This window comes from Miscanthus floridulus, chromosome 19, assembly GCF_019320115.1.
Source record: "Miscanthus floridulus cultivar M001 chromosome 19, ASM1932011v1, whole genome shotgun sequence".
NCBI lineage: Eukaryota > Viridiplantae > Streptophyta > Magnoliopsida > Poales > Poaceae > Miscanthus > Miscanthus floridulus.
This window is the reverse complement of record NC_089598.1, coordinates 109,446,744-109,515,840: the sequence shown is the minus strand read 5'-3', so window position 1 is coordinate 109,515,840 and position 69,097 is coordinate 109,446,744. Positions and strand designations below refer to the sequence as shown.

Sequence of the window (69,097 nt, the reverse complement as noted above, 5' to 3'; positions counted from 1 at the left end):
TTAATAACAAAGTTGTAGATAATTTGATAAGCTTTCCAGAAAGTCCAGGATCACTATTTTTGGATTAGTAGAACTCCAGTTATGAGTGAAACAAGTAGCTATTGTTTGTGGCATAGTCGATGCATTGTAGAAGTAGTTAAGTAATAATCGAGAAGAGATATGCACCTACTCAATCAACATGATGCACTTATTAACATATATGCATTCGTAATACTTATGCCATACTCATGCATCTAGGATCGGAGGAAGAGATCACGTTGCTGGAATTCGAAGAAGCAGAGGAAGGGAACCAGCAGGAGGATCCACAAGCCGCAGCTCCTGAAGGCGTGGAGCAGAACCCTGAAGAGCTTCCGGAGTGTCCTGACCACCGCCCTACTTCCTTTCTACGAGGCAAGCCCTGGAGCATTATAAGTCTCCCAGTAATTTATAAATGTTTACTTACGTATTTATGATTGATGCATTAGGTTATAAGAGTTGAATGAAACCACTTGATGCATGTACATTCCTTGTCCAGATATTACACCTTTAACCGGTATAGGTCTAGGATCGAATAAATGCTTAGCCATGCTTAGACCGGTAGAAGTCGGGTGATGACCTGTCACCTACGAGATATAGGTGGATACCGGAGCACGGTTGGCTATATCTGCCATCGTGGAACAGAACCATGAGGTAAAAGTAAATCAAGACCGGACGAGAGGTCGATAGAGAAGCAACAAGACATGGAGGTCTTGGGTGTGGATCTATCCCCGTCTGTATCGATCAAGGACCGTACCGTTGTTGGAACTTCTGACAAGATTGAACGCATGCCTCTCACTTAGCTGGACGGATAACTCGTTCCGACCGTGAAGCCGAGTAATTCAACTCAGGCCCGGAATCGTTCTGTTATGCGCTCCTTCTGGGGAACGATCAGACTGAGCCCAAGGGCAGGCTTGGCCTAAACATCCTGGCATCTGGTGTTCTAGATTGTGTGGTGCAGTACGGACCCACGAAATGTGTACCGGAGTTGTACCAAAGGTGACCTAAGGCTATCGTGGCTGGTAGACCTAGGTTTGTGTTAGGAATAAATTCCCAGCTGGTTGAAATCGATTCGAATCGCCGTCTCTCCCGGATAGTGAGAAACTTGACTAGCTCCAACATCATAGTAACTGTGTTATGGAACATGATGGTTCGGATGAAAATGGAATTACAATACCTGCTATGGTTATTATTGTATGCTTCTAAATGATATACCACATGTTTGGCACAGGATAGTTGCTAACCTAGAAATGGATAGTTATAGTTAACTTGATAAAGAAATTGTAACTATACCATGACTCATTTGCTTTTACGCAAAAATGTTGTCGAGTTACGTCCACTTATACAGCCTTGCATAATCCTTGGAGTCATTTTATTTCTGGTTCATGACGGGTAAGTCTAGCTGAGTACCTTCTCGTACTCAGGGTTTATTTTCCCATTGTTGCAGATGGCACTGTGTATCATGGGTATTGCAAGAGTTGCTTCTATCCCGCCGTGGATGAGGAGTAAGCCTTGGGCAGGCTTCTTTAGTAATTCCTATCTTTGCTTTTGTGGACCGTGATCTGGCTTGGCACTGTATTAAACTATGTTGGAAACTTTATCTTCAAACTTATTCGCTTCCGCTTTATTTATCAAACTCGGTTTGTAATAACTTTTATTCGTACTCTGATGATGAAAAGTATCTGTGAACTTTATGTAATATGTGGCTTGTATGTTGAATACTGTACGATCTTGGTTGTTATAAATCGTTTATCGAGACCCATCGCGGTACTCGACGGACTACCGAGTTTATATGGGTTCAAGTATGACAGTGCGACCGCTTGCGGATTGCCATTGTACTTGTATTCTTATAAATTGGTCGGTTCTACGACAGCTGGCATCAGAGCAAGATTCAACGTTAATTGTCACAAGTGTATTTAAAACAAAAGTTTTTGTTTTCCAAAAACCCTTCTCTAGCAACTATTAGTTATATAATAGGTATTTGAAATCTAAAGTGTGCCAATGATCACTTTCCTTATGCCCAAATTAAGGACTATTAGGTGGCTATTTAAGTACTAACATGGGGGTTTTTACTTCGTCGTCCATACGGCGTGCTATAGTATGGATGCCATTCACTTGAGTGGTAATGTATGGATCAAATGCCTCTACGCCAAGGTAAGATGAGTGTATGACTGCAAGATGGGAGCGTGCGGTCGGGAAGAGTTAGCTTTGGTACGGCTATGTATGCATGCTTGCATGTGTATATGGTACGTATTTAATTGTGGGTTTAAATTATTGTCGGGTAGAGTGATACGGAAGTATATGTATGGGTATACATATATGAAAGTATTTACAATTACATTCTGCATATCTCATTATGGGTTTAGGGCTGAAATGAAATTTTATGCAGGTACACTAACAACAAAACGTGTAGCTCGATTAGTTACGCTATTTATGAGAGAACGTATGTATGCCACCGTGTCTACCGTTAGAAACAAATTTTTCATAAGTTTGTAAGGACGTACAGCACAAGCATGCATCATGTTCAATTACCATCCACATAATTACATTGTTCCTCCCCTTATAAAATTCTTACTCGGTTATATAACTCTTATCCACTATGGCATTGTCTCACCAAAGGGTACATGTTAATGGTGCAGATGGCACGCACCAAGCAGACTGCTCGCAAGTCCACCGGAGACAGCTCCTAGCCGTCAGCTTGCTCCACGTACCCGTCAATGTCACACGTTCCTTGGAGAGTTTGGGATGCCTACACTCTTATGGAGAGTGCTTAGCTATGTAGGCTATCCTGATGGAATGGAACCCCGCTACTTCTGGGCAAATGAGCGGTTGGGAGAAGGTCTCTTAGTTACTATGGAGGCCGTTGTTCGTCCCCGAGGTGATGATTTTGAGTGGACAGGCTGGTGTTATGAGTCAACTGGCAGGACTGCTGAAGAAGCAGCTGGCAGGGCAGCCTTTGGGATCCTGAGAGATATAATGGATCGTTTTCCTCAGGAGCTGGCAGCCGCTTTGGTTGGAGTTTTTCTGAGGGGCAACCCCTCCACTGACTCATGGCAGTAGGCAAGAGGAAGACCCTTGGAGATTGGTGCAGCAGAAGGGCAGAACAGTGATAACCCTGCCATGAGCGCCATGTTCGCAATGATGAGAGTGTTAGATGGAGTTGAAGGTAGCCTCAGATGTGTGTCTAGTGCTCTTGGTCATGCCCATGAGGATCGACGTCAGCTTCAGAGGGAGCATGACGCCGAGATTGAGAGGCTCACTGAAGAGATGACTCGGTTAACTCACCAGCGAAACGCAGCTTGGTCCAGGGAAGATGTCCTGAGAGCTCGACAGTTTGAGCTGGGACAGCAGCTGGCCAATGCGGAAGAATACAACGATAATCTGCATGAAGAGGTTCATCTACTGAACAATCAGCTCCACCCTTATGTCCCACTTGGAGCCGCAGAAATGGATCTAGAAGGGTACGAGGAAGGAGAAGAAGAAGTGGAGCCTGAAGAAGTAGAACCTGAGGAAGAAGATGATCCTACGTCTGACCTCAATAGTGATCATGATGAGGATTAGATCGCTTAGCACTTAGTGGAAGGACTAATGTATCACCTTTATTCATGTAATGGACCTGTAGTTTGAATTTGGCATTAGTAACCAGACTATCATGTAATGTTGATTAATCGCACGTTTGGATGAACATCAGCGCAATTCCATTCCTTTGTCGGTGATCACGATTTAAATTTGCATGCGTCATGAGCACGATAAGTGGTCGAATTAGTGATGTTATGTTGCGAGAATGAATTGTTATGCCTCTATTTTTATTGTGCTTTTGAGAATTTTCTCCAGTAATTTCAGTTTGGCATGAGTACCTAATTCATCTGCAATCTCTTGACATCAACCAATAATCGCTTATTGTTGCAAATTCGCAGATGACGCGCACCCGTGCTGGAGCTGGTGGCAGCCATGATGGCAACCAGGATGACTTGCCACCCCCACCGCCGCCGTCTGCTCAAGAATTCTTTACCCAGTTCCTAGGTAGCCAGAGGACAATGGAAGAAGCTTTGCGCCTTATCGCGCAAAACACTACTCGTGGTCACCCACATCAACCAGGGGCCGAGCCAAATCAGCATAGTACATTCAAGGAGTTTCTGGACACGAAGCCTCTGATCTTCAAGGTGGCTGAGGAACCACTACAGGCCGATGAGTGGCTGAATACCATTGAGCAGAAATTCCGTCTGTTGAGGGTCACGGAGCATCTGAAAGCAGAGTATGCTTCTCATCAATTGCAAGGACCAGCAGGGATCTGGTGGACACATTTCCTATCATCCCTGCCTGCTAATGCGCGAGTGACCTAGGAACAGTTTAAGCTGGCTTTTAGGGGACACCATATTCCCCTAGGCCTAATGCGCATGAAAGCAGTCGAATTTATGAGGCTCACTCAAGGAACAAAGTCACTCACAGAATATATGCACGCATTCAACAACTTGTCAAGATATGCTCCAAGTTTCGTGGATACCGAGGAGAAAAAGATAGAGAGTTTCAAGCGAGGTTTGGGTACCAAACTGATGAAGACTATGGCTAATTCTCAATGTGCCACGTACAATGAGTTTATTAGTGATGCCTTGACCCAAGAAAACCACAACAACATGCATGTAGTTGCTAAGGGTTGCAAAAGGACATATGAGGCCGGTGCATCCGGGTCCTTCCAGTCAAAAGCACCTATCACAGCTAGGCCACAATTCCGTCCACCTGCACCCAAGTTTAGGCCTCCACCACTAAAAGCTCAGAATAATAGGCCACAGAAACCATTCCATAAGGCGTTCACTATTGCCTTACCAAAAGGAAATGGCAATCAGGACAGCTCCACCGGATTCAGAAGTAATCAACCATGTTTCAACTGCAACCAACTGGGTCATTGGTCCAAGGAATGCCCCCACCCCAAGAGGAATAGCAACCGGAATCAAAACAATCAGAGGCAGGTGAATGCCAGGGCACGTTAGGGACAAGTGCATTATACCACTGTAGAGGAAGTGCCCGCCGGAGAAGTTGTCATGGCTGGTATGTTTCTTGTCAACAAGCATCCCGCTGTTGTTTTATTTGATTCGGGAGCTTCTCATTCATTTATGAGTTAAGCATTTGCATCTAGACATGATCAAGAAATAATTGAAGTAAGCAAAGGGGGTTTTAACATAAGTTCAGCAGGGGGAACTGTTGCTACCAAAAAGATAGTCAAAAATGTACTTATCTCGATACAAGGGAGGGAGTACACAACAGATTTAATAATATTGCTAGGGTTGTCGATAAGTGTAATCTTAGGTATGAATTGGATGAAGTATCATGGTGCTATTATTGACACTAGCACCCACACTATTATGTTGAGAGAACCCACGGGAGGGAATGCTTTTCTAGTCCCACTCTCCCGCGATTTCGAACCCCAACATTTAGCCTATGCTATCCAAACCACCACAATATGTGATATCCCCGTGGTTTGTGAGTTTCTAGATGTTTTCCCAGAAGAATTACCAGGTCTACCACCGGATAGGGACGTGGAATTTAAGATTGAATTAGTGTCAGGTACCGCACCCATATCCAGAAGGCCCTATAGAATGCCACCCAATAAGTTAGCGGAACTTAAGGTTCAATTGCAAGATCTATTGGACAAGGGTCTTATCCAACCTAGCTCATCTCCGTGGGGATGTCCAGCCTTGTTTGTGAAAAAGAAGGATAAGTCACTGAGAATGTGTGTAGATTACAGACCACTCAATGCGGTGACCATCAAGAACAAATATTCGTTGCCCCGCATAGACATCTTGTTCAATCAGCTAGCGAAGGCAAAGGTATTCTCCAAAATTGACTTGAGATCAGGTTACCATCAGATAAAGATCAGACCGGAGAATATACCTAAAACTGCTTTCTCTACTAGGTACGGCTTATACGAGTATTTGGTTATGTCTTTCGGACTAACAAATGCTCCAGCCTATTTCATGTACCTGATGAACTCGGTATTCATGCCCGAACTTGATAAGTTCGTGGTCGTGTTTATCGACGACATATTGATTTATTTAGAAAATGAGTCAGATCATGAAGAGCATCTGAGGATTGTCCTATCCAGACTGAGGGAGCATAAGCTATATGCCAAGTTTAGCAAATGTGAATTTTGGATGAGCAAAGTACCTTTCTTAGGTCACATTTTATCAAGAGATGGAATCTCAGTAGACCCATCCAAAGTACAAGAGGTCATGGATTGGAAAGCCCCAACTTCGGTTCATGAAGTTCGGAGTTTTCTAGGGTTAGTAGGATACTATCGTCGGTTTATTCTAGATTTCTCTAAGATAGCTAAGCCTATGACCAGACTACTTTAGAAAGATGAGAAGTACCAATGGACACCAGAATGTGAAGCAGCTTTGCACACCCTCAGAACTTTGCTGACTACAGCACCTGTGTTAGCACAACCAGACATTGAAAAGCCGTTTGATGTATTTTGTGATGCATCAGGAATAGGTTTGGGATGTGTACTTATGCAAGAAGAGAGAGTAATTGCATATGCCTCTCAGCAATTGAGAAAACATGAAGTCAACTACCCTACACATGATTTAGAACTTGCAGCCATTGTCCATGCATTAAAGATATGGAGACATTACTTGTTAGGCAATGTATGTCACATCTATACTGACCACAAAAGCCTCAAGTATATCTTTACCTAGCCTGAGCTGAACATGAGACAACGAAGATGGTTAGAATTGATTAAGGACTACAATTTAGAAGTGCATTACCATCCGGGTAAAGCTAATGTAGTAGCCGATGCACTTAGTCGGAAGTCCCATTGCAACACTGTGGAAGCATTGTTGGAAGATGGATTCAACTTGTTACATCCTGCTGTAGTACACCATATTATAATCAGTTGTTTACTTGAGAGCAAAATCATAGAGCTATAGCAGACAGATGTAGGAATAAGTCACATCAAGAGAAAAATGCAAGAGCAAGAAACCAAACATTTTAGATTGGACGAAAAAGGTGTATTATGGTTTGAGGACCGACTAGTGGTACTAAAAGACCGTGAGCTAAGGAATCAAATTTTAGAAGAAGCTCACTCGTCCAAATTATCTATCCATCCGGGTAGTAGTAAAATGTATCAAGATTTAAGAACCCGTTTTTGGTGGACTAAGATGAAGAAAGAGATCGCAGCCTATGTTGCTAGGTGTGATAACTGTAGTAGAGTGAAAGCCGTCCATATGAAAACTGCTGGATTACTTCAGCCATTGCCTATTCTAGGATGGAAATGGGAGGAAATCAGTATGGACTTTATCACAGGCCTTCCAACGACGCCACAAGGTCACGATTCAATATGGGTTATTGTTGATCGTCTCACCAAGTCAGCACATTTTGTACCAGTTCACACAACATATCACGTGGGGAAATACTCTGAGTTATATGTTTCCCAGATCGTGAGACTGCATGGAGTACCTAGGACTATAATCTCAGATCGAGGACCATAGTTCATAGCTTGTTTCTGGGAGCACTTACACCAGGCTTTGGGAACCAAGCTAATCAGAAGTTCAGCTTATCATCCACAAACTTCAGGACAGACAGAGCGAGTGAACCAAATCCTAGAAGACTTACTTAGATCTTGTGTTATATCTTCAAAAGGTTCATGGGAGAAATGGTTACCTTTAGCTGAATTCTCCTATAACAACAGTTATCAAGCGAGTATCAAAATGGCTCCATTTGAAGCCTTGTATGGCAGAAAGTGTAGAACTCCATTGAATTGGATTGAGTCTGGTGAAAGGAGATACTTTGGTATTGATTTTGTCAATGAAGCCAAAGAGCAAGTACGTATCATCCAACAACATATGAAGGCAGCTCAATCAAGACAGAAAAGTTATGCCGACAGAAGAAGAAGACCACTAACTTTTGAAGTGGGTGACTATGTATACCTGAGAGTATCACCCATGAAAGGTGTGAAAAGATTTGGGATGAAAAAGAAGCTTTCACCAAGATATGTAGGGCCATACAAAATTTTGGAACGAAAAGGGAAGGTTGCGTATAAGTTACAACTTCCACCTAAGATGAGTGCAATATTTAATGTGTTCCATGTTTCTCAGCTAAAGAAATGTCTTTGAGTACCTGAAGAAACCATTGCGCCCACCAACGCGCAGCTCCAATCAGATTTGACCTATGAAGAAAAGCCAATTTGAGTATTAGAAGAGATAGAGAGAGTGACAAGGAGTAAGATTATTAAGTTCTATAAGGTGGTGTGGAACAATCATAGTGAACAAGATGCTACGTGGGAAAGAGAAGATTACCTACGAGAAGTTTATCCCGCCTTTTTCTAAGAATGGTAGGTCTTGTAAATCTCGGGATGAGATTTTTATAAGGGGGAGGTGCTGTAACACCTCGGGTGTTAGCCTTGCATAACTTGACTCGCATAGCATGAGCATGATCATAAAGCATTCATAAACAAGCATTTGACATTTGAAACATTCAATTGAAACATATGCAACATTCTTATTATTTCATGTTTCCATGTGTATATGCAAATGATCATGAATTAAAACATGTACTTGGTAGAAGTGAGTCACAAAAACATGTAACCACATTTGGGTTAGCAATTAGAACATTGTTCATGAAAGTCACTTTTCTTAATCAAGCCTTTAAGGCATGTTTCCTGTGATTGCCCTAACTAGCTCTATGAGTGACTACTACATAAAATGATTGAATGACCTTGCAAATTGCTTAAACATGCTTAGGATATCATTATGAACAACTTTGGTATTTAGGGCTAGGGCTAATTTGGTCATTTAGTCATGGTTTGAGTATGTATCATGATTTCAAAGTGACATATTTGACTAAAGTTGAACTAGGTGCTAGAGACCTTGCATGGAGGAGTTCACTAAAGCAAAGTTGTAGTGTTTGACATAAGGAACAACTTTTATTTTTAGGTCATGGACTGATTTAGCTTCTAACATGCTTGAATAGGTCCCACAAAAATCAGAGAAATCAACAATTGCAACACTTATCAAATTTTTGCTAAGTCATGAACACTGACAGCCTGACAAGCCGACCTTGAGCATGATTTTTCTCTGTTTCTATTGCGAATTAGAACAAGTACCTTGAACAAGAAGTGTAGCTGGTACATAGGTCTACAAATTCGGTTTAGGATGTTTGCACAACGGAGCCACGGATTTTTAGTAAAATCGTTTGCGAAACTCGTCGTCAGGCTCGGCATGTCGCGACTGAACGAACTGAATCAAGCCATCAGTGGCCGACCGGTTCAGGCCATGGTCGCCGCGTGGCGCGGAGCATGGCCGCGCGTCGCCGGCGCTCTGCCTAGCGCGGCCAAGGCAGGCCAAAGCATGCCTTCATCATGCCAGCACCCACCCGCAACGCCCAGCGCCCTCAGTTCGTTTTCCCCGCTCCTCCTTCGTTGTCTCGCAGCGCCAGCAGCAGCCGCCGAGCTCCTGCAGCTTCACTGTCGCCATAACCATGCTCAAGCTCACGCCTAGCAACTCCATCACCACCGCAGCACTCCATCGCCACCCCAGCAACCTACTACCTCCTCCCGTGTCCGCCGGTAGCGCTTGGTAAGCCACCGCAACGCATGCGAACTCGCCAGAGTTCCACCGCGAGCCCCGTCTCCGTGGCAACGTCGCCACCGTCCACCCCAGGTCGTGTTAGGGCGCTAGATAGCTCCGCCATAGCTCGGTGATGCTCGGCGTAGCATTCGTTCGAGCCATCGTAGCCCCCATCGGCGTACCGCCGTTGTCCAGCTCCGCCGTGCCGCCATGAACGTCGCCACCATACTTAGCTCCGTCAATAGGTCCGGCCAAGTGGCTCAGTAGATTCGCTAGGTCACGTAGATCACGTAGTGAAGGTGTCACCGCCGGCAAAGCTCGCCGTCGACGAGCCGTAGCCGCGCAGTGCCAAGCAGCGCCGCTGCTCTATTTCGTCTCGATGACATGTGGGTCCAACTGACGTGTAGGTCCCACCGGTCAGCGACAGCACTGTTGAGGGCTAGTTTAAAAATTCTAGATTCAAGTGTGATTTGTGATTTTTGTATCTTCAGTTTGGTAGCTCCTAAATTTGTGAAATAAATTTTGTAGTGTCCATTAGGAAGTGCAGTATTTAGGAAAAATATGTTCTTGACTTGTACAGTAGAAATTTTTGGAGAATTAAATAGGGATTTGAAATGTGCTTTTGAATGCATTCAAATTTGTTTATTCTATATCTAGAGTTCCTGTGCTCCAAAATTTATGAAATTTTTGTGGTAAGCTAGTCTTAGCATATATGAGCTCTGGTAAAAATTTGAGGGCCAGTGCATGTGTAGATTTATAGTTATAGATTTTTCTTTTATGAATAGTTAATCCTTGCATGAATTTTTATAAATTAATTATGAGTCCAAAATTCATGAAATTTGTTGGAGGTAATCCTAGTACCATATGGATGCTAAGAAAAATAGGAAATCTATTGCTTGACACTTTTCAATAGGATTTTCCATTTATGCTATTTCAAGCCTTGCTGCCTTATCATTTTTGTATAGGATGTTCTACTTAGCAAAATGACATGAAATTGTTATAGTAGTCCTTTGATAGCATTAGTAAGGCACTGTAAATTTTTGAGAATTTATGAAGTATATCTGATATATGTTTATTATTTAACCTAGATATCTAAATAAAATAGTAAAGGCAATTTAATAAATAGTTTGGGCTTCACCATTATATTATATTAAATGTATTTGGTATGCTTAAACTGTTGGTAGGTTCTATGTTGTCAAATTTTGAATGATCACATGAAGTAGAAGTATTATTACTTTATATTGCATATTAAATAGTTTCCGGACTGATTCTAGAGTTTGATAAGTTGCATGTTGAAACGGATATGTACTGTAAAAATGGTTAATAACAAAGTTGTAGATAATTTGATAAGCTTTCCAGAAAGTCCAGGATCACTATTTTTGGATTAGTAGAACTCCAGTTATGAGTGAAACAAGTAGCTATTGTTTGTGGCATAGTCGATGCATTGTAGAAGTAGTTAAGTAATAATCGAGAAGAGATATGCACCTACTCAATCAACATGATGCACTTATTAACATATATGCATTCGTAATACTTATGCCATACTCATGCATCTAGGATCGGAGGAAGAGATCACGTTGCTGGAATTCGAAGAAGCAGAGGAAGGGAACCAGCAGGAGGATCCACAAGCCGCAGCTCCTAAAGGCGTGGAGCAGAACCCTGAAGAGCTTCCGGAGTGTCCTGACCACCGCCCTACTTCCTTTCTACGAGGCAAGCCCTGGAGCATTATAAGTCTCCCAGTAATTTATAAATGTTTACTTACGTATTTATGATTGATGCATTAGGTTATAAGAGTTGAATGAAACCACTTGATGCATGTACATTCCTTGTCCAGATATTACACCTTTAACCGGTATAGGTCTAGGATCGAATAAATGCTTAGCCATGCTTAGACCGGTAGAAGTCGGGTGATGACCTGTCACCTGCGAGATATAGGTGGATACCGGAGCACGGTTGGCTATATCTGCCATCGTGGAACAGAACCATGAGGTAAAAGTAAATCAAGACCGGACGAGAAGTCGATAGAGAAGCAACAAGACATGGAGGTCTTGGGTGTGGATCTATCTCCGTCTGTATCGATCAAGGACCGTACCGTTGTTGGAACTTCTGACAAGATTGAACGCATGCCTCTCACTTAGCTGGACGGATAACTCGTTCCGACCGTGAAGCCGAGTAATTCAACTCAGGCCCGGAATCGTTCTGTTATGCGCTCCTTCTGGGGAACGATCAGACTGAGCCCAAGGGCAGGCTTGGCCTAAACATCCTGGCATCTGGTGTTCCAGATTGTGTGGTGCAGTACGGACCCGCGAAATGTGTACCGGAGTTGTACCAAAGGTGACCTAAGGCTATCGTGGCTGGTAGACCTGGGTTTATGTTAGGAATAAATTTCCAGCTGGTTGAAATCGATTCGAATCGCTGTCTCTCCCGGATAGTGAGAAACTTGACTAGCTCCAACATCGTAGTAACTGTGTTATGGAACATGATGGTTCGGATGAAAATGGAATTACAATACCTGCTATGGTTATTATTGTATGCTTCTAAATGATATACCACATGTTTGGCACAGGATAGTTGCTAACCTAGAAATGGATAGTTATAGTTAACTTGATAAAGAAATTGTAACTATACCATGACTCATTTGCTTTTACGCAAAAATGTTGTCGAGTTACGTCCACTTATACAGCCTTGCATAATCCTTGGAGTCATTTTATTTCTGGTTCATGACGGGTAAGTCTAGCTGAGTACCTTCTCGTACTCAGGGTTTATTTTCCCATTGTTGCAGATGGCACTGTGTATCATGGGTATTGCAAGAGTTGCTTCTATCCCACCGTGGATGAGGAGTAAGCCTTGGGCAGGCTTCTTTAGTAATTCCTATCTTTGCTTTTGTGGACTGTGATTTGGCTTGGCACTGTATTAAACTATGTTGGAAACTTTATCTTCAAACTTATTCGCTTCTGCTTTATTTATCAAACTCGGTTTGTAATAACTTTTATTCGTACTCTGATGATGAAAAGTATCTGTGAACTTTATGTAATATGTGGCTTGTATGTTGAATCCTGTACGATCTTGGTTGTTGTAAATCGTTTATCGAGACCCGTCGCGGTACTTGACGGACTACCAGGTTTATATGGGTTCAAGTATGACAGTGCGACTGCTTGCGGATTGCCATTGTACTTGTATTCTTATAAATTGGTCGGTTCTACGACAGCTGCCATGTCATCCCTCTCTTTAAATACTAAGCGCCTGATCCGAATGATCAAGTGAGGACCGGACACAGCATAGTGCCATGACCGGACACAGGACCCAAGCGTCCTGTCACTTCTAGTAGGGTTCTAGCTGCGACCGGACGCGTCAGTTTGATCATGACCAGAAGCAGGACCCTAGCATCCGATCATTTCCAGTAAGCCTCCACTCACGACTGGACGCATTCAGTCATGCTCGATCGGACTCACCCAGCGTCTGGTCACTCACTGTCTCCTCTATGCGCTGCCATGTTAGCAGGACCGGACGCACCCTGCCAACATCTGGTCACAAAGTGACCCAGCGTCCGGTCGAAGACTAACGCCAGCATCTTCACAACTTCCATTGACCGGACGCTCCGGTCTAGTTGAGACCAGTGTCGGTGCACTCTGTGAAACCCTATCTTTTTTGTATAGGATGTCGGTGAAGTTTCTAACCCTTGCTCAAATATGTCAATCACCAAGTGTATCACCTTATGCACATGTGGTAGCATATTTTCACAAAATGTTTTTAAGGGTGTTAGCACTCCACTAGATCATAAATGCATATGTAATGAGTTAGAGCATCTAGTGGCACTTTGGTAATCGCATTTCGATATGAGTTTCACCCCTCTTAATAGTACGGCTATCGATTCTAAATGTGATCACACTTACTAAGTGTCTCGATCACCAAAAACAAATTGGCTCCTACCACTTATACCTTTGCCTTGAGCCTTTTGTTTTTCTCTTTCTTCTTTCTAAGTCCAAGCACTTGATCATCACCATGGCATCGCTATCATCATGTCATGATCTTCATTTGCTTCACCACTTGGAGCAGTGCTACCTATCTCATAATCACTTTATAAACTAGGTTAGCACTTAGGGTTTCATCAATTCACCAAAACCAAACTAGAGCTTTCAAAGAGGTATCCTGTGATTTAAAATTTGTCCTAGAAAAAATGATGTTCTAAATTTTAGACATGCTGTTAGCCCATTTATCTGGTGCCAAATTACCAGTTGAGATGCGCTACTATTTGTTGCCTGTCTCAGATCTCTACATGCATGTAGCACGTCTTAATTAGGAATAAAACCACGCGTGTCGATGTTTTATAGACCGACTAGTGAATTTATATGAATGTCACACTGCTCTAGAAAGACGATGGTAACATCCAAAAGACACGGAGAGTTATACTGGTTTAGGCCGGAGCCCTACGTCTAGTCTCAGAGATGATCGAGTGCGTGTTCCTCGCTTGAATGCTCTGAAGTTCTTATAATGAGGGGTGCAAGAATGGTGGAAGAGGTAGGAGAGCTAGAGCTAGGAGATAGACTCCCCGAATGAGAGCTTCGGGAGTTCGATGCAGTGGAAGGCTGCCCTAACTACCTTTATATAGTCTGAGGCTAGGTCATATACAAAGAGGAAGGTTCTCCTGACCGAGGGGTCGTGAGCCTGAGGGAGGGAACATAACTAACTTGGCTTGCAAGTAACGCCATCTTGTAGTGCGCTTTTAGGCGTGGTTGTAGTCATGATCTTGCGCCCACGTCTCGGCATGGTATGGCGTGGTGCTACTGTGCCAGTTTATGGCGGCACTGTAGGCACCATGGTGTTTTGCCAGCCGTCCTGTGTGACGTGGTCTCGTTATGGCCTTTGTCATTGCCTCCTGATCTCTCTAGGGCATCGTACAAGAGTTGGTAGCCGTCCCTAGATCATTGGTCATCTTGCTGCTTGGAGAGCTGGTGGCCACAATCCCGTGCTCCGAGGTCGTGGCCTTCATTGGCTTAGACGGCCTCAAAAGTCAAGGCCGCTGTCGTGGCTTTCATCTCGTAGTGGGTGGAGTCGTACATATGTCTTGTCGAGCTGTATTTAGATGATGGGCCGTCGTACTGGCCGTCACCATTCGGCGGTGTTGTCTTATCTATGCTGCGTGGCACAGGGATGGTGTATGACCGGCTAAGGGGACTGTTGTCCCCTCAGTCTTTATGAGGTCAGTGCGGCGTGCCTACTCCTGTCAGCGCATGTGTGCTTGGCGTGGCTTGATCTCTCCCTATTCCTCCTAGAGGCTGAGATGGGGGAGAGGTCGTGTGGAGTTGCGCGGCGTGTGGTGAAGGCTAGGGGAAGAGGTTGTGGCCGACCCCTACCTTGACGTTTGGCCCAGGTCAGCATAGCTTAGCTGGGCCTCGGTCGTTTGGGCTTATACTAGCTGATGTTCCATGGGTCGTTCAAGTGGCTAACTAATCGATGTTTTGAGATACCTAAGGTATCATAACCCCAACAACATATCAAGGGTATTAGAGATATTTCTCTTCTCTATTAATCTATCTTAAAAAATAGTAGAACATTATTATTTTTTGAGGGGGACGAAGGGAGTATTAACTCCGCCTATGGTGGGCCGCTTTTGGTATCCTAGCATAGCAGGTCCCAAGCCCTAGTAAAGGAGGAGGGTTGTGTTAGGCGTGGCGAGCCAATGTAAAAACTTAGCCACTTTAATGGAGATGAAACCCGAAAGAAAATCGTTGGGGCATAACCCTCTTAGCGACGCGCCATATCAGAATCCGGGTATGGTGTTAAATGGGCAAGGGCCGGGTTGTCACCTCCGTGACACGCCGTGTCGTGATCTGGGCATGGTGTCAAGTGAGTAAGGATCGGGTCATCGCTTCCTTAGTGGCGCGCTACATCGGTGCTCGGATGTAGTGAAAAATGAGTAAGGGTCTTCGCATCTGAGTCGACAGGTGCGAAGGGTAAGGAAGCTAGTCGAACCAACTAGGATCCATTTAGGTAGTTGGAATGTAGGGTCACTTATAGGTAAGTTAAGAGAATTAGTTGATACCACGACTAGGAGGCGTGTAAATATATTATGCGTTCAAGAGACTAAATGGAAGGGCCAGAAGGCGAAGGAGGTGGATAATACAGGTTTTAAGCTTTGGTACACAGGGACAGTCGCGAATAGAAATGGAGTAGGAGTTTTGATTGATAAGAGCCTCAAGAATGGTGTGGTGGGAGTGAGATGGCAAGGAGATAGGATTATCTTAGTCAAGCTTGTCGTTGGTGATATGGTCTTGAACGTAATTAGTGCGTATGCCCCCCAAGTAGGCCTCGATGAGAGTGCTAAGAGACAGTTCTAGGAAGACTTAGATGGCCTAGTTAGAGCTATACCTAGTAGTGAGAAGCTTTTTATAGGAGGAGATCTTAATGGGCATGTAGGTACTACAAGCGCAGGTTTCGAGGCAGTTCATGGAGGTTTTGGGTATGGTAGTAGGAATCAGGAGGGGGAGGAAGTTCTGGACTTCGCGGTAGCTTTTGACCTGATGATAGCCAACAGTTTCTTTAGAAAGAGAGAATCTCATCTAGTGACCTTTAGTAGCGGACAATACAGTAGCCAGATTGACTTTATCCTCGCAAGAAGAAAGGACAAATGAGCATGCTTGGATTGCAAGGTGATACCAGGGGAGTGTGTTGTTTCTCAACATAAGCTTTTGGTGGCAGATTTTCATTTTCTAGTGCATGCCCGTAGGGATAAACAAGCTAAGATTGAAAAAACAAAGTGGTGGAAACTGAAAGGTGAGGCGTCAGAGGTATTCAGGGAAAGGGTTATCAAAGAGGGCTCTTGGAAGGAAGAAGACGACATAAACAATATGTGGGAGAAGATGGCAACCAACATTCGGAAGGTGGCCTCAGAGGTGTGTGGAGTAACCAAAGGAAGTGGAGGCGAGGCTAAAGATACTTAGTGGTGGAACGAGGAAGTCCAAAGGGCTATTAAGGAGAAGAAAGAATGCTATAGATGCTTGTACCATGACAGGAGTGTGGACAACATAGAGAAGTACAAGGTGGCAAAGAAGACTGCAAAGCGAGCTGTAAGTGTGGCAAAGGGTAGAGCATACGAGGATCTTTACCAACATTTGAGTACGAAGGAAGGAGAGAAGGATATTTATAGGATGGCTAGGGTTCGTGAGAGAAAGACACGGGACTTCAACCAAATTAAGTGCATTAAGGATGAAAGGGAGCATCTTTTGGTGAAGGAGGATGAGATCCGACATTGATGGCAAGAGTATTTTGACAAATTGTTCAATGGTGAGAATAAGGACACAATCTTTCAGTTGGATGACTCTTTTGATGACACCAATAGGTGCTTTGTGCAGAGAATCCAAGAATCTGAGGTCAGAGGCGTTGAAAAGGATGAAAGGAGGTAAGTCGTTGGGACCGGATGGTATCCCAATCGAGGTGTGGAGATGCCTTAGGGACATAGCTATAGTATGGCTAACCAAGCTGTTCAACCATATTTTTCGATCGAACAAGATGCCTGATGAGTGAAGGAGAAGTATATTGATACCGATCTACAAGAATAAAGGGGATATTCAAAGTTGTACTAATTACTGGAGAATTAAGTTGATGAGCCATACTATGAAGCTATGGAAGAGAGTTATAGAGCATCGCTTAAGAGCAATAACGCGGGTTTCTATGAACCAATTTGGTTTCATGCCCGAAAGGTCAACCATGGAAGCTATTTTCTTAATAAGACAAGTTATGGAGCGGTATAGGGAGAAGAAGAAGGAGCTACACATAATTTTTATTGACTTGGAGAAGGCTTATGATAAAATACCAAGGAATGTTATGTGATGGGCTTTGGACAAATATAAAGTCCCAACAAAGTACGTCGGGCTTATTAAGGACATGTACAGCAATGTTGTGACTAGAGTTCGAACAAGTGATGGAGACACAGATGACTTCTCGATTAGGATAGTACTATATCAAGGATCAGCTTTAAGCCCTTATTTGTTTGCTTTAGTGATGGATGAGGTCATAAGGGACATACAAGGGGACATCCCTTGGTGTATGCTTTTCATGAACGATGTAGTGCTAGTTGATAAAAGCCGGACAGGAGTGAATCAGAAACTGGAGTTATAGCGGGAGACTTTGGAGTCCAAAGGTTTTAGACTCAGTAGAACTAAAATTGAGTATATGAGATGTGACTTCGGCACTACTACTCGGGAGGAGGAAGATGTTAGTTTGGAAGGTCAAGTAGTGCCTAGGAAGGATACCTTTCGATATTTAGGATCAATGCTACAGATGGACGAGGATATTGATGAAGATGTTAGCCATAGAATAAAAGTAGGGTGGATGAAGTGGCGGCAAGCGTCTGGTGTCCTATGTGACAAAAGGGTACCACAGAAGCTAAAAGGCAAGTTTTATAGGACGGCGATTAGACCTGCTATGTTGTATGGTGCAGAATGTTGGCCTACAAAAAGACAACATGTTCAACAACTAAGTGTCGCGGAAATGCGTATGTTGCGTTGGATTTACGGTCATACAAGAAGGAATAGAGTTCGGAACGATGATATACGTGATAGATTAGGGGTAGCGCCAATTGAAGAAAAGCTTGTCCAACACCGGTTGAGATTGTTTGGACATGTGCAACGGAGACCTCCAGAGGCACCGGTGCGTAGTGGAATCCTAAGCCAGGATAGTAACGTGAAGAGAGGTAGAGGAAGACCAAAGTTGACTTGGGTAGAGGCAATAAAAGGAGACTTGAAAGGATGGAATATACCCAAAGACTTAGTCTTAGATAGGAGTGCTTGGAAGATAGCTATCCACGTGCCTGAACCTTGCTTCTGATGAGTTTCAACTCTAGCCTACTTCAACTTATTTGGGACTTAAAGGCGTTGTTGTTGTTGTTGTTGTGGACGAAGGGAGTATTGATTATTGTCAAGGCGCCGTACAAGGGGGGCGAAGGGAGTATTGATTATTGTCAAGGCACAATACGCCAAATTGAGCTTTCGTGGAACACAACTCGGGAAAGAAAGAAACACAGACATAGTGAGTAAATCACGGCCCATTATTATAAGCTAGCTTTGCCAAACGCGCTACGGAAAAGGTGCAAAGGTTGCACGAGAAAGGAAACACAGTGTAGCTGAACAAAGTAGCAAAACCACAAAAGGCTGTAGGCAGGCATAGGGCAACGACGGGTGATGAGCTTGATGGGCCATAATGCTGTCTCTTCCTTTTTTCTTTCCTGGACCATCTAGTGTTTTATTGGCCCACTTCTATTCTTTTTTTTTATTTCATTGCAACAGCCACGCGCATGTGGTTGGAAAACATCAGCAGCATTGATAACTGCTAGGAAGGAATGAATCAGAGCTCGCGACTCTTCTCGTCCCTTCCCTAGCTACAGTTGAGAGAAGGCGACCAGGAGGCGAACACCGTCCGGCGTCGATTTCTTCCGTTCCCCTTCCACTCCGGCGGCCGGATCAACGCTGGAGAGGATGGGGAACGGAGATTGAGGTGGTCGTTGTACATATACCCATCTAGTATAGGTAGTTTAGATCCCAGCAGTGCTCGCAGGTTGGAGGCGGGGCTGCGGGTGGTGGAATAAGTGTCTCCGGCTTCTTCTCCGCCTCGTTGGTGAGTCTTCTGGTGCCACCGATGAGCCGTTTTGGTGTGAGTTCCCTGGATCTGGAGCTCTAGATCTCGTTGGGTCTTTTTGCCCCACCTTTGTCTTCGTCGGCGATGCTGGTCTCTCTGGCGTTGAACTTGGGAGGTTAGTTTACCAAGATGAAGTCAAATCGGGTTGGTGTTTAGTTCCCACCTATTTTGGTGGTTCAATTTTCCTTCACGGTGCTTCGCATCTTCTTCAGCCGGGTCGTTCAGCGTCGACAAATCATGTCGGATCCGATGTGCTGCTCAAGACGGCAACTAAAAACTTTGTTTCTTCGCCGGGGAGGAAGTCGGCTTCAAGTTGCGTACTCCGACTGCAGGCGGCGAGGAAGACCGGGAGGAGCTTACAAGGACTAGAGTACAATTTATTTTTCTTTCGAGAGTGTTTTTGTAAGGAAAGTGCTGTAATCACAAAAAATTATGAATAAAATATAAACCCGGTTTTCTCAAAAAAAAAACATTGATAACTGCTACGTTTTTTTAGCAGAATATTGATAATTGCTACGTATGTCCAAGACCAGCACACAACACGCTAAATTGGGCTTTTTCTGGAACACAGAGCTCAGGAAAGAAAGAAACACAGAAACTGAGTAATCACGGCCCATTATCACAAGCTAGGCTGCCAAACGCAGTACGCGAAATGCACACGATATATATTTCATGTTTGATTGAAAATCCAAGGCTGCACGGGAAAGGAAGCACTAGCAACGGGTGAAAAGCCCATCTAAATCATCCCGATAGACTCTTCCCGCAGCAGACTAGAAGCGCATTATGGGCCTCCATTCCTTGAAGCCTCCCACGGTCCCACCTTTTGACGCAGCCCGCGGCCCGCGGCGTGTAGGCCCTACAACCACATCACAACCGGTCTTCAGCTTCTTCACCGCCACGCGCCGGGCGTGTGACAAGGAAAGGAACGGACGCCGCCTCCGCTCCCCTCGCTCTCCCAGCACACATCCGCGCCGCACTCTCACCCTAGCTCACTCACTCTCCCCATCCCCACCGCCCGGCCTACATGGCGTACTACTCGGGCGGCGGCAAGCTGTCGGCGGTGGACGCCATCCTGGCGGAGGCGGCGGACCTGGTGGCGCTCGAGCAGATCGCCAAGCTCAACACGGCCCACCTCGCCGACGACTCCGCGCTCCCGTCCAGCCTCGAGACCCGCTTCCGCAAGCTCAAGTCCCTCCCCTCGCCCGCCGCACCGCCACCCGTCAGGACCCTGACCCGCAGCGTCACCGCGCCGGGCCCCGCCGCCGCTCTGCGCGGCCCCAACCCTCCCGCTCCCGCTCCTGCTCCGCCTGAGCATCACCGGGCCCCCGCGGTCCACGAAGACACGCCGCCGCCGCTGCCGGGAGACGCGGAGACGAACGGCGGCGAGTCCTCGCCGCGGCAGGCTCGTGCCCCGGTCCCCGCACCCGCAGTCCACGACGCCGAGGACCTGGAGCGGCTGTTCGGGTCAGGGCCGCGGGGGCGGCCGACGCTGCGGGAGCGGAACAGGGGGAGGGAGTCCTCCTCCGCCTCCCCCTCGCCGCCACCGCCGCGCCAGGCGTGCTGCTTCGGCTTCTCCCCGAAGAAGCCCTTACAGAGGACGTCGGCCAAGGCCAAGAAGAAGGTCCACCACGGGTCCGGCGACGTCCTCGGCGTCGACGCCGGCGACTGGGGCGACGAGAGCAGGAGGATGGCCACCGAGTTCAGGGAGCAGCAGCGCCGGCTCAGGAAGGCGCTGGAGGACCAGGTGCAGGTCAGCAGGGAGACCGCCAAGATGGCGCGCTGGGTCAAGCAGGCCTCCGCGCGCATGACGCATGTTGAGGCCATTGACGACCTGCTCAGTGATTGCGAAGACGATGAGGAGCTCAAATGAGCTCAAGCATACGCCGTTGCTTTTGCCTGTCTTCCTCGCCAGTTGTCCCACTGTCAAAAATTTACAGTTCTATATAGAAGAAGCAGAGTCATGAAACAACAAACAATGCTGTTTTTTTTGTCATATTATTAGGATCAAGCAAAATCTATGAAGTGATCGAGTATGTAAGGATTACATGAGTGGTGGTATAGGAATGGAGAACCTACTATTGTGAAAAAGGTTTGATCGTGTGTTTTGTTTGTCATTCTGTATGAATTATGCACAATGGAGCCCAAAATAACACTGAAATTGAGCGCAATAGTTAATTCAGTAACCATGAGAGAACCAACTATTGGATGACAATTGTCTGACGCTCGTCATTCGAAGTGGCGCATTGTTTTTGCTGATATTCTGTAGGCAGTTTAAGAGAAGTCTGAATTTGCCATGAGGGGCATGTAATAAGCTTTAGTGTCCTGAATTGTTGGTTGGCAAACGCTAAGACGAACAGCTATGTGTTGCTCTCTAGCGGTGTTTTGGCTGCGTAGGTCACATTTGCCCATTGGTTGAACCCTCTGTGTTCATTCCAAGGGGGCCGTTTCGCTAAGACGTTTTTCTTTCTGTTTTTTATGGTTTACAAACTCATGTAATTTCGTTGCTTTCAAGTAATGAAATTTGGCTCTGCCGTTGTGGAAAATGAGAGAACCAACTATTTACACCTGGCTATTCTAATTTTAGTATTGCATCAAGTATTTACAAGCTGTCAGTATTGAATCATAATTGCTTGATTCTACTTTGAATATACAGCCTTTTAGCACAAATACAGAATTTAAGCAGCATAATGTGATATATGAAGCAGAGTAAATTAAACAATTGGTATTATAAATAGTGATGATGCAGTTATCTACACTCTACCACTTGAATTGATAGATAGCTGATTCCATAAGCTACATACAGTTGGATCCAGTTACACAAAAGTCAATAACCAGAACACCTAATGTTTTCAGCAATAACCAGATATGTTCATGACTCAGAACGAAAGCAACGTGAGGAAATTCCACAATGTCTATACCCATCTCACTGTTCATGACTCAAATTTTCATATCTTTATCCCTGATAGATAGTCTTGCCTTAACCATAACCCTGACTATGTACAAAGACAAAAAAAATACCGGTTTATCCTGTGCTGCAACAGTAAAATGGATGTAAGTAATGCTTCATTGTTTGCTTTAGTGCAAACCGGCATTGGTAAACCCCATACCTTTTTCACACTTTTGTCCATCATAAACATTCAAGAGTCTTGGAAATATAGAGTTATTGGCTTGTTGCTGTGACCATCCCAAACTCTGCGGGCAATACAATGATGAACAGATGCATGAAACTGAGCAGAACTTCCAGTTGGATCAACATTTTTCACGCCTCAGATAAAGAAACCAATGGTGATGACTGTCCCTAAAGATTCAGCAGGACCATTCAAGACAGGAAGTAGCTTGACCAAGAAAGAAAATAATTCTTGGTAATTTACTGGCACCCTTTCAGGCTCTGGTAAACCTACAAAGAATGCGAAATACACAGCAACAGATTCTTCTCAGGTGTCTGGCAGCTCAACTGCTCCAGGAAGGCAGCAAGAATAGGGTGGACAACATGGTAGAGGGGAGCTTGGAAGGGGACAGATAGAAGCTGCAACCATATTCTGTGGCTGGGCCCAAAGAACTCCTGCAATGTAAGCCCATTCTACAAAGCCCACAGCGGGCAAACCCTCAGGCTCCCAACTCTATAAAGCACCAAACCCTAGCAACCCCACCATTCAGCCTCACAGTCATCGCAAAGCCGCTTCGACGCCGTCACTCCTCCTCGGGCCGCAACCATGGTGGCCGCAAAGAAGACGGTACCCATCTCCCGCTCTCTCACATCTATCCCCCGTATCTCTGCCACAAGCCCACGTTTCTCCCACCTTTCCCGTCGATCTGCTGCCGTATTCCGGACGGCAGTATGGCATGCTGCTGCATTCCGCCTGTTCGCGTTTCTAGTCTTGCAATTTCTGTTCTAATTTTTCGTTGTTGGTAGTTTTGTGCAGAAGAAGTCCACGGACAACATCAACAACAAGCTGCAGCTTGTGATGAAGAGCGGTAAGTACACGCTCGGCTACAAGACTGTCCTCAGGACCCTCAGGAACTCAAGTGTAAGGAAGCTCTCCTTTGTTATTCTGTTTCATGCGTAAGGCTACTTGTATCTTAGATTAACTCTTTAGGAAGGTGAATCGGTGCCTGTGGATGTATGCCTATGTTTCTAGATCATAGGTAGTAGATTAATCCTGTGGGATGGTCTAGTTGTTCTTTACTGCTCACCGTAGATTAGAATTGGCCATGTCCACTCTATGAATAGATGTGATAACCATTAGTTTTACTAGCTTGTTCATGTGGGCTTAATGTTATTGATTTCTAGCTGGTAGGGGCATCTATGATTATGCAGAGTTACTTGTACCTCTTGTTATTCTAACTGAAGTGAACAAACAACTGAAGTGAACATTTTTTACATGTCAAAATGGGAATACAGCCTTGAGAGAAGGAGAATAGGGCCTTGGGTTCATGACCTCAGCCACTATAATGATATGGCTACATGGACGCCCACCAAAATATTCTCTGGACAACGTATTTTCTGGACATGTTATCTGAATCTGAATGTTTTTCACCTCTATACCTTAATGTTATTAGTGGAGGATATGATGACCCTTTCCCCGGGTGATCGACAGTGAACATACTGAGCGCTATAATTTCTCATTTGAGAAAACCAAGCCAGAATTCTGATCCTCCATTAATGCAGAAAAAATGATTCTGAATTTCGTGTAGTGCTTGTTTTGTTGCCTCTTTTCGAAATTATTCCTCTTTTTGTATTTTTTTCTGATCTCTTAACTGAGTTGCATACTCTAGAGGATATGATGACCCTTTCCCTAGATGATCGACAGTGAACATACTGAGCGCTATAATTTCTCATTTGAGAAAACCAAGCCAGAATTCTGATCCCTGCAGAAAAAATGACTCTGAATTTCATGTTACGCTTGTTTTGTTGCCTCTTATCATGCCACTTTTTGTGTTTTTTTGTTCTCTTAACTGTGTCGCCCACTTCAGAGGACATGATGACCCTTTCCCCAGATGATCGACAATGAACATACTGAGCGCTACAATTTCTCATTTGAGAGAACCAAGCCAGAAATCTGATCCTCTGATTGTTTTTTGAAACTCTGATTGTTTTGTTGTTTCACTTCACATGTCGATGTATTGATATTCTTAGTGTTCTGCATTCATCTGTTAGGTTACACAGTCTGTTGTCACCGCTTGCTCTTTTGAAGTAACTATGTATTTTAAATAGTTATTTTTAATATGTGACTGGCATTTGAGTTTTGCGTTGAAAACTGATTACCAATGGATGAATTTAGATGGCCATTGTGTATGAGTCAACGCCATAATAATCCCCTCCCCATGTCCATATATGTTACCAGTGCATGATATCACTGGTTGAGCACAAGTGGAGATATCTTCTTACTAATTTATAATTATAATTTTGCTTTATAGTGTTTTTGTGGAATATGTTGTGTACAATTGTTTTGAATATCTCCTGTCTAGTTTTTTATTAGATGGTGTAATGTAAACTCCTTTGCTTTTCCTAACTCTTCCTTCCACACGACAATATATCTTTAAATTTAGATGTGAGTACATACAAAATTATACTGTCTGCCTTTTACAATAGAATTTGTGCAGTGTCATTTGTTATATAACGTGCAATATTCCTAAATCAATCTATTGATTTACAGCAAAGCTAGTGATCATTGCTAACAACTGTCCTCCACTCCGGAAGTCTGAAATTGAGTACTATGCTATGCTGGCAAAGGTCACAGTCCACCACTTCCATGGAAGTAAGTTAGCATCCCTTACTTTTGGTTCTTTTAATCGATGTTGCATATGATCTAATGAAATGTTGAATTGTGAACTGTCAATAGGCATGGTACCTTTTCATTTAGCCCCTGATTTACATGTATTGTTTTGTAATGTCTAGCCAGTCGCAGAAAAGCACAAGAATCAGTGGAGCTAGGGACCATGTCACCCCATGCATCTTAATGCAAGATATTAACAAAATCAACTGAAAAGATCAATTTGGCTTCCATAAACCCATAATTATTACTAATTGGCTCCCTTGAAAATATATTTCTGGCTATGTCCATGACAAGAATTTACATTGTAAGGTAGTGACTACCATTCTTTGCTTGGAGGAATAACTAAATGATGTGCATAGTTTTTTTGACAGGGTTGTGTTTGTCTATGCAATACGACAGTACTGAAATTAACTGCAATTTGTTGTTTTCCAGACAATGTTGACCTGGGAACAGCCTGTGGAAAATACTTCCGTGTCTGCTGCCTCAGTATTATTGATCCTGGTAAATGGCAACTCCATATCACAGGTCAATTTGATGTTTTGATCAAAATATGGATATGAAGAGTGATTGTTCTGTTTTCAGGTGATTCTGATATCATCAAGGCTACGCCGGGTGAGCATTAAGGAAGCCACACCAGTAGTACTCGGCACCTGGCTTCCGAACTCTTAGTGTTGTAGTGGATTTTCTTGCTGGACTTGTCCTTTATTGTGTTACGACAGAATTTACCTGACAGTAAACAGATCGTGGGAATATTTTCTTGGATTGAAAATTTTGTTCCTGGCAATTGACATTGTTGAATGGATCTTATGCTGAATGTGCTCCTCGGGTTAGATCTGTTAGTTTTCATTTTGTTCCTGGCAATTGACAGAACTTTCCAACATTGGTATTGTCCTTGAACATAACTTTCTTGGGCGACCCCTGAACATTCAGTTGGGGCATCAGTTTTAGAGGACTGGTAAGCTCCTGTTCTTCTACGCCTTTCGCGCCCTTCTTACCCTCAACACCACATCTTTCCTCCAGCTCGGTGCATCAATGCCTCTCCTGCTACCACTCCCCCAGCTTAACTACCCCGAGTTGCTTGTCCACGGAAGCCACTTCGTGTTTTCCTGGCCATTGCCTAGATCCAGAGTAACCCTCCTCATCAAGCCGATAGCCATATCAGCGTCATCTGCATCAACTTCCATGACCTCCCCCATCATCTCACCAATCAGTTCCCCATCCGTCTTGTTCATCAACCCCAAGGGCATTTTCAGCACTCTCACCCAGATCAGAATTGAGTTGAACTCAATCTCATCTATGGTTTTGGCGCCATCAAACTCCGCCATCACCACCAAGTCCTTCCCGAACATCCACGGACCGTCCTCCAGAGCCTCCTTTTCACCGGCCCTTGCAGGAAAGTGAAGAGGGATCAGTTTCCCCCAGATCTTTGCACTCAACGCCCCTGAGAGGACACCAGATCTTGCCACAGGAAAGTTCCAAGGATTCCACTCAGCACGTTTTTTCAACCATGACCTTCCCCACCGCTTGCGGATCGCCCCGCTGCGATCCTATAACCGCACCGCCCAGCCTGATGCTCTTCTTCTCCATTGCCGATAGATTCATCTTCTCCAGGAGGCCGATCACATTCTCCGCAATGGCAGACCAGGGTCAAGAACCTTAGCCTTGGCCTCCCAAAAAAGCAACCTGCTAGAAGATTGGTCTGGACTCCTGATGGAGAATCTGACGTGGACACGAATGGAGTATGGGATTGTGGACACAGGGACAGTCTCCAGGAAGAAGATCTGACCAAGGAACAAGAGGAGAACGGAAAACCCTAGTCGACTTGGGTACCCCTCTCGAGTCGCCTAACCTAGGTGCCGAGACCGGGTGTCCACTTGTCAGATCAACTGCATCGATTATGCAGTTGGGATAAAAGAAATATGAGGTTACCAAATTCTGGTTGGATGCACAAAATCCCACCGCGACAAATTCTAATGTTGCAGGTGACAAATTCTAATGTTGCAGGCAACATAGAGCATTTTGAATCAAGACATAAGGAGCTCACACCATTGACTGTCTTGATGGCGATAAATCTATCAAAATGCTTATCTTGCTACTCGTTCTATCAGAGTCACAAAAGAATGCTGTTTTTCTCTCTCTTAATTTTATGTTATTGTTAGCATCAAGCAAAATTTACGATCTGATCAAGTATGTAAGGAGTCCATCAGTGGTAATATATGAATGGAGGAACTACAATTCTGATGAAAAAGGTTTGATCATGCGTTTTTTTCATTCTGTGTAAATTATAAGTGATGAAGCCCATAATAAATAAACTCAATAATAACAGCGTGGAATTAGGTGCAGTTAATTCAGTAACCAGGACAGAATCAAATATTTACACTTGGCTATTCTAATTTTAATAGTGCATCAAGCCATCAAGTATTTACAGTCTGTTTATTAGGACTGAATCATAATTGGTCTGTGCTACTTTGAATTTAAAGTATTTACGATTGGCATTATAAATAGTGAATATACAGTTGTATACACTCTACCACTTGGTAGTTGATTACATAAGCTGCCATGTAGCTGCTTGGATACAGTTACATAAGAATCAACAATCAAAACACCTAATGTTTTCAGCAATTCCTCGTCACACTCACACCAAATTCCTAATATATGATTCAGAAAGAAAGCAACTTGTAAGGAACTTTGACAACGTTGATGTAATTCACTTTCAGAGTGTCTTCTCGCTGTTCATGGCTAAGTGTATTTTCTGATTCATACTTATGTTTATGCCTGATAGTCTTGCTGTGAATATAACCCTGACTAAGTATAAGGGTGAAAACTATACTCGGTTATCCTGCACTACAACAGTAAAAAGTAATGTAAGTAATGCTTCCTAGTTTGTTTAAGCGAAAACCAGCACTGGTAAGCTTCATACCTTTTTCACTCTTCTGTTCAACGTAAACATTCAGGAGCCTTGGAAATACAGAGTTATTGGTTTGATGCCATAACCATCCCAACATTGGAGAAAATACCAGTACAGGATCATCTGCATGTACCGGAACATTCAATCTGTATGATGAAACACAGTTAGACTCGTACTCTGCCTTTAAAGTAGAGATGAAGCATTAATTGATATATTGAAAAAAAAAGTATGCCTTCAAAGTTGAAATGGAAATAGTGATGGGCATGGGCACATGGCAAAGCAACATTTACATATTGCATGGTTAACCACAGAAGTTGATGGCCAGACTTCCATGGTCTAATCAAAATGTTATCTCAGCTACTTTTTGTATCAAATCCAGCAGTAGAAAAATAAGTAAAAGAAACTGAAATACCTACTTGGAGCTTGGAACAACTTAATGCAAGAATGATAATCCATATTGTAGTGTTATCAGAATAGGAAAACTAGAGAAGGGACAATGTATAAATCAAGGTGTAAAACTAATCGCCTACCCTGTGTTTGCTCTGCATCATGCATGTGTAAGCAAAAAGGGAGGTGGGGTCCCTGAAGTTACAAGCATTGACAATGGACCGATTACAATAGCAAGGATTCCAAATTCAATAGATACCTGTCAAAGCATTTTGCATACATCATCACTCATCCATTGTATTCACCCTTAAAGCACAAGGTCATCTGAAATGAAATACTTACATCCTCTTTGTTCCAGAACTACATTTGCATCATGTAACATTTCTCTGGCTTTTCTATCTGGAGTGCATCCAGCACGTTCCATTTCTCTGTATACTTCAGATACCTACTCAAGCCAAGAGCAGAATTATTTCAATGTTTTCAGATTAATCTGGCACATACAATAAGATCAGTTAATTTCATATTCTACCATCCTAATAAAAAACAACAAAATTTTGAAGCCTATATTCAAGAGCTGAAAACAAGACCTTTCATAATCATTACCAACAGTTAAGGTTCTGTGCATGTTACCATGCGTGGCTATTCTAATTTCACAAAAAAAAGGAGATAAAGTGGCAGACCTTTTCAAATTTCTTTGCTCTCATGAATGTTTTCATAAGCGTAGTGTATGTCACAACATCTGGGCTCATACCCTAAGAAAAAAGAACAGGTAATCATAGGAGTGCAAAGAAAGCAAAACATCATAAACTTGAAACAAGATTTGAAAAAAAAAACATTTTCATCTCATTTCTAGATGAGGTACATACACTATCCTTGATATGCTGGAATACAGCTAGTGCCTCCAAATGCCTTCCAGCAGTGCCAAAAGCATTGATTAACAAATTCAGCATAACAAGGTTTGGCTCAAATCCTTCTTCCTCCATTAACTGAAGTACATTTACAGTTTGTTCACACAACCCCTGAAAGAGAAAGGGAACACCTTGACTCCTTGAGTAAGCAGCCAACATGATTCACGTGGGTCGAAACATGTGCACAAGGACAGGCAGATATCGATGTTCTACTGACAAATTAACCCTCTCTCCCCTTAGGAAAAGGCAAATGCAGAAAATGGTTGAAGGTTGTATGGCATTGACCTACTGCAATGGGCCAAGCTTATTAATTGTACTTAACAAAAAACTGAATGTCGGTTCTCAAATGCACTATATCCTAAAGAATCCTGGTCCAGCTACAGTGCTGAAACAGAAGGGGGAAAGTACATCAGCTCAGTCATATAACTTCTGTATAGATAAATGCAGCACTGCTTGTCATGACTCATCATACTGCTATTTTATTTCTCAGAGCAATGCCTATCAACTTCGTCAGGATTTATTAATATCAGGTGTTGTACTGAGTACTGACCAGATAAACAAAGATGTCCGAGATCCAGTTAATTATTTACAGATGTCGTGGATACAGTGTCCAGAATATCATGTTTGCAAACCTAGAAATGGTATATCTTATATTCTAAAAAGAACAGAAGAAAATATTTCCAAAGCCAGAAATGGTGCATCTTATTCTCTCAAATAACAAACTGTGAATCCTTATTCAAGGTTTACAGCATTACTGCAACATGCTTTCATACAATGTTAGGATGTAATCAAAGGCATTTGCAACTATATTCAGTTTAAATATGGTGGAAAAAACTATCATGCCATGAGGCAAAATTGATTTAAACCAAGTTTAGTAGTTAGACTGACCTGTTGAGCATAAGCATTGGCAAGGACACAAAACACACGAGGTGAAAGCTGCGTATTCTCAGCTCTAAGAGCAGCTATACACTCCCGTGCATCACGAAAATGGCCATATTGCCCATAAATGTCAACCAATACTGCATACACTGCACCGCTCTCCTTGAAACCTCGATTCTTCATGCCATCAAACAGCTTCTTGATCTCATCCCACTTCCCCTGCTCCCCCAACCGGCTGATGATCATAACAAATATCTTTGGGTCCGGGTACATCCCTTCCTCCTGCATGGAGGTGAAGAACCGCAGAGCACGTTTCATGTTCCCCACCCGACAATGCCATCGAATCAAGGCATTCCAAGTCGATATATCCGGTTTGACGCCCTCGGTGCGCATTTTATCAAACACCCTGCGTGCGTCCGCTAGCTGTCCATACTTGCCGAAAGTATCGATCAGGCCGCTGTAGATCTTAACATCCAGCTCCACCCCAACCTCCTGCATCTCCATGACGAGGTCGGTGGCCTTCTTCCACATGCCATTGTCCCGGTACAGCCGCACGAGCATGCTATACCCGGCGGTGTCGAGGCGGATGCCCCGGCGCCCCATCTCGCCGAGCACCCACCACGAGTCCTCGAGCCGGCCGGCGCGCGCGTACGCGCCCAGCAGGAGCGTGTAGGTGCGCCGGTTCCTGGCGACGCCGTCGTCCGCCATCTGGAGGAGGAGGCAGTCGGCGAGGCGGAGCCTAGCGGCGGCGAGCAGGCCCTCGAGGAGCGCGTTGTAGTGCGCGGCGTCCGGGCGCGGGCCGAGGCGGCGCATCTCGAGTAGGAGCGCCTCGGCCTCCAGCGCGCGCCCCGCGCGGGACAGCGCGCGGATGAGGCGCGCGTAAGCGCCGGCGCTCGGGCGCGCCCCCGACGCCTGCATGTCGGCGAGGAGGCCGAGGGAGCGCGCCAGGTCGGACCCTGCGTAGGACTGGATGGCGCGGTCGTACCACTCCCAGGGCCGCTCCTGGTGGTGGTCTGCCGCGGCGGCGGAGCAGCAGCAGCGGACCACGGCGGTGGCGACGCGGCGGTGGCGCCGGCGGCTGGGAATTGAAGGCGCGAGGAGCGGGAGCTGTAGTGGCCGTGGTAGATGGCGGCGGACGAGAGAGCAGGCGTCCATGGAGATGGAGCGCGCGGCTCACTCGCGGTGGCTGGGCTTCGACGGAACTGGAACTGGAACTGGAGGATTGACTGTTGAGAGCTGCTGCAAACCAGCTCTGAGGTCACGTGTTGCCTGATAGTTTTGAGCCCAACCACCCTTTTTTAAGGGAAATATACGTTTGTTTCAAAAAAAAAAATCTATCCATACATACAAAGAAACTTATCATGAGTATTTAGTTTTAATTTTGCTTTCATGAGTATTGTATTTACTGATAGTAGTTTATTGTAATTTGTAACAAATATGACACTTTTGACAGTTTTGAGTATAAAAGATGTATATGCTATCGACCATGCAAACATCTCTTTCGCCTGATCATTTATTAATATTTTGTATACATTTTTATTTTATTTTATTACAACTTCTCTATATACAGAAGGTATAGTCGGGGTTCTCTTCCAGCTTTGTCTCTTCAGTTTTTTTTCAATGAGAGAAAATTTGCACAGTAAAGATTAAAATAGCTATCACTGGATTTATCAAGGATTGACAATTAGAGCGCTATGTTAATCATTTGTTGCAAATATTATTTCACTTGGTACAGTAATAGCCCTTTTAGGAACGAGGTTGGGTCCCCCCCCCCCCCCCCCCCCCCCCCCCCACACACACACCTTTGCAAGTTTTCTAACAATTAACATTAATTTAAGGACTCGCTATATCAATATGTGTATGTGTAAAGGATAGTGGACATACGAAAGAAGGGTACAAATTTATAGAACCCTTGTAGAATTATAAGAATGCTAAAGCTTAGCATCGATTGATCAACGAGCAAGAGGCCAACAAAAAGCTTCGGAAAATAAATTAGCTAAGAACCCATCTTCTGACATGCCTAACCTTAGCTCATTCAGTCATTATCACTCTTTTTATGTTGTTTAAAGCAGCACAAATAGAAGAACAAAATGATAGAGGGACCAAATCTGTATAAGGCGAAGAAGAGCAAGGATGGCACAATTGTAAAGAGACTATATATTTGTACCTAAAATCGCAAATATGCCCCAAGCTACAAATATCCCATGCACACAAAATGGTGTGTCAACTACAAGTCTAACCAGGTTATAAAACCCCTTTTCAAAGTTGTTCCATTCTAAATTATGAGGTGTTTTGGCTTTTTTCTAGATACATTAGATATTTGTAGATATAGTACATATCTAAGTGCACAATAACTATGTATCTAGAAAAACCAAAACATCATATAATTTAGAATAGAGGGAGTATTTTTTTTAGAATCGTATTGCTTAGACATCCACTATGGTACGAACTTAGACAATTCATTTCATGTAAGTTGTTAGGAAAGTACATGCGGGGCTCACATGTATATCAAGGTCCACAAGATTTTGATATGATCTTAATATTATGGAGGAAATTGCATGACTATTAACGATGGATTATGCACAAAATAAAATCCCTCTTGGTCATTCTTTCCATTCTAACAACTTAAATGGCTCATGTATGTATATATAAATAATGTATATATTATTTTTCACATAGGAATATATATTACCTTTCACTAGGGGTATATTCACAACATGATGGGCTGTCTTGCAGTTTCTTTTCTACCAGAAAAAACAGAAATATTTTTTTTGGAGGGAAAGAGATAAGTTTTTGGTTCTTTTGAACGTAGAGGGAGCTTGGAAGGAGGGGACAGAGAGAAGTTGCAACCATATTCTGCGACAGGGCCCAAAGAACTCCTGTAATGTAAGCCCATTCTACAAAGCCCACAGCGGGCAAACCCTCAGGCGCCCTACTCTATAAAGAACCAAACCCTAGCACCCTCCCTTCCGCCTCGCAGTCATCCCCGAGAAGGAGCCGCCGCCGCCGCGCAAAGCCGCTTCGACGCCGTCAGTCCTCCTCGGGGCGCAACCATGGTGGCCGCAAAGAAGACGGTAACGATCCCATGCCCCGCGCTCTCACATCTCTCCTCCGTATCTCTGCCATGAAGCCCCCGTTTCTCCCACCTGTTTGTCGATCTGCCGCCGTCTTCCGGGCGGCAGAATGGCATCGGAACCTGCTGCATTCTGCCTGGTTGCGTTTCTAGTCTTGCAATTTCTGTTCTAAGCTCTGTTTTTTCGTTGTCTGCTGTGTGTTTTGTGCAGAAGAAGTCCACGGACAACATCAACAACAAGCTGCAGCTTGTGATGAAGAGCGGCAAGTACACGCTCGGCTACAAGACTGTCCTCAGGACCCTCAGGAACTCCAAGTGTAAGGAAGCTCTCCCTTGTTATATGTTTCATGGATCTTAGATTAACTCTTTAGGAAGGTGAATCGGTGCCCATGGATGTATGCTTATGTTACTAGATCGTAGATTAATCACGTGGGATGGTCAATCCGTTCCTATGGACGTGTCCATGTAGTTGTTTTTTACTGCTCACCTTAGAAGTGAGAAGTGCCCACTGTATGGGCATATGTGATAACCATTAGTTTCGCTATCCTGTTCATATGGGCTTATGTTGTTGCTCTCTAGCTGGTGTTGCATTATGATTATGCAGATGTACTGTACCTTTTTCAGTCCAACCTAAGTGAACAGTCTTACATGTCACAATGGGAATACGACTTTGAGAGAAGGAGAATAGGGCATTGGGTTCATGACCTCAGCTACTATAACTTTGTGGCTACATGGACGCCCACCAAAATATTCTCTGGACAATGTATTTTTCTGGACATGTTATCTGAATGTTTTGCCCCTCTATACCTTAATGTTATCAGTGGAGGATATGACGACCCTTTCCCCAGATGATCGACAGTGAACATACTGAGCGCTATATTTTCTCATTTGAGAAAACCAAGCCAGAAGTCTGATCCTCCATTTTTCCAGAAAAAATGATTCTGAATTTCGTGTGAAGTTCTTGTTTTGTTGCCTCTTGACAAAATTGATGTTTCTTTTTGTGCTTTTTTGTTCTCTTGACTGAGTTGCATACTCCAGAGGATATGATGACCCTTTCCCCAGATGATCGACAATGAACATATTGAGCGCTATAATTTCTCATTTGAGAAAACCAAGCCAGAATTCTGATCCTCCGATTGTTCCTTGGAAAAACAATTTCTCTGGCTGTTTTGTTGATTTACTTTTTTCTGTTACTTTTGTACACAAAGTCTGTTGTCACTGCTTGCTCTTTTGAAGTAACTATGTATTCTTAGTAGCTATTTTTAAATGTGACTGTCGTTTGAGTTTTGCATTGAAAACTGATTACCAATGGATGAATTAAAATGGCCATTGTGTATGAGTCAATGCCACAATGATCCTCCCCATGTCGTGCATATATGGTACCAGTTCCTGATATCACTGGTTGAGCATGAGTGTGGATATCTTCTGACTGATTTATGTTTTAAGTTAATAGTGTTTTTGTGGATTGTGTTGTGTATTGAATATCTCCTGTCCAGTATTTTAGATGCTGTAATTTAACTCCTTTTCTTTGCGTAACTGTTCCTTCCACATGACAATACTTTCTTTAATTTTTGTTGTGAGTACATACAAAAGAGTACTGACATGTTGTCTGAATATTTTTCCCCTTTATACCTTAATGTTATCTGTGGAGGATATGATGACCCTTTCCCCAGATGATCGACAGTGAACATACTGAGCGCTATAATTTCTCACTTGAGAAAACCAAGCCAGAATGCTGATCCTCCATTTATACAGAAAAAATGTTTCTGAATTTCATGTAGTGCTTATTTTGTTGCCTCTTATCAAAATTGATTCCTCTTTTTGTGCATTTTTGTTCTCTTAACTGTGGTGCACACTTCAGAGGATATGATGACCCTTTCCCCAGATGATCGACGATGAACATACTGAGCGCTATAATTTCTCATCTGAGAAAACCAAGCCAGAATTCTGATCCTCTGATTGTTTCTTGAAAAACAATTCTTTTGTTGATTTACTTTTTCAATATACTTCGGGGTATCAATATTCTTAGTGTTCTGATGGATTCCTTAGCTTTTTAATCTGTTAGCTTGTACACAATGCCTGTTGTTACTGCTTGCTCTTTTTTGAAGTAACTATGTATTCTTATAGCTATTTCTAAATATGTGGCCGTCATTTGAGTTTTGCATTGTAAAGTGATTACCAATGGATGAATTTTGATGGCCATTGTGTATGAGTCAACGCCATTATGATCCTCCCCGCGTGGTGCATATATGGTACCTGTGCATCATATTACCGGTTGAGCATGAGTGGGGATATCTTCTGACTGATTTATATTTTTGGTTTATAGTGTTTTTGTGGATTATGTTGTGTACAATTGTTTTGAACATCTCCAGTCTTTTAGATGGTGTAACTGGACTCCTTTGCTTTGCCTAACTGTTCCTTCCACATGACAATGCTTGCTTTAAATTTTTACTGTATGTCGTTTACAATAGAATTCACACACTATCATTTGTTATATAGCATGCCTGTAATAAGCCTAAATCAATCTATTGATTTACAGCAAAGCTAGTTATCATTGCTAACAACTGCCCTCCGCTCCGGAAGTCTGAAATTGAGTACTATGCTATGCTGGCTAAGGTCACAGTCCACCACTTCCATGGAAGTAAGTTAGCATCTCTTACTTTTGGTTCTTTAATCGATGTTGCATATGATCTAGTGAAATGTCGAATTTTCAACTGTAAGTAGGCATGGTACCTTTTCTTTTAGACCCTGATTTAAATATATTTTGGAATGTCTAGCCAGTTGCAGAAAAGCACAAGAATCAGTGATAGACCTAGGGGCCATTGCAACCTCATATATGCATGTAAAAGCTCAAGTTAATAAACAAAAATCAACTGGTAAAGATCATTTTGGCTTCTTTGAATGCATAATTGTTACTAATTGGCTCCAAAAAATATATTTATGGCTCTGCCTCTAACAAGAATTTACATTTTAAGGTAAGTCAAGTAATTGCTAAGAGGAGTAACTAAATGATGTGCATAGCTGGTTCCTATCGTTGTATTTTGAGATAGGGTTGTGTTTATCTAAGCAATTAACTATTTTTGCTACAGTTCTGAAATTAACTCCATTTTCTCGTTTTCCAGACAATGTTGACCTGGGAACAGCCTGTGGAAAATACTTCCGTGTCTGCTGCCTCAGTATTATTGATCCCGGTAAATGGCTCCTCCATATTACAGGTCAATTTGATGTTTTGATCAAAATATGGATATGAAGAGTGATTGTATTCTGTTTTCAGGTGATTCTGATATCATCAAGACTACGCCGGGTGAGCAGTAAGGAAGCCACACCAGTTCCTCTTCTCCACCTGGCTTCTGAACTGTTCTAGTGTTGTGGTTGATCTTGCTGGACTTGTTCTTTTATTGTGTTCGACAGCAATATGCCAGTAAACAGAGTTCGTGGGAAACATTGGATTGGATATTTTGTTCCTGGCATTTGGCACTGTTGAAATGATCTTTCGGCTGAATGTGCTCGGATCAGAGCTGTTATTATAGTTTTCTTTTTTTACTGTTATGCCATTATTATCTATTAATATATTCTGGTAAATCTGTATCATCTCTTCTGTTATTCCACATTGCTGCTACAAACAAGGTACCTAGACACCTAGTCGATGGTTTTGTGTTGTGCCTTTGCTATCCTCGTTTATGTTGCGATGGTTTCAGTACTAAGAAGGCCTTCATTCTACCACTCTGTCCAAGCGATGAGTAAGGTCCCGTAGGTAAGTGGTGATACGTCCAAGCGATCAGTATTGATTGAAAAGGTCCCGTACTTAACTGGTGATTGTGATACTACTGAATTTATAAGAATATTCCTCTAAGAGAAGTTACAGGAATAAGAGCAGAATATTTGAGGGTCCGAATGCCTCGTGTGTTATGTAGACTGTAGGTACATGAGAAGTACTCCCTCAATTCCAAAATCCAATTCGTATGCGGCTGAGAACATTTCAGACCTGGAAGGAAACACAGGGACTGCCAGCGGACCCCCTCGGCGAAACGAAAAGTGGAGCAAGCAAGCCACCGTGTCAGGCTTCCTAAAGCTCAATTGCTGACGCGTCGTTTATGCCCAACTCAGTGTCGGGTAGCTGGGGCTTCTTGATCTAGGACTGTGATGGCGATGTGGTCGTATCAGGAAGGGGAAAGATAGATCATGGGCGAGTGCGTCCACATGCCCCGCGAATGGTGCTGCCCCAGCCCATCTCCCCGCGCCTGCCACTGCTGCACGCGCATGTCCGTCCCTCCATCTGCCTCGCCCCGCCCCACATGCCTACCCGCTCCCGTCTGCCTCGCCCCGCATGTGCACCCTGACTGTGCCCCACCACTTCTTCCCCCTGACCTCCTCCGCTCTTGGCATAGACGGGAGCCCGGATGAGGATGAGCACGCCCCGTCCCCAGGACCTAACGCGTGCCGTGCGCCTCGTCTGCCGGCCCCCGGCTCGCTGTGCCCTTCCCCCAGCGCTCGGGACGTGCCCTCGTGACTCTGTAAACATATCTCTGAAACACGAAACACTTGCAACATGAACACACGTACAACATAAGTGTGAAGCAGATGAAACATTGGAAACATACAATTGCAACGTATGTGTGAAACATATGCAACATTCAAATAAAACATTTACAACATGAATACTTACTGCAACATAAGAATGAAACTGCGAAAACATTTGAAACATACTCTTCCAACATATGTGTGAAAAATATTCAACATCCAAATCAAAAAGCATGCAACATACGTCTGAAAACAGATGAAACACCTTGAACAAACGCTTGCAACATACCTCTGAAACACATGCAGCATATGCAACATCCCAATCTACTTTTACAACATCCATATGAAAACACTTGCAACATACCTCTGAAATATCAGAAACACTTGAAACATACGTTTGCAGCGTGCGCTTTCAGCGCAACATCTCCTTGATGCTTGGGAATGGAGGCTCGTCGGCGCGTGGAGTTCACTGGTGTAGAGCTCGCTGTTCCGGTGGAAAAGGTCGTGGCAGGTCCCGTGGAGAAGGCTGCGGCGGGTCCACGCGCTGGAGAAGCCCGAGGCGAGCGGGAGGCGCGGTGGAGAGGGAGGAAGACGGCCCGCCGTGCTCTGGTGCGGAGGAGATGCCGGTCGGCGGAGTGGAGGCGCGACGGAGAGGTAGGCGCGGTGGAGAGCGCTTTGCGGAGGCGGCACAGTGGAGCATGGTCGCAGCGCTGAGGCGAGGTGAGTTTTTTCTTTTTTTAGAATGGTTGGGGGCAAGTGGATGAGCAGATAAGATACGGTTGTTGGGCTACGTTGTGGCCCACCATTGGCACCGTCCGGGCGGGACGGATGCCCCATACCCAGCATTATCTGCTGAATGCTTTTCCAGGCCGAACTCAATGCCTATCTCTAGGGTATACAAATGGCAATTGATTTGGGCATTGGTCGGCTAATTGTCAAGATAGATGCGAAGATGATGCTATTGTGGGAGTGTTGATAGCTAAGATTAAGACACTAGTGTCTTCTCGTTTTCATTAGTTTTGAGTGTTCGTCTAAAGGGCGAGATTGTAATAGAGCCGCTCATGAGTTGGTTGTGTTGGGTTATCTGTGTACTTAGGGAGAGAGCAAATTATAAGCTCTATTTCTGAAAACGTTCGTGTAATTGTTGCTAACGATCTGTTAGCAGTTGAGTAATGAAATTAAAAAAATCCAAATCATAACAAGTTTTAGCTTTTTTAGATATATAAATTTTGCTATGTACATGGGTTGAGTTTGTTAGTGATCTAGATTCTCGTACAAACGTTTTTCAGATCTAGATTCTCTCATTTTGATGATGAATTAGAATGACTTTGAGACATCATTTGGCTCGTATTTTGTATCTTGATTCAAAAAAGAATATTTTTCATAAAAAAACATATAAATGTAGTATGCTTAAAAAAATAGATTTTTTGGGGTGAAGAATATATTAAATATAACCCATTTTAACTTGTTGCACTTGAAAAGGTTTAAGTAAAAAAAATATGATAGCTAGTGCACAAGAGAAGCAAGAAACAGAAACACTCGAAACATCTTATAATTTGGAATGAAGTACCTTATTCAAATTGTCGATAATCACAAAAAAATACTTCCTTTGTTTTCAAATAGTTTTAGTTTTGTTCTAAGTCAAATATACATCTATAATGTATATATTATATTATACAAATTCATTATCAGAACATACATCTAAATATATAATATAATTGTATTTTCAAATATATATATCTCATGGTGTATTTAATAAATCTTGTCCGATCTGGATGTTTTTTATATTTTTAGATATAGTCAAAACTAGAGAAGCTTGATTTATGACATAGCTAAAAAGACTTACAATCTATGATATGATGATTGGACTACTTCAACACAGTTTCGCAAAAAGTGAACACATAATCCGTTTTGGTGGGCTGGCAAATAAATTGAGATTGAGAAGCTTGATTAGCGAACCGGGATGGCGGCAAAAAGTGAACACATAATCCCACTTGGGCCTAGGCTGGGAATGTCCCATGGGCCGCCACGCTCCGCCGGCCTGCTCCAGCGGCAACGCGTCGGACATCCCGGCATCACGGTCGGCGCGGCCGCCGGCCTTTCCTCTCAAACCCTAGTAGACCTTGTTGTATATATTTACCGTGTGAGGTGAGGGTATGGGAACGGAAGCACCAAACGCCGCCGCCGACCTCCCTCCGCCGCAGTCGCTCATTATCGCTATCCATCCTCGTCCTCTAGCTTTCGGTCTCCAGATATAGTAGTGTTATATGCTCTCTGGCTTTCTCGTCGATTCCGCTTGTTCAAGTTCTTCGAAATCCTATTTTACCATCATCCCTGGTTTGCGTTGGTATCGCTGCTTGGTGGGGGTGGTGCTGTTGCATGGATTGGTGGTGGTGCAGATGAGGAGTCACAAGTTTTAATGGGTAATTTGCATCTGAGGCATCTCTGTGATGTCACACCCTTTTTCACCTTGGAGATCTGATGCGCCCACCACTCCGTCCAAATCTCTCCCTCAAGCAGTCGACATTTTTTTTAGTTTCTTTGTTGCCGTTTGCCCGTTTCAGATTGTTTTGCTTTTTTCTAGTTTTTTTTCCTGTCTTTCTAGCCTTCGATGCATATGTCTCGATTTGGATTGATATTTCTAAGAGGGGAGGGAAATCAAATCTGTTCAGTGATGCTACCGGTGCGTTGTGTGTGTGGAGATGAAGTGATGACGAAATTGTTTCCCTATTGGTTTGATTGGCCGCCATGATGGCTCAAACTGTATTAGCTCTATCTGATCATCTCCCGCGTCTATCTCAAGCTTAATGTGTTACTTTTTCTTTTTAAAAATGTAAAAATGATATGTATGTGTACACCAAAGTGATTTAAATGCGTATTTGACAAAGGTTAACCGAGAGCAGCAGGCGATGAAACGAAGCTTTGACCTGAAATTTGCTAATTTCAGGTTATAGATGATTTTTGATAATTTCTTTTGGGGATGTAGTAAAAAGGAGGATGGAAGCAGGTGAGGAGTCACAAGTTTTAATGGGTAATTTGCATCTGAGTCATCTCTGTGATGTCACACCCTTTTTCACCTTGGAGATCTGATGTAACCTTTGCCCCTTGACCAAGTGATAAGTTTCTTTTTTCTTTTACATTTAATTTCTTAAGGTTTTTACTTCGCCATTCCCACTATCCTCCTATTTAGTCAGATTATTTATTTTTACGTTGATGCTTCTTTTTGTGCTTTTTTCTTCTCTTAACAGTGTTGTACACTTAAGAGGATATGATGACCCTTTCCCCAGATGATCGACAATGAACATACTGAGCGCTATAATTTCTCATTTGAGAACCAAGCCAGAATTCTGATCCTCCATTTATGCAGAAAAAAATGATTCCGAATGTCTTGTGGTGCTTGTTTTTGTTGCCTCTTATCAAAATTGGTTCTTTTTGTGCTTTTTTGTTATCTTAACTGTGTTGCACACTTCCAGAGGATATGATGACCCTTTCCCCAGATGATCGACAATGAACATACTGAGCGCTATAATTTCTCATTTGAGAAAACCAAGCCAGAATTCTGATCCTCTGTTTGTTTCTTGAAAAAACAATTTTTCTGATTGTTTTGTTGATTTACCTTTTCCTGTATACTCCAGTGTATCATTGCTACACATTTGAGATACTCTAGTTGATAGCTAGCACTGCACACAGAACAAGAGCCATCGTGTGGGCATTGATGCTACTATTGCTATGGTACACAAATCTACATACAGTGGCAGTGCAACTATACACAGAACCAGTCGAACACAAACAAATGGAAAGGAAATCGTAGCAAGCATATGGAATGAAATCAAAATTCAAGCATATGTTGCCCTGTTCGCTGATCTGAAATTTGGCTAAAACCGGCTGAAAAATACAATTCCGGCTGAGAGAAAAATACTGTTCTGGCTAAAAAAAAAAGTTGAACAAGCCATTTTTAAGACAAGTGAACGGGGCAGTTTCCAAAAAAAAAAAACTCACAATATTCGGTCCCAAAAGACTAACACTGAAACAACAACAACATAGCCTTTTAGTCTCAAGCAAGTTAGGGTAACCCATCGAGCCTCAAGTCATGGTTCAGGCACTTAAATAACTGCTTTTTAAGTACTAATATTCAAATAGAGATCTCTAGGTATATTCAAGCTTTTAAATCTCTTTATTGGCCCCGTTCGCTTCTTAAATTTGGCTTGTTCGGCTTATTTTTTCAGCCGGAACAGTGTTTTTCTCTCACAATAATTCAGCCGGAACAGTGTTTTTTAGCCAGTTTCAGCCAAAATTCAGACCAGCGAACGGGGCCATTGTCTCTTCGTGTCAATTTCGGTCTTTCTCTACCTCTTTTCATATTATTAGCTTGGCTTAGGACTCTATAATGCACAGTGTCTCTGGAGGTCTCCTTTGGACATGTCAAACCATCTCAACCGATGTTGGACAAGCTTTTCTTTAATTGATGATACATCTAGGTGATCATGTATATCATCGTTTCAAACTCGGTCTATTCTTGTATGACCTCAAATCCATCGCAACATACGTTTTTCTGCAACACTCAGTTGTTGAACATGTCGAATTATTTTAGGCCAATATTCTGCTCCATACAACATAGCCGGGCTAATCACTGTTCTATAGAACTTGCCTTTTAACTTTTGTGGTACCCTCTTGTCATAAAGAATATCAGAAGCTTGTCAACACTGCTTTGATTCTATGGTTAACGTCTACATCAATATCTCTATCCCTCTGTAGCATCGATCCCATATACCGAAATGTATTCTTTTTAGGCACTACTTGACCTTCCAAACTCATATCTCCCTCCTCCTGTACAACTCCGCCAACGTATCATGTATTCGGTTTTAGTTCTGCTCAAACTCTAGTTTCCTATTTACTCCCGCCTGACTTTCGCTCACTAACATTTCTTTTGGGTTTCATCTCATTCTTTACCAGGGCTTGGAAACTACTATGCTGGGACACCAAAGACGCCCCACCATAGGCGGAGTTAAAAGACTAACACTGAAAATAAAATGATAAATAAATTGAGCAATGCAAAGTTCACATTAATTCCACCATAGAAAATCTATGTGTTATATATAAGTGATTGACGAAAAAACACAGATCTACAAGCGTTTACTGACAGCCATTAGATTTGTACTGAGCCCAAGGTGTGGATGGCTCTACTGTGGGATGATCCCACTGTGGGAGGAAGGATGGAGATGAGGACTCTGAAAGTTGGGAGTGATAAAATCACTCTCACCCCCCCTCCGGAGTGATAAAATCACTCTGACCCCCCTCCAATCCCCTTCAATCCCTTCGATTTTGATTACAACCGAACAAGGCCTAATGGGTTATACCTGGGAGATCTGACTCACCCTTTCCTCCATGATCTAATGAAGCGACAAGTATCTTTTTCTTTTTACATTTAACATTTTTTAATAATAGATGATTTCTGTTTTTTTTTCTCCTTTGCCATGATGCCCATTATTAAATCTTAAGAAAAAAGAGGCTGATTAATAATCAAGCTTCATGACTACTTTGATTAGAAGATTTGGTGAGATGATATTTGGTTACGTCCATTTTTTTCCTTTGTTGATGATTTGGAGCGCGATATGGATATCGGATGGAGCGCGGACTCTCACTGTCAACCCGTGTGGAATAGCTGAATGAGCTGAAATTGTGAACCAAACCAACTGTGAGCTGTGAAGGCGTATTTACTTGCATCCGCCATCAGACCGAGGAAGCGTACTCCCTCAGTTCATTAAGGTGCGGAATTGAACCAAAAAAAACAAAAAACATTCCCAAACTCGCTGGTTTGAAGTTTGAACTATAGTCCAACAGTTGCAGGCGCGCCGAAAATCGAAATGAGAATCGAGCAGGCAAAGGCAAAGTATACTTTGCAGCTGCAGCTGTCTCTCGTGGTTTGAACAACTGCTTGGATTCAGATTACGTGGCATTTGTTCAAACCACGTCATCTGAGGATCTGCGTAATCTTCCTATTAACTGACCCTCGTGGTTTGAACAACTGTCTCTGCATAAGCTGAGGATCTGCGTCAGCATTCGTCTGCCACGACGTGCACGGTGACGTGGGCTCTGTTCGCTGGTCTAAAACTTGGCTGAAACGGACTGAAAACACTGTTCCGGCTGAAAAAAGAAGTCGAACAAACCGAATATGAGGTAAACCGAACAGAGCCGTAGAGTCGATGCCATGCTTAATTGGCAGCTGGCGCTAGTGATTTGTATTGTTAGACTCGTCCACTGCAAATGGTCAAAAATTATCTGCTAATGGTCAAAAAAATGAAAGACAACCGTACATATTGCCACCAACCAAGACACGTCATTATTGTTTCTGATTATTATCATTATTAATTTTGGTCGTAGCTATCCAATCCAACAGACGTAATATTCCATACTAAAAGCGATGCTTAACCAAGAACTGCTGGTCTGCTGCCTGCACACAGATACGCACACGCTACATCAGTATCCGGCATATAATTATAATTATCATGCACGCTAAAAACAGTGCTTAGTATCAAATACAACATTTTCTTTAGTTACCGCGGTGGTTTCTAAATAAATCGATTTGTTATAAAAAAATTGACTTCAAAATTATACTAAATTAAACTTAATTATGTAAGTTTGACCAAATTTATTACATAAAGAATAGAAATTTTTATGATACAAAAAATAGTATCATGGGATGTATCGCGAAATATATTTTTATAATAATGTATTTATTTGGTGTTATAAAGTTGATATTTTTCATATAAAAGTTGATCAACCTTATAAAAATTCAACTTAGAACAATTTTTAGAAGTTTCGATTTATTTAAGACGGAGGGAGTAACTAACAAGATCAACTCGTAGGCAACAAAGATTTGTCAATTGTATATGATCAGTAGGTTAGATGTTACAACTACAAGAAGGCCCCGTTCGCTGGTCTGAAACTGGACTGAAACTGACTGAAAACACTGTTTCGGCTGAATTGTTGTGAGAGAAAAACACTGTTCCAGCTGAAAAAAGAAGCCGAACAAGCTGAATATAGGGTAAGCCGAACAGGGCCCAAATGGTCAAATCACACGACAAATTTCCACCAACCAAGAGACTTGGGGGGATTCCTTTTCTTTTACTAAACCATCACAAGCGTTAAGCACAAGTATGTGCATTCCCTGCTAAGTCGTCGTACTAGTTAGACTACCGGTTCGGGGGGAGTGCTCGGTTCGGGCGGAGCATCCCTACGTCCAGTTCGCTGCTACTCGTATTACTGACATTTGGTTTGTAGTAGGGGTTACAAACAAATGAGAGAGGGAAAGGATCCTAAGTCTTTGGTGGAAGGAGTGAACGGGTGCTGTGAGCTCGCTTGCCCACTCAGCCATGTGCTCGTGTCGTGCTCTTATGTTCCGATCTCCCGACGTGGGGCACGCTGCTTCCCCTTTGATAGGCGATGGGAAAGCACAGGTTATAGAGGAGAAAAAGGAGAAGAACGAGAGAGAGAAGGCTTCTAGGGTTGTCGGGTCCTTCTTCTCCTTCATGCGAGTCCCGCTGATCCTGTAGATGTCAATAGGGACGACTCCATGTCATGGCCCTGTTCGTCACTAGCATCATGCGCAGGCGTCATCTGCCTGTCATGGCGTTCCAATCCGTCCCGGCGGACGTCATGGTGAACTGACGCGCCTGTCAGCGTCCGTACGAGGATTAGGCAAAATAGCACCGACACGTCCGACATTGTTCTTGATATGAATCCCCCGGTATGGGCGGTCATGGCCACGGGTTACATTGAGGCGTGCTAGCCTCTTCCCTGGCGTCAAAGTTTTGACCTAGGCCCATACGTTTGGACCTGAAGTGGTTGGCGGCGGTATGGGTCCCCGTAGGACGAGATGAAACTCGCGTTCTCGAGGTCGAACGAGACGGAGCCCGCACCCAAGGGGTTGGGCGAGATGGAGCCCGCGGCCTCGAGGTTGGGCGAGACAGAGCCCATGTCTTTGAGGTCGGGCGAGACAGAGCCCATGGCCTTGAGGTCGAGCGATACAAAGCCTGAGATCTTTGGGTCGTGCGAGACCTTTTAATACGTCTCGAACCATCTAGGGAAGTTAGCGTGGGTGCTAACTTCCTTGCTTTGGGTATCCCTAATATCGATACCCGTCAGTAGCCCCCGAGCCTACGAAGGAGTAGAATACTCCTTTGGTGGCTTTTTTGGACGAGAGGATTCTGAGGGCCTTGACCTTCTTTTTGTAGCTCGCGACGTGTCTTGGTAGGACGGCGATTACCTTTTGTCGCGATCGATCTTCTAGGGGGCATGTAACTGTAGGATTTAGGAGGTCAAAAAGATTGTTCTTGATTCCAGTCCCCTAGGATCCGATCGGTCCGCAGTCGTACTACGACCGCGCATTTGGTCTCCTTACGAGTACAAATTCCCTCGAGCCTTTGCGCGTAGCAGGGGTCCAATCGAGGGTCGACTCATCTTTGTGATCGTCATCCCTCAAGCGTTTTTTGATAAAACGGAGGTGCTGAGACCTGCCATGTTTTTCTTTGATGGACAAAATATGGTGCTCGGTAAGCTGTTAACGGTCTAGTCCGAGTGGAGCCCTGACTTCCTGTTCATGGGGGTCTAGCATGGGTCAGCTGGTGACTGACTCCATTCTCTTGGCGGCCAATCTATATAGTTCTTGGGTCTATTTGGCTGGTCCCAAGGGCTTGTTGCCTTTCTTCGAGAAAAAACCATAGACTGGGAACCAACCAAGACTCGAACATGGGCTAGGATATCCACGGCGCTCGTGTGCCTGGGTACTGGCTGTTAGTGGGCCCATCCCTTTCCACCCCTCACTGTGAACCCATCGGTGGGCCAGCCTCTGAACTCCTAGTCCTGAATGGGCTATAGGAAAGTTTTCAGCTTTGTATCCCTCCTTACCTATGATGGTTCTTGGCCCATCGACCGGACAAACCGTCATCTTGTGTGTCATTTGAGGGCGCGGCCAGAGATAGCATGCGCATGATCTTCAGAGGGAGGTGACGTGACGCGGTGCAACAGGCGCGTGAACCTAAGCGGACGGTTCGCCTTCTTGCCCTGCTCCGTCCTATAAATAGAAACCTCCCCCTTCATGTTTTTGCACACCAAAACCATAGCCTTACCTTCTCCATTTCTCCACCGCCGCCGTTCAGATCTGCCGTGCTTGCTAATCTACCGTCGAAGCCCTAGATCTGTAGCTTCCGCTTCTCCGCTGCCGCCTTTGATTCTCCGCAGTCGCTTCCATCCTCCATAGATTCGTGGTACCGCTCTAATGTTACCCATGCGCACATGAAGGGCCTCGTCAAGCGTGGTCTTCTCCATGGGAGGATCGATGCGGCGGAGTGGCTTGTGCCTGGCCGTGAGGATGCGCCGGTGCCGCCCGATGGCTACATCATCTCCTTCGTGCCCTTCCACGAGCATAGACTCACGGTTCCTCCCCACCTGTTCTTTCGAGGTCTGCTGCACCACTATCAGATCGAGCTGCAGCACTTGAACCCCAATGGGATCCAGCACATCATGGCCTTCATCGTGATGTGTGAGGGGTACCTGGGGATCGAGCCCTACTTCGAGCTGTGGAGATATTTCTTCTTTATCTCCTTGATCAAGAAGAAAGAGAGAGGCTAGGAGACCCTAGTGCCAATGGGAGGGGCTGCTCTGCGACAGCGAGGTCGCACAACACATCAAGGAGGCCATGGGGAAGGCCGATGTCATGTTCCCAATCTTGGGGCATCCCGTGATGCGGCCAAAAGCAGGCTTCATTGAGCTACCGATACGGTTAGTCTTCTAGGACTCTATCACGTCGCTACTAGAGCACACAGCCATGAAGGTGGCGAACTGTGCCATGGATGAACAAAGGAAGAAGAAGAAGAACGACAAGGAGAAGAAACAACGGTTGAAGCAGTCAACGAAGCTGCACCAAGGGAAGCGATGCCAAGGTTCATTAGAAGAAGAGGAGGAGGAGGATGACGGCTCTAGGTCGCCCATCCCGTGAGATGATCTGGTCGCCGGGGATGAGGACCCGCCTTCACTGTAGGCAGGGCCCTTCCTGCGGCAAGCCACGGGGCAGCAGGGGGAGGATGCGCCCCTGGAGCCAGTGGAATCAAACCGCCCCGCCCAGTCTGGACCATCAACGGCGGCCTCAGAACCGGTGGAATCAGGCCACCTCGCCTTGTCTGGGCCTTCAACGGTGGCCCCGAAGCCAGCGGAATTAGACCATCCTACTCTGTCTAGACCGTCTATGGCGGCCTCGAAGCCAACAAAAATAGGTCACCCCTCTTCGTCCGAGCCCTCGGCGGCGTCTTTGGAGTCAGCGGGAGGTGGTCATTCTGATTTGACTGAGCCCTCTAAGCCAAGGGAGGGCTCTAAGAGGCAACGTGCCAATGAGGAGCAGCCAAGGTCGAGCAAGCTGACCCCAAAATGTCCTCGCATGATGGTGTCAGGGTGAGTCAAGAGTTTTTTCATCCTTTTGTCTTAACATATTTTTACTATGAACTGACCGCCATGTCCCTTGTAGTGTTGGAGGACGTGGGACTCTCCTGCGGCTCGCTCCAAAAAAGATCCTCCTCTAGCAAACATGCCAGGAGCCGACTAGCGCCACGCCTGTGGTGAGCGTGAGTGGCGTTGGGGCAGCCACGGCATCGACCAAGGAGGCACAGCCGATGGCTATGTCCATGGGAGAGCAGGCGGAGGAGGGCATGTCCGGGGCACCCATGGCGGGCATGGTGTGGCCGGTCATGTCCTCGACATCATAGGCAGAGGCGGCATGGCTAGAGCCGTCATCCGTGCAGGTGGCCGTGTGCACGTGGAGCGAACAAAAGGGGGTGCACCTGAGGCATCCTTTGTAGATGTGGTGACTAGGCGAGCCTCCTTGTCCATGTTACCTGCCCCCTCTATCGCTAGAGGAACCACTCTAGAGGAGCTGCCACCGCAAGAGAGGTCAACGCCGCTTGAGGTCGGCGCAAGGACGTCCTGGTCTCTGGTCCTAGTGGCTGTCCTCAATGAAGCAGCAGAGGAGAGGGAATGGGGGAGCGTCCACATGGAGGTTGGCGATGTGGTTTGCCCCCCTGACCACCATGCTGAGCTCAATGCGTGACATTGTCGCCTCGGTTGGCCAGGTATGATATGACTATGCTTCTAACCCTCATGCTCTCTTTCTACACCTCTAAGTCTTGTCTTCTTCATAGATCCTTATGGCTCGTAGTTGGGAGAAGTCCCAGTTCCTTGCTGAGGAGATGCAGCGGAGTGAGGGGCTAGTCGCACAGCTCGCTGCCGCCCATCAGGAGGTAGCTAAGCTTGCCCCTACCGCCTGGGAGGTGGCTGACCTCTGAGTTAGGGAGAAGGACACTCGCAACGACGCCTGTGAGGCCAAGGAGAAGGGTGCGCATAGATACCGTGGAAGCCGAGTGGCTATGGAAGGAACGGGATGATTTGCTCTGGGCCATAGAGGAGGTCTACACAGGGATTGACCTGGTTCGCTAGGAGTGCACCGATGCTTAGCAGCGGATCGACCACCTTGAGGTTGAGCTTTAGGGGGAGAGGGACCTAAAGGTTGTAGCTGAGGGTGTGGCCACTGGGCTTGCCATGGAGGTCGTTTAGCGCCAAGAAGAGGTCCAGCGCCTGGGGGCTGAGGTGACCCAACAGCATGATGAGGTGCGCAGGCTTCGAGCGAACATGAATGGTAAGTCTCTAGTTTCCCTTGTTGTCTTTCTCCCTAGAATCTATGGTAAGCCTTTTGAAACGGTCGGTATGTGACTTGGATAGGTCTCGATGACAAGCTCGGGGCGAAGGTGGTGAAGAGCCATAGCCTGGAGAAGGAGCTCAGTGAGGTGAACAACACCCTCTAGAAGGAGAGCGACGAACATGACAACCTATGCATCGTTGTCCAGCTAGTCTGTGATGAGCTCGAGCTGGCCCCAGAGCAGGAGATAAGCTCGCTCACGGTTTACGCCACCTAGATCATAGATCGGGCATGTGATATGGCAAGGGACGCACTTCACTTTGGCGTTCACCGATCGTTCACGATCGCCTGTTCTCATTACGAGAACATAAATTTGGCGACGATGAGCCAAGGCTTCATGCCCGTCTATACTGACACTGAGCTAGACGACATCGAGAAGGAGGTGCCCCCTGGTGCATGACCATTCTGCCAAGATAGAAGGTGAATTTGTCCCCCCAAGGGGTTAGTTTAGTCAGATAGGTTAGGCGGCGCATTTGTAATAAGTGGACAAGTTTCAACCCTTTTATTTCGTTTAAACAAGCTTGTTCTTTTGTTTCGGTTGAACAAATTTGTTCTTTCTCCCTTTTTTATGTGTAAAAAGGGTTAATGTGTTCTAACCCTTCCTACTGTTAAGACTGAAGAGCTCGAGGTGTGGGTGAGAAACTCTGATCACGCTGGTAAGCAAGAGTGTCGTAGCCGCTGGGGTGTAGGTTTCTTCTAGTCCGACCAGTTTTACTCAGCGTTCGTTTCCACAAACCAAGCCTCTAGTTTTTTAACATGAGAAAGGGTCGGGCACAATGACTATTTCAGAATGGATGTGTATATATATACCCTTATTAGCCCTCGAGTGAGGCCCGACCCCTTGCCATTGCCGGTGTCAAGTTTCACTAAAGATCGAGGAAAAGATAGTGAAACTGGTAAGAGAAAGCATTTTTTATTTTAGAAACATTATTCTTTGTTTTTATATGTACCCCTCCCTAGGATCTGAGCCATTGTCCTGTGACCGCGCATTCGGTCTCCTTGCGAGTCCAACTTCCCTCGAGCCCCCGCACGTTGTAGGGGTTAGCTCGTCTTTGTGATCGTCATCCCTCAAGCGTTTTTTGATCAAACGGAGGGGTTGAGCCATGCCACATTTTTCCTCGATGGATGAAACATGGTGCTCTATGAGGTGTTAACGAGCTAGTCCGAGTAGGGCTCTAGCTTCCCATTCATGGGGGTCCAGCATGGGTCACCTGGCGACTGACTCTAGATTGTCAGTGGCTAATCCATATAGTTCTCGGGTCCGTTCGGCCAGTCCTAAGGGATCGTTGCCTTTCTTCGAGGAAAAACCATGGACTAGGAATCGACCAAGACTCAAACGTGGTTCGGGATGCCCACGGTGCTCGTGCACCTAGGTACTAGCCCCTAGTGGTCCCATCTCTTTCCACCCCTCACTCTAAGGGTGCCTAAGAGTGGCTATGAACCTGTCAGAGGGCTAGCCTTCGAACTCCTAGGCCTAAATGGGACATAGGAGCATTTTTAGCTGCTTATCCCACCTTACCTATGACAGTTCTCGTGCCTATCTACACCGATGCCAAGCTAGACGACATCAAGAAGGAGGTGGCTCCTCTAGCATATGTCTTACCTACGATGGTTCTCGTGCCTATCTACACCAACGCCGAGCTGGATGACATCGAGAAGGAGGTGGCCTCTCTGGCACAGGACTTACCTATGGAGATAGAGGATGAGATCACCCCAAGAAATTAGTTAGGTAGATAAGCTAGGCGACGAACTTGTAATAAGTGGACAAGCTCTTAAATTTTGTTGTGGCCAAATAGATTTTTAGCTCTTCTCCCCTTTTTGTATAAAAAGGTTAACGTGTTTTGACCCTTTCTATCATTAAGGCTATAAAGCTCAGGGTGCGGGTGAAAAAACTTTGATCACGCTGGTGAGCAAAAATGCCAAAGCCGCTGGGGCGTAGGTTTCTTGTAGTTCGACTAGTTTACTCAGCGTTCGTTTCCTCAACCCTTGCTTCTAGATCTTAACGTGAGAAATGGTCGGGCACAACGATTGTTTGCCGGGTAGATATACTCTTTAATGCGTTCTGACTCTTTCTATTGTTAAGGCTAAAAACCTCGGGGTTGAAAGGTCCTTGTTTGGTTTTGGTAATTGAGTGACAACTTAGGTGGACTAATTGTGTTTATGTGAGATACATAGGTGATTAGTCCACAGGTACATGTGTATATGCAACATATGCCATGGAGGTGAAAATGGCTTGGAGATGTTGCAAAGCTCACACATGTGATGATGAAGGAGCTTATTGCACATGAGACATGACATTGAGTCATGTGATCAAGGTGGAGAAGATCAAGACAGGACTTGGCTTGATGGACCGGTTGCAAGCGTGAAGGGCAAGTCAAAGGCTTTGGAGTGATGGACCGCGTGGCGGTGAAGCTTGAGCAAGACTTGGCGCCGATGGACGATGGCAACGGTGAAGAGCAAGTGAAGTCAAGATCGATGAACCAATATGATCACGTGATGATATGAAGTGGATCATATCGTTGTTGATTGTGTTGGTGCATGTGTTGCATCGACATTGAATGAGATGGAATGGAATGCGCAAGGCAAAGGTATAACCTAGGGCATTTCATTTCACCGGTCATAGGTGTGTAGAGAAGTTTATGACTGGGTTTAGGATAGATGGCCGTACTATCAAGAGGGGCAAACTTGTTTGCATATCGGTCATCTAGTGCCACTCGAGTGATCTAACTTTGCATCGTCGCTAGGATCGAGTGGCGTGGCAAGTTGAGTGGCTAACATCCTTTGGGAAATGATTGTGAAAAGCTAACACACATACACATGGTGGTGTACACTTGGTGATGTTGGCACATTTACAAAGGAGGTGGTGTTTGCAGGGGTGAGATGGGTTTGGGTCCCTCTCGGATTCGGCGCTTTCGGGAAAATGGAATGCCTATTTTCTATTGCGCCGGATGCAAATTCTTGTGGTTGGCACATTAGAGCAAGGGTGAAGAAGTGAGAAGTGAAAACGAGTTGATCATGAAGATGCTGGCGTTGGTCAACTGACCGAACGCTGGATCTAAAAGCACCGGACGCTGGTAGGGTGCGTCCGATCACAAGCGACCGGACGCGTCTGGTCGAAGAAATACGGCTCGGGTACCTTACTGGAAACGACCGGACGCTGGGGTCCAGCGTCCAGTCAGTTAAAGCTGCTGCGTCCGGTCAAGTCAAGTGACCGTTGGAATCGGGACACGTGGCCGTCTGCGGGCGACCGGACGCTGAGGTCCAGCGTCCGGTCAACACGACTGGAGCGTCCGGTCGGCCCAATTTTTGCCCAGTGAAGGGGTAACGGCTAGTTTAGCCCTTGGGGCTATAAATAGAAGTGGCCTTCGGCCATGGCTGGCAGGGAGCACCTTGGGGGACTTTGTGTCCATGCTTGAGAGTGCTTAGGAACCCTCCATCTCACACATACTTGATAGCGATCATCCAATTGTGTGAGTGAGCGATTCTAGTGCGATTGCATCATGAGGTTGCATCGAGTGGCACTAGGTGATCGAGTTGCAAGCCAGTGGTGCTTGTTACTCTTGGAGGTTGCCACCTCCTAGATGGCTTGGTGGTGGTCTCCGTCGAAGCGCACAAGAAGCTTGTGCGGCGCTCCGGAGAAGTGCTTGTGAGGGGCATTGTGCTCGCCCCGCGGGAGCCGCGAAGAGCTACTCTAGTAAAGCGTGTCATTGAGCTACCCTCACTTCTGGGGTAGGTTCTTGCGGCGCCCGACATGCGGGCTTAGCGGGTGATGCTAATTAGCCGCCGAACCACCAAGTGAACGGTCGACACAACGGGGACTAGTGTGTTGGCAAACACGTGAACCTCAGGAGAAAAATCATCATGTCAACCTTATTCTTCCCGTTGGTTTGCATCCCCGTTACACAAGCTTGCAATTACTTTTATACATATTAAGCTTGTGTAGTTGCTCTTGTAATTAGATAGCTTGTGTAGCTTGCTAATTACCTTCTTGCTTGTGTAGCATAGAAGTAGCTCCCTTGCGTGGCTAATTTGGTTTTAGTAACCTTGTTAGTCACATTGCTTAGTTTGTGTAGCTAAGTTTTTGCGCTCTCTAATTAGGCATTGGTTGCCTTGTTATTGAGCATTGCTAGTGAGCTTAGTTAGCTTTGTGCTTTTGCTTACTAGCATGTGTAGGAGCTCCCTTGTTGCTTAAAGTACTAGTGGCATATGTTTATGTAACCTTGCTCCTAGAATTGGTTAGGTGAGCTCTAGCTAGCCTGGCACCTTTGTTGCTTGATTAGTATCTTTGGAAGGTGCTAGAGAATATAGATAGAGGGGTGTAGTCTTAGCTAGACCAATAGTTATAATTCCACACTTGTTTCGGTTAGCCGACGCGATTAATTTTAAAAAGACTATTCACCCCCCTCTAGTCTGCCATCTCGACCCTTCAGGGGTGCAGGCAAAAAACTCTGATCATGCTGGTGAGCAACAACGCCGTAGCCACTAGGGCATAGGTTTCTTGCGGTCCAACCAGTTTTACTCAGCGTTTGTTTTCGCAACCCTTGCTTCTAGATCTTAACATGAGAAAGGGTCAGGCATAGAGAATGTCTACTGAATAGATATGCTCTTATTAGCCCCTGAGTGAGGCATGACCCCTTGTTGTTGCTAGGGTCGTGTGTCACTAAAGATCGAGGAGTCGATAGCGAAACTGATAAGAGAAAGCGTACGTAAATTAAGGGTAAAAGCAACATAGCTGTTTGATGTTCTAGGTGTTGATGAAGACTTCACCGTCGATGGTCTTGAGCCTATAGGTGCCTAGTCGGAGTACCTCCACGACGACGTATGGTCCCTCCCATGACGGAGAGAGCTTGTATCTGTTCTTGTTGCTCTGGACGAGGCGAAGAACCAGGTCCCCGATGTTGAAGGCCCAACCCCACACTCGATGGCTGTGGTACTGGTGCAATGCTTGCTGGTACTTGGCCAAGCAGAGGAGGGAAACATCGCGCGCTTCATCTAGCTGGTCCATGGCATCCTTGAGGGATGCCTTGGCTCCCTATTTGTCATACGCCCTGACCCTTGGTGCTCCATAATCAAGGTCGGTCAGGAGGATAGCCTTGGAACCGTAGACCATGAAGAATGGCATGTAGCCGGTGGCCCGGCTTGGGGTCGTCCTTAGGCTCCAAAGCACCATGGGAAGCTCCTTGACCCATTGTCTGCCAAACTTGTTCAACCGGTTGAAGATCCTAGGATTGAGGCCTCGTAGGACCTTGCCGTTCGCACGCTCAACCTACCCGTTCATGCGAGGGTGCGTCACGGCGGCCCAATCGATGCAGATGTGGTATTCATCGTAGAATTGGAGGAACTTTTTCCCGATGAATTGCGTGCCATTGTCCGTGATAATGGAGTTCGGGTCTCCAAAGCGATGGACGATGTCAAGGAAGAACAACATGGCTTGCTCGGACTTGATTGCAGAGATCGGTCAAACCTCTATCAACTTTGTAAACTTGTCTATAGCGACAAGCAAGTGCGTATAGCCCCCGGGCGCCCTCTTGAGGGGTCCGACCAGATCAAGCCCCTAGACCAAGAATGACCACGTGATGGGGATCATTTGGAGTGCTTGGGCCAATAGGTGGGTCTACCGAGCATAGTATTGACACCCTTCATAGGTGCGCACAATCTATTTAGCATCGGCTACTACGGTCAGATAGCAGAAGCCTTGTCGGAACGTGTTTCCGACTAGGCTCCTTGGTGTGGCATGGTGCCTATAGACGCCACCGTGGATATCACTTAGCAACTGCTTCCCTTGTTCGATGGGGATGCAGCGCTATAGGATCCTAGTGTGGCTCCACCTGTAGAGCTCGCCCTCAATAACGACAAAGGACTTGGCGTGACATGCAAGTCGCCGAGCCTCCGTTTTGTCCATCGGCAGCACCTCACGGAGGAGGTAGTTGAGGTAAGGCGTCCTCTAGTCGGCCAGAGGGTTAGGCTCTATCGCTGGATCCTCATCAAGCTCCATGACTTTAGGGTCAGATGGAGCCATCTATTGGTTAGCCCTTGAGCCCAGGGCAAATGGCCCATCACTGGTCTATTCTGGCTCCTGGTAGCAGACCAAGGCTTGTACTGATTGCTAGCGAAGATGCTCGTCGGCACCGGCTCTTGACGCCATTTTTGCAAGTGTGTCAGCCGCCTCATTGAGACGCCTCGGGATGTGATTGAGCTCTAGACCATCAAACTTGTCCTCTAGCTGGTGGACTTCTCAGCAATACGTAGCCATCTTGGCATTGTGGCAGCTTGATTCCTTCATGACTTGGTCGATGACTAGCTGGGAGTCACCCTGGACGTCAAGCCATCGGATACCCAACTTGATGGTGATGCATAGGCCATTGATGAGTGCCTCATTGTCAATGTTTTACCACCGATAGCCTGCCACGGGGGTACCCGGGGCAGTATGTTCGGGCTTCGGCGTATGCCGAACTCGATGGTTAACGCAAGAGACAGCCGATTTATCCTGGTTCAGGCCCTCGATCGTAGATCGAGTAACAACCTTACGTCCAGTCGGCCTTAGCCTTTGCGTTGGATTGATTGTCAAGTGTTGTGTCGTACAATTGTTCTCTCTTTGCCTCAGGAGCCCTGCCCTCTTTTATATAGTCAGGAGGCCAGAGTCCTAGTCGGTTTACAATGAGGTTTCCTGGTAGGATTACTTAATAGTTCTACTACTAAGATTACATGGGAAGGATCCTAGTTGGACTAGATCTTCTTTCTCCCTTGCGGGGTATCCTGTGGGTCCCGCATTGACAAGCCCCCGAGCACTTCATGGTTGAGCTCTGAAAGTCTCGCTTTGCTCTTTCAAGTCTTGTTGAGTAGGAACAAAATGTCATCCGAGTGCTTTCTGGAGTGAAACCTTGTAGCGCTTCTTGGGATCTTCGAGTGGTGAGTGCTTTTTTGAAAAAAGTATATCCATCTGGTTGTAGCCCCCGAGCCTCTTGCTGATTGGAACAAGGAGCTGGAGGATCTTGTCTTGAAGTTGCTCTGATTGTTCGTTGAAGTTTTATGAAAAAGAACTCGAATATGGCTCGTTCCGGGTTCTTTTTGTCGTAATGTCTTGAAGTGGTCTGCGTTGAGTAAGTCTTTTGGTGACGTGCGCTTTTTCGAAGAAAAAGTGCACTCACTGAGTGTAGCCCCCGAGCCTCTTGCTATTTGGAACAAAAAGTTGGAGGGTCTTGATCCTTTATGTTGCTTTAAAATTTGTGTTCTGAAGTAGTTTCCGAGACTTGGATTATTTCATCATCCGAGTAGTTACGCGGCATGCAGCCTCCAAGCTTATGTCCGTGTTGTTTTGTTCAGGAAGAACTCGGATGCGAGGTCTTGGCGTATTCTTTTGATAGTCTGCTGTTGTCAGATGTAGTTGTGTGGTGGTGGTTGAGTGTAAATGCCTTTTGTTCACGGGTTGTACTGTGCTGGTATATTCTTTCGAATATGCCCGTCTTCGAGTACTGTTTCTTCTCGCCTGAGCCATCCATTATTGAGTCCTGTCTTTTCGCTGTGTCCTTTGTTAGGCTTATTTCGTTGGTACTCCTGGTCCATGCGCGCCGATCCTTTGGCCTATAAATACTGTCTCGGGGTGCTTGTTTTCATCCATTGGACATTCTGTTGAAACCTTCGCGGTTGTGAATATGGTAGTTTGTGAAGTAGAGCAGCCCCTGGGTGTATTTTGTAGTTCCTGTGTGTCTTGTCGTAGCTGGAGGAAGTCTTGTGATAGGGATTAGAGGTAGGCTAGTCCCGCGATAGCATTGTGCCAGGATGTACGTGGTGGTAGTTGGAGGAAGTCTTGTGATGTGGGCTTTGTTCCTTCATCCGGCAGTTCTGGGTTGATCCTCGTCGCCTGTCTTGAGACCGTCCGGCGCAGATCAACACCATATCCAGCATCACATCGGTCTTGGGTAGACAGATGCCCGTCGGCCTTCTCTGCTCCATGTTGCCCTGCCGTGCTGCCGATTTCCGCCTTGGATGCACTGCGTCCGTCCTTTGAAGAAAACAGTGTAGCTGATGGCGGTCTGTCCTTCCGAGTAGCAATTTGGGACACGTAGTCGTTCCAGAGCTTAGTCGTGTCCGTGTTCCTCTTTGCTACTTTGCTTTTCGTGGTGCCGAGTTCGTTGGGTCTTGTAAGATTTGTAATCTTCTATTTTTGAAGTCGCTTGTAATGTAACGAATCTTGTCTTCTTAGTTGTCTTTGTTTTTTCTGTTGTGATCCCTATTGTTCATGAGACTACCAAGTTCTTTCTTACATAACCGAGTTCTTTTGTTCCTCTTGAGGTAGCCCTTTCTTTCTTCTTGGTTCAACGAGTTGTTCTTGTAGTTATCTGATAACCCTGCTGTGGTGCTGTGCGGATAAGTCTGAAATCTGCCTGTTGGTTTGTACCGTTGTGTGGATTCGTGCCCTCCGTCGTTTTAGCTGCGTCGGTAAATGGACCGTTGCGTTTCCACGCTGTGCTTTAACGGGCCTTATGGGCTGTTTGTATCACTGAGAAATCTATTTAAAGACCTTTTATCTTCCTTTCCCTTGTCGTCCAGCTCTTGCCTTTAAACCCTAGTTCTCAGAAACCTGCCGCCGTCATTGTCGCCATTGCCCGAGCGCCATCATTCTAGCTTCGTCCTCCTTAGCGCCTTTTTTGCTCCCGCCAGTTCATGGGAAAGAAGAAGACCGCAAGCAAGTCTCAGGCGACCTTCGTGGATGAGGAGTCATCCCTGTCTTTGATTGAAAACCAGGAGTTCGTGGCCATGAGGGCAGCTCAGAAGGTTTGGCCTGCTCCAACAACCAGCGAAGACCAGCTGCGTGAGCTCGTTAGTGATGGCTTGATCCAAAGCAAAGTCATCGCTAAATGGAGAGTTCCGGGCGAGCATCGGGTTCTGGCCCCGGGTCCTGGTGAGATTGTCCTTTTTGTTTCTTTTGTCCGCGCTGGACTTTGTCTTCCTGCTTCCGCCTTCCTTCATCAGTTTCTTGGTTATTTTGGGGTTAGTCTGAACCATCTAACCCCCAATGCCGTTCTCCATCTTTCTGTTTTTGTTCATCTTTGTGAAGCCTTCCTTGGGATCCCTCCTTCTCTCTCTCTTTTTCGCTTTTTCTTTCGCCTGAAACCTCAACCCCGCCGTGAGGAAACCAGTGCCCTCGGCGGTTGCGGGATTCAGTTTTGCCAGGGTCTCAAAATCAAGTTTTTTGATTACGACCTGGTCGATTCTGTCAAAGATTGGCGTGCCGAGTGGTTTTACGCTGCCAATTTGATCCCTTCTCTTGTCGTTCACTCCGGATCCGGTCCTGTGGTGAATGACCGATGGGACAAGAAGCTTGAGTCACCTGCTGAGATTCAAGCGATCTAGCCACTCCTTGATAGGATTAACATGCTGAAACAGCAGGGTTTGACCGGCTTTGGTATTGTTTCAAGTTTCCTTCGTCGCCGGGTTCAGCCCCTGAAAGAGCGGGAACATCTCGGCTTTGAGTATTCTGGGGCCGAGGATCCTTCGTGCATGGTCCCAGCTCTTGAGCTAACCGGTGAGGAGGTACTCGAGCGCCTTCAGAAGATGCTAAAAGGAGTGAGCGTCATTCCTCCTGCCATCCCTGAGTTCTCGGCCATCAACCCGCCCCCAGCTGTGAGTTGTCTATCTTTTTGTTTGAGTTCTTTATGTATTCTTGCTGCATCCGCTCTTGCTTAGCTTTTCCTTGTCTCGGTGTTTTATCTTTTTTCGTAGGAGCTTGGGCGGAACTTTGTCGATCCGATCCCCCTTGATGTTCTCCCTGCCGTGGCGGAGACTGGGGATCGCCTAGCTGGTACTTCTGCAATTAGTAAGTCTCGAACCTTTACAGCCCTTCCTGGGGTTTCTTCCGGATTTGTTGATGTATATGAAGAATATGTTCCTCGTCTAGTCCCTCGCGGTCCTCGCAGTGTCCCGAAGAGGGGGCGAATGGACGGGTCTTCATCTGGCTTGCCTGTCTCCAAGAAGCCTCACAAACCAAGTACTCCCTCAGGTACTCCAGTTGTTGCTAGCATGCTCTTAGGTGAGCACATTTAATACTCTTTGTTCTTTTATTTTCCTGTTTCTCTCTTGAACCGAGTACTTTTCATCTCCTTTTCAGCAGGTGCTCTGGTTTCGTTGGCTGAGGAAGAAGAGGATGATGAAGTCCCCCTCATCATGCGGTGGTGAGTTATTTTTCATGTTCTTGTTGCACTGAATTTCTCCTCTTTGTTTTGAATTTTAGTTTTGAACTTTTTGAAGTAATCGGAGGTCAGGTGTGAGTTCTTCCGAGGCTCCCGCGCCGACTTCTTCTGAAGCTCCAGTGTCGAGTTCTTTGGTTGCCTCTGTCCCGAGTTCTACCGCTCCTCCGGTGCGGAGTTCTTCTATGGCTCCAGTCCCGGCTTCTTCCGCGGCCCCGTTGTCGGCTATCCCGCTCCCGTCGCCAGGTGGCGGGGACGTCTTCGCCGTCGTGGTTCCCCCTGCGAGGCCTTCTCTTGGCTTCGCGAAGAAGAAAGTGGTTGGGTGAGTAGATTCTAGCTTTATCTTTTTGGCTTTTATCTTCCTTCCTCTGGTTCTTAATGGTGCTTCCTTTTATCATCTTTCAGTGTTTCGTCTTCTCTCATTTCTTCATCGACTTCTTCTCTGCCTCCTGCCGTACCCACGAGTTCCGAGCCTCGGGACTCACAACATTCTATTGATGAAGTCGCCACGGGGGCTTCAGAGCTACCTAGCGGAGTTGCGAACTTGGCCGTTCTGGAGGTGACTGTGGCCGTCGCGCCGGGTCCTTCTGAGGGTTTGGCTCCGGCTTCTCTGGAGCAGTGCCGGCCCTAAGGGGTGGGCAGGAGGTGCGACGGCCGAGGGCCCTCGCAGGATGGGGGCCCAAGCCCAAGTATATAATACTCCGTACCTTTTAGCTATAGTCCATTAGGATTTAAGATTAATGAGAAGATGCAGCGGCCCATTAGCAAAAGGGGTCGTCGGCCTCTTTCTTTCCGGGAGGCAAGGAGCCGAGCTGCCAACACCCGCACACGCGCACATAGCAATCGTGAGTCATGACTTCCGGACTTCTGGCGAGACGGGAGACTGCGAGAGACGCAGCGCCGATCACCAGCGCAGATCACCGAGACACCGATGCTCGAGTTCCAGTCTTCCAGAAGCCAGACGACGGCGGTGACCAGGCAGCTGAAGCAGGGCTCGACGAAGACAACGACATCTGATCTTGGTTATTGCTTTTTGCCCTTTTTGTGATTTGTGAATCTTGGTTCTGAATAAGTTCATATCTAAATTGTCTAGGCCCTAGGTTTTTTTTCTTTGTTTAATTTTTTCTAGTACTTTGTACTTATATTGTTATGTTTTTTTTTGTAATTTAGGTCAGGTGTTAAAATTTTAAAATATTACCTAAGAAAAGAGGTGCCGTCGCGACAAGTTCACCAGAGGGCCCTCAAAATCATAGGACCGGCACTGCTCTGGAGGTTGCCTTGGTCACTCCTTCTTCGCCCCAGCCGGCCTCTCCTTCCCCTTCTCTTGCTTCCGGCGGCCCCTCGATTTCCGGTGACATGGTGCAACAGTTCGATGCCACTCATCGGTTATCAGAGCTGACCGCAGCCTGGGGGAGCTTGTCGACCCTTGCGTCTTCTTTTGGTGAAAAGCTCCAGGTAGGTTTTATTGCTACTTCTTTTTTGCATGCTTGTTTCTCTTCTATCCTTACGTCTTGTTTCTCTTTGCCTCTTTTTGCTCAGTCTTTCTCTCACGATCATTCTGGCTTCTTCTTCTCATCTGAGAATGAGAGGAAGTTGTCTTCGGAGGTGGACGCTCTGAAAGCCGATCTTGACCTCCTCCAGGCTGAGTTGGAGACGGAGCGTCAAATGCACCAGAAGGAGGAGAAGACCCTTCGCGCCCGGGTAGTGGAGACGGAGAAGCAGAGGGATGCTGCGGTGGAGTCTGCGAAGAATGAATGCAAAGGTGCCGTGGGTTCTGCCTGTTTCTTCTTGTATTTTGACTTGTTTTCCCGCTGACTTGTTCTTGGGTGTCCTGTCTAGCTCTCCGAGTTGAGAAGCAGAAGCTCTCGGAGAGTATCGATGAAATGAAGGCTCTTGTCCGTTCTAGTCATAATAAAGCTGAGGAGGTAATTACTCATGCTGAGGAAGAACTCGTCCTTGCTAAGCTGATTAGGCGCGGAGCTGACAGAGATCTTGTGCAGGCCCAAAAAACTATTGAAAACTTGTCCGGGAAGCTGGCGACGGCTACTGAGAATTGGAATGCTTTGTGGAAATCTTTTCGTTCAGTAGCCGATGTCCTTCGGACTTCGGCGGATGACGAGCAATCTTGGGCGCAGTTCATTCCCCGGATTCCGACTCGTTTCCAAGAGTTCGCGAAGAGGTGTGCCCAAGTATGTACCAAGAATGTGCTGGCCCAGGTCCGGGTCCTTGCTCCAGAGGCGCCTCTCTCCAAGATAGCGGAAGAAGCTGATAGCCAAGAATATCTTGACGCCGTTGAAAGGATGGAGCCTGAGGTCGAAGATCTAGCCAGTAGGGTTGTAGATAGTCTAAGTATTGATATTTCCCTTTCTGATGACAATGCCTGACTCAATTGAGCATCCTCTTGTAATATTACACTCCTTTTTAAATGAAGATTCTTTATTTTTGTTGATGTATTCTTTGCCTGGGTGCGGTTGAAGTTATTTGACTTGCTGAGTACCTTGTCCTGTTCCCGTCTCTGCTCCGTAAAACAACTCTGTGCATTATTCTGACGAGGCCCCTCGATTTGTCGAGTACTTTTCTTTTCTTTCTCCCTTGTGATCCGTCGAGTGCTTTGTCCGTGCTATGACTTGTTAGATGTAGATCTTTGCGTTAACAACCTTTCGCCTGCGCTATGTGAAACGACTCGGTATAGAATGTTGCCTTGACAAACTTCGGCATCCGAGTGCTTTCTTGAGTGGCGCTCGTGCTTTTCTAAAGAAAAAAGTATTCCTATTCCTATCTGGATGTAGCCCCCGAGCCTCTTGCTTTTCGGAACGAAGTGCTGGAGGGTCTTTTGAAGTTAAATTTTGGTCGACTTGTTTCGGGTGTTAGCTTTTAGCTACCCTCATCGGCGGGCTCAAGCATCTTTTCAGCTATTTTGCTCTCGGCCGGGATGTTCGGGCATGTTTTCAGCCGTTTTGCTTTTTGTTTTGGGTGTTAGCTTTCAGCTACCCTCATCGGTGGGCTCAAGCATCTTTTCAGCTATTTTGCTCTCGGCCGGGATGCTCAGGCATGTTTTCAGCCATTTTGCTTTTTGTTTCGGGTGTTAGCTTTCAGCTACCCTCATCGGCAGGCTCAAGCATCTTTTCAGCTATTTTGCTCTCGGCCGGGACGCTCAGGCATGTTTTCAGCCATTTTGCTTTTTGTTTCGGGTGTTAGCTTTTAGCTACCCTCATCGGTGGGCTCAAGCGTTTTTTCAGCTATTTTGCTCTCGGCCGGGATGCTCAGGCATGTTTTCAGCCATTTTGCTTTTTGTTTCGGGTGTTAGCTTTTAGCTACCCTCATCGGCGGGCTCAAGCGTTTTTTCAGCTATTTTGCTCTCGGCCGAGATGCTCAGGCATGTTTTCAGCCATTTTGCTTTTTGTTTCGTGAAAACAACTCGTTGAAAGTCATGACAAGACATGCTGTGGACGAATGTCATCTTTATTGATCATGAGTATAAACTACTACATATGTTGCTGAAGAGTATTGCTTTTCGTTGATTGTGAATGTTGGTCCCTTGTGGCTTGCATATCTGTTTTTTCTTGAGTTGTTTTTACACGTAGAATCTTCTTAGCTGGCTGATGTGCCATGTATTGCTAACTTCTTTTCCATCTTCGGTTATTAACTTGTATGTGCCTGGTCCGGTGACTTTTGTGACAATGAAAGGACCTTCCCATGGACTGAGTAGCTTATGTCGTCCGTCAGTCTTCTGTATCCTTCTTAGTACCAAGTCTCCGACTTGTAGTGATCGAGGTTGGGTACTCTTGTTGTAATGCCATCTTAAACCTTGTAGGTATCTGGCTGATTGGAGGGTAGCGTTTACTCTGACTTCTTCTGAGCTGTCGAGTTCTAATCTTCTTGTGTGTTCTGCTTCTCCTTCATCGTATTGTTCTATTTTTGGGGATGTCCAGATCAAGTCGGCGGGTAGTACGGCCTCTGACCCGTAAACTAGGAAGAAGAGTGAGTGGCCTGTTGCTCTGCTTATTTGAGTTCGTAGCCCCCATACTACTTTCGGTAATTCTTCAATCCATTTGGACCCATAGTCCACTAGTTCTTCGTATAACCTTGGTTTTAATCCGGCTAGTATGAGTCCATTAGCCCTTTCTACTTGTCCGTTGGCTTCTGGATGTGCAACAGACGCATAGTCTATACTGAAACCACAGTCTTGTGCCCAGCTCCTGAACTCTGTAGCTGTGAAGGGGGAGCCTAAATCTGTGATGATTCGATTGGGCATGCCGAAGCGGTGCATAATGTCTTGGATGAACTCGACTGCTTTGGTTGCGCTGTATTTCGCGAGTGGTTTGTATTCAATCCACTTGGTGAACTTGTCAATTACCACATAGATGTACTCGAAGCTGCCTTTTGCTTTTTTCAGGGGTCCTACTTGATCTAGCCCCCAGCAGGAAAAAGGCCAAGCGGGTGGGATGCAGATAAGATTGTGAGCTGGTACATGGGCTTGTCTTGCAAACATTTGGCAACCTTTGCATTTTCTGACAAGTTCTTCTGCGTCTTTCAAAGCGGTTGGCCAGTAGAATCCGGTGCGAAATGCTTTGCCAACCAGTGTCCTTGAGGCGGCATGATTTCCACAGCAACCTGAGTGTATTTCGTCTAGGATCTCTTTACCTTCTTCAAATGAGACACATTTTAGGAGTACTCCTGATGATGCTGCTCTTCTGTAAAGTTTATCTCCTACTAGAACGTAGTTTTTGCTTCTGCGAACAACTTGGGTGGCTTCTGCCTTATCTGCTGGTAATTTGTTTTCTTTGATATAGTCAATGAAAACTTGGGTCCATGAAGTGTTCATTATCAGGATCTAAACGCCTTTAGCCTGGATTTCTTGTGTTGTTTCACCGGGTTGTTTGATAGAGGGAGCTGATAGCTCTTCTATGAATACGCCGGGTGGAACCTTTGCTCTGTCTGATCCGAGCTTGGCAAGGACATCTGCTGCAATGTTAGAATCGCGTAGTACGTGTAAAATTTCTAATCCTTGGAAGTGTTTTTCGAGTTTCCGTATTTCAGCACAATAAGCACCCATGTTTTCTTTGGTGCAGTCCTAATCTTTGTTGACTTGGTTGATGACCACTGCTGAATCGCCGTATACGAGTAATCTTTTTATTCCGAGGGTAATCGCGACTCGTAGCCCGTGGATGAGGGCTTCATATTCTGCTTTGTTATTTGTAGCTTGCCATAATATCTGAAGGACGTACTTGAGTTGTTTTCCTTCTGGAGAAATGAGGAGAACACCTGCACCAGCCCCGCCTAGTTTGAGTGAACCATCAAAGTACATCTTCCAGTGGTCAAGGATTGTATCTGATAAAGGCTGTTGAATCTCTGTCCATTCGGCCACGAAATCGGCGAGGGCTTGAGATTTTATTGCTTTCCGTGGGGTGAAATTGATGTCAAGAGCTCCGATTTCGACTGCCCATTTGGATATGCATCCCGTGGCATCTTTATTGCGTAGGATGTCTCCGAGTGGAAAATCTGTCACCACGGTAATCTTGTGGCTTTCAAAATAGTGGCGAAGCTTCTGTGAGGTGATGAGTAGAGCGTAGAGTAGTTTTTGTACATGCGGGTACCGAATTTTGGATTCTGACAGTACTTCGCTGATGTAGTATACGGGACGTTGCACTTTATACACGCGCCCTTGTTCTTCTCTTTCTATGACTATTGCTGTGCTGATTACGGTAGGAGTTGCCGCAATATATAAAATCACTGCTACCGTTCCCCTGGGTTTTTGGAATCCTTTGTCCTCGTGGTTGTCTTCTTCTCTTTTCTGATTGTCCTCTTTGGTGTTTTCCATACTATCTTTTCTTGTGTATCGATCGTTGAAAGTGTAGCAATTTCCGATGGTGTGCCTCCCGCCAGGGTGCAATGGGCAACGTATGTTTTCAATGTCATCATATCTTCTGGGTTTGGGAAACTTCTTTGATTTGTCGGCCATTGCCACAGTATTGTCTGGTTTACATTTTCTTTCTGGATGTCTGCTATTTCGGTGATTTCGCTTGTCTGAGTTGTCCTGGTTGCTTCTGTCCGGGAACCTCTCTCGTGTTTTTTCTTCTGCAGTAATCATCTTTTCTACTGTACGTCTGAATTCTTCATTGTTTCTCAGATTTTCTTTGCAGAAGTCTTGGAATTGCCACCTAGCCATGATTCCATGAGAGAAAGCTTCAATTACTTCTCATTCGGTTATGTCATGCACTTGAGCTCGTAGTTCGCCGAATCGTCGATAGTAGTTTCTGAGACTTTCACCTCCCTTTTGCTTGAGTCCTTTTAGTTCCGCATGAGTGATTGGATGTGTGATGATTCCTGCAAAATTCTCACAAAAAGCTCTTTGCAAATCCTCCCAATTTCTAATAGATCCTGGGTTCAGTTTGTCGAACCATTGGAGAGGCATGGCTTCCAGTGCCATAGGAAAGAACAGAGTTTTGATATCGTTGTCTCCTCCGGCTAGTTCAATTGATTGTGAATATATTCTGAGCCATTGCCTTGGTTCAGTTTTGCCATCATACTTGGAGTGGTTAGACGGTTTGAATTTGTGAGGTAATCGTACCAATGCAAGCCTGTTCACGAAACAGGGGAATCTGTCGTGTGTCTTGGTTTCTTTGAATTCGGATTCGGCACCTTCTTCTGGCTAACTATCGTTTTTATGGGAATAATCTCGCGAGGTTGTCTAGGTAGGTACCCTACTCCTAGTCTTCCTTGGTTGTTCAAATCGGTGGCCTTGATTATGTTCCTTCCTACTTCCTCCGTCATGGCTTCCACCCGGCCCAAGTCTTTCGAAAGCGGATTTCCTTTGATTTTGATCTTCTTGCCTGTGGGTTGTTGATCTGGCGGGTAGTCTTGATCAAGCTCTCTCTTCATGCGTTCTCAGGATCGTCGATCGGAGCAAGTCTTGGAGCTGTTCATACTTCTCACCGGGATGTGAAGTTGTTCCGAGTTCTTCTAATGCTTCTCGAATCTTATCGTAAGGTGTATTCACCGTGCGTCTCCCCTCGACTTCTCGTTGCGATTTTCTTTTGTCGTACTCAGCCAATTCTGACTCGTATCTGATCCAAGCTTCCCTGCGCTGCCTAGCACGGTGTTGACGCCCTTGCTTCAACTTGTTTTTTCTTTCTCTAGCTTGTCTCTGACTATCTGTTTCTCCGTCGTAGCCCTGGGCAAAAGGTGATATGTTGGATTCTGATTCATCTGATGATCTGACATCGGGTGCTTCTGGGGGATTTAATGGTGACCGCGGTCGTTGAACCATGAGCACTTCTCGCGCATGAGTCGTTCTGTTATTGGCGTTAGTTTTCATGCTGTCGGAGTCGCTGATAACTTTAGTAGATGCCTCGGTGTCGTAGATCGAGTCTCCTTCTTGGTAAGGTAGAATAGCTGTTGTTGATGTGCCGACTAGTTGGGTTCCGCTATCCTCAGGAATGGAACCCGGCCAGTGGATGATACAGTCCTGCGATGTTATCGTTAGCACGAGACCCTCCTGAGCTCCTGTCAGTGGTATCCCGAATCTAGGATTGAAAGATCTTTCGACCTGTCCCTGATAGGATTTTGCCATGTTGTCGAGCCCAAATGGAAAAGAACTCGACTTCTTGAGAGAACTCTAGGGGTAATCCGAGTTGTTTCGGGTTGTGCTCTGGAATCTTTCCAAAAGAGAACTCGGTTTCTAGAAAGCACTCGGATAAAACTTCGCCTTAGAGCTTGAATTCGAATCGGATATGAGTGGTCGTGAAATCTGATTTGAATCGGATACTATGAGCTGCGTGAATCTTCTGGTGAGCTGATCCGTTGCAGTTGCTGAAATAGGAACTTTTTCAAGATGATCTGGATCTTTGAGGAGATGGCTTTGAAGCTTGCCGTTGTTGTCTGCCTCGCAGATCCATGAGCCGAGGATGAAAGTTGATCCCGTCGGGAAGATTGTGTTGTCGAGGTCCATCGAGCTCTCGGATGCAAAGTCGCCGAAAGCCCCTACCTAGCGCGCTAGCTGTCGATGTTTTACCACCGATAGCCTGCCACGGGGGTACCCGGGGCAGTATGTTCGGGCTTCGGCGTATGCCGAACTCGATGGTTAACGCAAGAGACAGCCGATTTATCCTGGTTCAGGCCCTCGATCGTAGATCGAGTAACAACCTTACGTCCAGTCGGCCTTAGCCTTTGCGTTGGATTGATTGTCAAGTGTTGTGTCGTACAATTGTTCTCTCTTTGCCTCAGGAGCCCTGCCCTCCTTTATATAGTCAGGAGGCCAGAGTCCTAGTCGGTTTACAATGAGGTTTCCTGGTAGGATTACTTAATAGTTCTACTACTAAGATTACATGGGAAGGATCCTAGTTGGACTAGATCTTCTTTCTCCCTTGCGGGGTATCCTGTGGGTCCCGCATCGACACTCATATTCGGCCACATTGTTGGAGGAGGGGAAATGTATGCGAACCATGTACCTCATGCGTACCTCGAGGGGTAAAACAAAGACTAGCCCTACACCGACGCCTTTCTTCATCAGTGATCCATGGAAGTACATCGTCTAGTACTCTTGATCGATGACTGCTGGTGGCATTAGGATCTCGATCCTCTCTGCAACAAAATTAGCCAGCACTTGGGACTTGATGGCCATACGAAGGGCATATGAAATGCCTTGACCCATCAGCTCGAGTGCTCACTTCGTGATTCTTCTTATGGCATCCTGGTTTTGGACGACCTTGCCGAGAGGAAAGGACATCATGACCATCACTAATGTGACTCAAAGTAGTGACGCAACTTTCTCTTGGTGATAAGGACGACATACATGAGTTTTTGGATTTGGGGGTAGCAAGTCTTGAAATCGGACAAGACCTCGCTAACGAAGTACACATGACACTATACTTTGAGGGCGTGTCCCTCCCCTTCCCATTCTACCACCAGGATGATGTTGATCACTTGTGTGGTGGCTGCAATGTAGAACATGAGTGGTTCCCCATCGGTCAGGGGACTAGGATCGGGGCCATCATTAGGAGCTGCTTGACCTTGTCAAGTGCCTCCTAGGCCTCAGGCATCCATTTGAAATGGTCGGCTTTCTTCAGAAGCCGATAGAGGGGGAGACCTCATTTGTCAAGGCATGAGATAAAATGGCTGAGCGCGGTGATGCACCCTGTAACTCGTTGTACCCCCTTTTATATTCTGAATCGGGCCCATCCTCATGATGGCCAAGATCTTCTCCGGGTTGGCTTCGATGCCATGCTCGGAGATGATAAAACCCAATAGCATACCCCTTGGGACCCCAAAAACACATTTCTCAGGATTGTGTTTGATGCTGTTTGCTCAGAGTTTTACGAAGGTCTGCTCTAGGTCAGCTATGACTTGGTCAGCCTGTTTGGACTTGACCATGATGTCATCTACATAGGCCTCAATGGTTTGCTCGATGAGGTCACCAAAACACTTGAGTATACAACGCTAATACATAGCCCCCGTGTTTTTCAGACCGAACAACATTGTGACGTAGCAGAACAACACGAACGGGG

General features: G+C 45.5%; 3 protein-coding genes, 1 long non-coding RNA gene and 12 other non-coding genes across 22 annotated transcripts; 15 read left to right on the top strand and 1 right to left on the bottom strand.

The window, feature by feature from the left end:
• Positions 1-21,854: 21,854 nt before the first annotated feature.
• Positions 21,855-31,311, bottom strand: LOC136529046 (putative pentatricopeptide repeat-containing protein At5g36300). 7 transcript variants are annotated; one of them, XM_066522098.1, is made up of 8 exons: positions 30,077-31,311; positions 29,147-29,299; positions 28,961-29,032; positions 28,623-28,725; positions 28,424-28,539; positions 27,906-28,039; positions 22,316-22,605; positions 21,855-22,240 (listed from the first exon to the last, which is right to left on the bottom strand). In XM_066522098.1, the coding sequence occupies exons 1-5, from the start codon at positions 31,220-31,222 to the stop codon at positions 28,529-28,531; spliced, it is 1,485 nt and encodes a 494-aa protein (XP_066378195.1). In that variant the 5' UTR covers positions 31,223-31,311; the 3' UTR covers positions 21,855-22,240; positions 22,316-22,605; positions 27,906-28,039; positions 28,424-28,528. The 7 variants fall into 7 exon arrangements, with proteins under 7 accessions (XP_066378195.1, XP_066378194.1, XP_066378193.1 ...); XM_066522097.1 differs by having other exon boundaries at positions 21,855-22,605; XM_066522096.1 differs by lacking the exons at positions 21,855-22,240; positions 22,316-22,605 and adding an exon at positions 27,373-27,829.
• Positions 22,884-25,769, top strand: LOC136526595 (large ribosomal subunit protein eL30-like). Its single transcript, XM_066519213.1, has 6 exons — positions 22,884-22,942; positions 23,132-23,271; positions 24,367-24,374; positions 24,866-24,967; positions 25,418-25,486; positions 25,568-25,769. Exons 1-6 carry the CDS (start codon positions 22,922-22,924, stop codon positions 25,606-25,608), a joined length of 381 nt encoding a protein of 126 aa, XP_066375310.1. The 5' UTR covers positions 22,884-22,921; the 3' UTR covers positions 25,609-25,769.
• On the top strand, positions 23,771-23,866 carry LOC136530103 (small nucleolar RNA Z103). Its single transcript, XR_010777605.1, has one exon. It is a non-coding gene; the product is annotated as a small nucleolar RNA Z103 (small nucleolar RNA).
• On the top strand, positions 23,984-24,079 carry LOC136530107 (small nucleolar RNA Z103). Its single transcript, XR_010777608.1, has one exon. It is a non-coding gene; the product is annotated as a small nucleolar RNA Z103 (small nucleolar RNA).
• LOC136530095 (small nucleolar RNA Z103) lies at positions 24,182-24,277 on the top strand. The gene has a single exon (XR_010777598.1). It is a non-coding gene; the product is annotated as a small nucleolar RNA Z103 (small nucleolar RNA).
• A 1,699-nt stretch (positions 31,312-33,010) lies between the features above and the next one.
• On the top strand, positions 33,011-36,731 carry LOC136527966 (large ribosomal subunit protein eL30). The gene is made up of 5 exons (XM_066520838.1): positions 33,011-33,141; positions 33,352-33,457; positions 35,680-35,781; positions 36,263-36,331; positions 36,415-36,731. The coding sequence occupies exons 1-5, from the start codon at positions 33,121-33,123 to the stop codon at positions 36,453-36,455; spliced, it is 339 nt and encodes a 112-aa protein (XP_066376935.1). The 5' UTR covers positions 33,011-33,120; the 3' UTR covers positions 36,456-36,731.
• On the top strand, positions 33,964-34,059 carry LOC136530097 (small nucleolar RNA Z103). The gene has a single exon (XR_010777600.1). It is a non-coding gene; the product is annotated as a small nucleolar RNA Z103 (small nucleolar RNA).
• On the top strand, positions 34,178-34,273 carry LOC136530093 (small nucleolar RNA Z103). The gene has a single exon (XR_010777596.1). It is a non-coding gene; the product is annotated as a small nucleolar RNA Z103 (small nucleolar RNA).
• LOC136530104 (small nucleolar RNA Z103) lies at positions 34,789-34,884 on the top strand. The gene has a single exon (XR_010777606.1). It is a non-coding gene; the product is annotated as a small nucleolar RNA Z103 (small nucleolar RNA).
• LOC136530091 (small nucleolar RNA Z103) lies at positions 35,001-35,096 on the top strand. Its single transcript, XR_010777594.1, has one exon. It is a non-coding gene; the product is annotated as a small nucleolar RNA Z103 (small nucleolar RNA).
• A 3,320-nt stretch (positions 36,732-40,051) lies between the features above and the next one.
• On the top strand, positions 40,052-40,151 carry LOC136530182 (small nucleolar RNA Z101). Its single transcript, XR_010777671.1, has one exon. It is a non-coding gene; the product is annotated as a small nucleolar RNA Z101 (small nucleolar RNA).
• A 210-nt stretch (positions 40,152-40,361) lies between these two features.
• LOC136530187 (small nucleolar RNA Z102/R77) lies at positions 40,362-40,447 on the top strand. Its single transcript, XR_010777677.1, has one exon. It is a non-coding gene; the product is annotated as a small nucleolar RNA Z102/R77 (small nucleolar RNA).
• Positions 40,448-40,659: 212 nt separating this feature from the next.
• Positions 40,660-40,759, top strand: LOC136530185 (small nucleolar RNA Z101). The gene has a single exon (XR_010777675.1). It is a non-coding gene; the product is annotated as a small nucleolar RNA Z101 (small nucleolar RNA).
• A 164-nt stretch (positions 40,760-40,923) lies between these two features.
• Positions 40,924-41,017, top strand: LOC136530092 (small nucleolar RNA Z103). The gene has a single exon (XR_010777595.1). It is a non-coding gene; the product is annotated as a small nucleolar RNA Z103 (small nucleolar RNA).
• Positions 41,018-41,133: 116 nt separating this feature from the next.
• Positions 41,134-41,229, top strand: LOC136530089 (small nucleolar RNA Z103). Its single transcript, XR_010777592.1, has one exon. It is a non-coding gene; the product is annotated as a small nucleolar RNA Z103 (small nucleolar RNA).
• A 20,199-nt stretch (positions 41,230-61,428) lies between these two features.
• LOC136527119 (uncharacterized) lies at positions 61,429-62,030 on the top strand. The gene is made up of 2 exons (XR_010776678.1): positions 61,429-61,516; positions 61,592-62,030. It is a non-coding gene; the product is annotated as an uncharacterized lncRNA (long non-coding RNA).
• The last annotated feature ends 7,067 nt before the right edge of the window (positions 62,031-69,097 follow it).

Excerpts from the sequence above, each read along its gene's own strand:
- LOC136526595 (XM_066519213.1), top strand. The coding sequence starts at position 22,922 with ATGGTGGCCGCAAAGAAGACG. Across the intron at positions 22,943-23,131 it reads TGGTGGCCGCAAAGAAGACG|AAGAAGTCCACGGACAACAT; the intron begins GTACCCATCTCC and ends AGTTTTGTGCAG. Across the intron at positions 25,487-25,567 it reads CCTCAGTATTATTGATCCTG|GTGATTCTGATATCATCAAG; the intron begins GTAAATGGCAAC and ends TTCTGTTTTCAG.
- LOC136527966 (XM_066520838.1), top strand. The coding sequence starts at position 33,121 with ATGGTGGCCGCAAAGAAGACG. Across the intron at positions 33,458-35,679 it reads GACCCTCAGGAACTCCAAGT|CAAAGCTAGTTATCATTGCT; the intron begins GTAAGGAAGCTC and ends ATTGATTTACAG. Across the intron at positions 35,782-36,262 it reads AGTCCACCACTTCCATGGAA|ACAATGTTGACCTGGGAACA; the intron begins GTAAGTTAGCAT and ends CTCGTTTTCCAG.
- LOC136529046 (XM_066522097.1), bottom strand. The coding sequence starts at position 31,222 with ATGGACGCCTGCTCTCTCGTCCGCCGCCATCTACCACGGCCACTACAG. Across the intron at positions 29,300-30,076 it reads CCAATGCTTATGCTCAACAG|GGGTTGTGTGAACAAACTGT; the intron begins GTCAGTCTAACT and ends TTTCTCTTTCAG. Across the intron at positions 28,726-28,960 it reads GAGCAAAGAAATTTGAAAAG|GTATCTGAAGTATACAGAGA; the intron begins GTCTGCCACTTT and ends TGGCTTGAGTAG.